The following is a 72,089-nucleotide window of genomic DNA, read 5'->3' on the forward strand; positions in this document are numbered from 1 at the left end:
AAATCCAGCTGAGAAAAACACATTTGAAGGAGATGGAGGACTCAAACCAGTCCTAGCCCCTAAATGACCTCATCTAGTTTCCTCTAAATCCTATGAGCCTCCATTTTATATATAAGGGAAGCAACCTCAAAGAATTGAGTAAGCCTTGCAATATCGAAGAGAGGAAGAGGCAGAGCTAGGCTTTGAACCAGACCTAGATGAACTTGAAGCCCATTCCCTGTATCATACACTTTCAGTTCCCACCTAACAGACAGCCACCCCCAGGGAAAGGCATGAGGGAGTGAACAGGTCTTTTTTCATGTTCGCCTGCAGGTTTTTTTTGGTTTTGGGCAAAATAAATATTTGACAGGCATGGGAGTCTATCCTCAACCCTGACGCCATGCCTATGTGTGGGGTGGGGGTAGGGTTGGAGGCGAGAGCTGAGAGGTGGGTTTCCCTTCGCTCCTCAGTTACAACTGCTGAACCCAGAATGGAAGCCAAACTGAGTGGAATAAATTCAAATTTGAGTGAGTCAAACTCTGGAGGGAGCACCCACACTTCCCCCACCAAAGCACCCCTCTGCAGGGGGCACATGGGAAGCTGCCCAGCCCACCCTCCATCTCCTAACCCAGCCTTTCTCTTCCACCCAGAATAACAGGTGTAGAATCATCATCCATCCTCTGCACTCTGTATCCCGAAGGTCAGCGTCCCATACACACAACCTATGAGGAAGTGGGAAGGGACCCCTTAGACAGCTGGTTGGGGGGGTGCTACTTAATAGCCCAGACTTGAAACCACTTCCTCTCCACAAATTCTTTGGAAATGAAAGAATCTTCCTCCCCCCATACTTCTCGTGCCAATATGTGTTCCCTTTCTGGTGCGTCTCCATAGATCACTTTCAATTCACTGACTGTAATTGTTGGGATACTCCTTGTTTAGAGCTAACAGGTGAAAAAGAAATAATTAATACTTCTTCTCCATGACTGAACAAGAAAAGAGCTTACAGGCCTCCAAGTGAGGACCCAAGAAGGGTTGGTAAAAAATAAGGAATCCCAAAGGGTGCAATGAGAGGGTTGTGATGTTTGGAGGATTAGGGGATTCCTTCAGAGATAACATGTAGCCCACTTGAGTATGGATGAGAAATCAGAGAATCAAACAAGACCACCTCTTTATTCACGTCCTGAAAGGCTAAATGGGAGGAATGGCATGCAGAGAACGAGAAAGGGCCAGGGTAGTCAAGGAGAGGAACTGACCTGAGTCCAGGCTAGAAATAGGAGTGCAGAGCCAAAGGATTTTTTAAAAAGATTTATTTATTTATACATACAAGAGCTGGGATACAGGCCAGAGATGCAGGGGGTGAGAGGATTCACCAGAGACAGAGTGGGGAGCAAAGCAGGCAGATGTACTGAAATACACTGCTGAGGGGAGCAGTGGGCCAGACAGGAGAGGTCTGCTGTGCCATGTGGGTCATCTCTCTGGCTGGGGATCGAACTCTTGCTACAGTGGCTGGGGATAGCTTCACAGTGCTGTGTCTTAACCCCTTGAGCCACCAGGAAGGCCCACCAAAGGATTTTTAAGACGAACCTTACCAAATCTTACAGTGGAAACCTCACATTTCAGATGAAGCAAGTGCAAGTGGCTCCACTCTGGTGACCCACACCTGTCACTTTTGAAAGAGACAGGTGCCCAAGCTCTGCCTAGAGATTTCAAGTCAGGATGCCTGTGGTGAGGCCAGAAAAAAGCCACTGGTGATGTGAGGTCCGTCCAGAATTAAGAAGCACTGGCTTAAACCCTATACCCGTAGTATAGCCCACCTCCAACCTGTTCACCCCCCAAAAACATTCCCAAAAAACATTCCCAGGGCCAAGACCAGTCCCCCATGGGTGAGTCACACAGGCTTCCGCCAGGAACTCTAGCTCCCCTAAGAGTTCCTGACTGTGAATTCCTCACCAAGTCTCCACTCGCCCCTCAGCCAGGGCATAAAAACAGGAGGATTTCCTCAAAACACATTTATTTTGAGATAATTTGCCAAAGGAATCCTTTTGGTTGGATTTGATTCCTGTGACCCTTCCCTGTAACTCAGCCAAGAACAATGTTCAAGCAGAGGGGCTGATTTGCTGGCATGTCTTCAGCAGCTCAGTCAGGTTCCCCAGGTCCAGAGCCCCCCTCCAGAGAGACCAAGTCCATCGCCACACTCCCGCCCCTTCTCAGGGCCTGTTCCTCCAGAGCCATCCATCTTTCTGCCAGATTCTGAATCCTCCATCTTCAGCACTCTGACCAGGCAATGAGGCTAGAGGTCAACTGGAGGGTACGGGGTTCCTGAAATAGTTGGTGGGGTACTCAGGAGGCACGGAGGAGAGAGTTTCTGCGACTGCTGAGAATGAAGGGAACACTCCTTTCTTTTCAAAAAGCTTGCATTGTTTGGGGCACCCCCCAAGCTGACTTCCCTTCAGGTGGCATTGACCTTAGAGAAGGCCGAACTGGGTGCTGCAGGGAAGGGAAGAAAGAAACAAAGGATGTTTGTAAGAAGAACTTCAAACATGATGGTTAGTGTTCACTGAGCTCTTCTATGAATCTGGCCCAGTTCTCATTTCACATGCACCATCTTGATTGGTTCTCACCACCTGGGAGGGAGGTATTATTTACTCCCATTTTAAGGATGAGGAAACTGAGGCTCAGAGAGGCTAAGTTATCTGCCCTAGATCACCCAGCTTCTAAGTCACAGAGTCAGGATTTGGACCCAGGTCTGTCTGATTCCAAAGCCTGTGACCTTAAACCACTGACATCTAAAGCCTCGGAAAGAGGGCACACCAGTATGCCTTCACTGAAGTAAATTTAATCAAATCAACAAGAAAAAAATCAAAAGTTCCTTATTACTCTGCTCCCTCTCCACTAACACATTTGTACCGGAAGTCTCCAACAAGTGGCCTGCAGACCAGAATTCACCTGCACGCTTATTTAATTTGGCACAGCAGGTTTTAAATGAACTTGAGCAGCCCCTGAAGGCCTTTGGGTTTGTGGCCTTGGCCTTTCATCACACTGACTTTCTTGGATTTGTTTCAAGAAGACAGAAGGGCTATTTTCCACCGGGTTTAAATCACAGGCACATATCATTGAACCAGGGAAGGTAGATTTGAAGGAGATTCACACCGAGGTCATCTCAGCTCATAGACTTTTTGCAAAAGTCTGTCCCTAGGTGGGAGACACAAGCAACTGTATCAGCAGGTCTCCCATGGCATTCCCATAGTATCACGTGACAGCAATGGTGTAAGAATGAGGGGAAAATGGCTCCATTCAGCTGCAACTTGGGAGGGAGGTACTGTTGTCCCCGGGGTAGAACCAGGCCAGGTCTCCGACCTCACACTTCCCTGGCTTCACAACCTTTCCTGGCTGCGATCATCTGGGAGTCATGCGTCCACCGTACTGGGGCGACAGGAACAAACACAAGCCATCATCTCATAAACAGAGGAGGCCAGCCTTCCTGGATCCAGCCAAACACTGCACCTTTGCTGGCCTGGGTGCCTATCTACAAATAGCTGTGTTCTTACAGCTCACTCCTTTTGTCCCTGCCACTACTCACTACATGCCAGGTGGCCTTTCTAAGTGCCATATATCCCCGGGGAGCTGAGCAAAGAGAACACAGGCATCAGGCTCCCTGTTATTATTTGAAATTTGGCATGTAGCCTGCCTGGGGTTATGTTATATCAAGGTATATAAATCACAGAATTTAAGAAAAAATTAAGAGTTGGAAGAGGCCTGTTGATAGAAAGGAAAATAATCCTTGCAACACAAGCCTTGTCCAGGAATCTGCTGGCACCTTCTTTACTAGACTGTGTTTAACTGATGAGGCAGACACACTTTGCCTGACTGATGAAAGTGCCTCTTTTTACCAATAAAATTAACCATCTCAACCATCTCAAGCCCCACTGTCCCTTAATAATCGAGGAAAGGATGTAATATTATTCTTCTGTCCAACAGAGCTTCAGCTTCTCAGATGTCCCCACTACTTAAAAAATATCTACTGAGCACAAATCTCTGCCCTCAGCAGTGACCTCCCCAGGTGACCTAGCCACATCCACCACCCACGAGTCCACCGTATCCTTCCCAGCACCTTCTCCCACCTCCAGACATCTACGTCAGCGGGGCCCAGAACTACCCTCACCATAGTCATGTACATGGCTTCTGATTTTCCACTTGGTTCTTCTTCCTCGGGCACCATGGGTATTATTGGGGAGTAAACGTGCTTCTGGTCGGGGAAGAAGGGAGAAATGGTATTAAAGTTCCTAAAAAGCTGCACATCTTACATGCAAAAGAAAAATCCATCATCTACTATGGCGTCAGTCCCCAAAACTGGTAAGTTCAGAGGGTTACTAAATGCTAGAGAGCGACCATCAATACTGATAATCCAGTCCTCCTAAAAACTAACAAAATTCATTTATCAGTGAACAGCAAATTCATTGCTTCAACAGCCAAACATTTTTGTTCAAATGGGTGTTGCAAGACCAGCAGGGAATCCTTATCTTGCCAAACAATTTGTATTCTGTGATGATTTCCTACTAATTGGAGGCACGGCAGGGTGGTATTAGTCAGCAACTAATTATCCTCCTCTGGGGGAGGGGGGTGCTTCTAAGGCAGGGAAAGCCCTCACTGAGGCTTTGTGGGGCTGGAGGTGCTTTGTGAACCCCATTCCTGTCATTACATGAGGAAGCAACATCACTCAGTGACAAATTCCTGGACTTTGGGAGGCCCCCACTCTATGTTGTGAGAAAATCCTACAAACAGGGCCTCCCCTGTTTGTGGCACAGGCAATGGAGCCCAGTGCTGTGAAACTGTCCGCAGCCTCTGCAGCGCCGGTTCTATCCGGGCCAGCCAGCGAGGGTCTCACCTGGCGCGGCAGACCTCTCCTGCCACGCCCGCTGCTTCCCTCAGCGTGTATTTCGTCAGTCTGCCTGTTCTGTTCCCCGCTCTGTCTCTGGTGAGTCCTCTCACCCTCCCACGCATCTAGCCTGTACCCCGGTTCTTGTATAAATAAATAAATCTAAAAAAAAAAAAAATTTAAAAAAAAAGAAAAGAAAATCCTACAAACAGCCCAGAGATGGAAAGAAAACTATGGAAAAAGGAGCTTTTAAATGTATTAAAAAAAAAAGAAAGAAAGAAAGACAAAGGAGTCCAAGGAAGTGAGTCCACTCCTCAGTCCCTTATTTATAACTCCATTACAAACTAATATGGAGGGGGAAGTTCTTCTTGGTCCTCTTCTTCTAAGAGAATATTGAATCTCAACCACTAACTCCTCCTTCGCTTCACTCCTAAAGGTACCATAACTCTCCTGTGTATTTACACAGTGCCTCACAGGGCGCGAAGCACTAGCATATCATTGTGCTGTGTAAACTTTACAATAGAGCAAATATGTTGCCCTTATCATTTTATTGATAAGAAAATGGAGTTTCAGGGAGGTGATAGAGCTTGGCTCAAACCCAGACTTTCTGATTCCAAGTACATGACCTACCAGAGTGTGCTGCCCCGCTGGATGGCCCTGCCTGCCCCATCCCAGTCACCCTGGGGTGCTCCTACTCCAGTGATGAGGATTTCCAGAGCTTCTCCCCACTTCCCACTCTGTACCTCTGGACCAGGCCTTGGGCACATGCTGAGATATGCTGGTGACTAAGACCTGAGAAATGACAGCCACACCCGGTGGATCCTGGCACAGTATCTACTTTACCCTCAAGGGCTCAACAGCAAAATGGTAGCGTTTTCTTACCTCTTCTTCAGCTTTCTTTGTGTTCTCCAGGTTTTTTGTGGAAGTTGGTGAACTGCAAGGAAAAGTGTGCGGAATTAACAAGCTAGCACTGCCTATTCAAGAGTGTCTGTGTGAGACACCCACCCCATCCCCCCACCCTTTGCTCTGTAGAGAGAGAGTCCTCAGGAGAGAAACGATTCTGTCTAGAGAATCCATCTCTCTAATGGAGAGCAAGAAAGTATTGTGGATATAGTTTGGGCTAAAAAAAAAAAAAAAGCTTCAACTTCTCTATTCACTCTAACAATTTTCCATCCATAACAACTTCAAGTGAATGAATTGAGCGGGACCCGAGATGAGACTTTTATCATTTCTGAGCACCAGAGAGATGCACCTGAACCAGCAGGGGGCAGCAGAAGCTCAACAAGACACCAGTTCAAAGGACTCCAGGGACAAGGCCAAGCAGAACGATGCCCACAAACACCAAAGCTATGACTCTGGCCCCTTCCATCAATCTCTTGACCATTTGCCCTCAGCATTTGCCATTGAAAAACTGCACTTTTTTTTCCTATTTTGACCTAAGCTAGACCTAAAATAAGTCTGAGTTAAAACTAGAAAACTTATATTCTTATCTCAAAATAGAAGTATTTGTATTGTATTTTATGATTATAAAGTTATATATTCTCATTGCAAAAGAATTCAAATAATACAGAAATGTAGAGAATTAGAAATTGAAGTTCCAGTAAACTCCCTACCCCTATGGGAGCTGCCTTTTCCTTTATCCCAAATACCACTATTGATATCTTAGAATTACCCTTTCAAACCTGTCTCAATGCAAGCACCCGAAAATATATTTCCTGTACATGCTACTGAAGTGAGCACTGTGTAATTTTCTAATTTATAAACATACATTACACTCTGTATCCACATTACTACTCCTTGGGCATCTTTCCATGCTGTTGCATTGAATGGACTACTAACCCACTGAGTTATTATCTTTCTGGAAAAAACTGAGGATGATTCCAAATTTTTACTGGAATTAGTGCTACTGAGAACATGTCTGTGCACAAATATCTCAACATATCAACCTGATTATTTCTCTAGAATAAACTAGGTCACATGGAAATGCTGCCCTTGCTTTTGAGAGGAACTGAGGCTCAGATGAGGAAGTGAGCAGATATGGAAGCAGGTTGTCTAATTCTTGGGTCTGTGCTGTCTGCATGTTCAGAGCTAAGATCCTCAGAGAGGTCAACTGGTCAAAAACCAAACCAGAGAGTGGGGAGAGAAGGGGCAGCTGGGGGAAGCGCAAAAGCAGAGCAGACACGCACTTTCTGTAGAAGCCACGTTCTAAGCAGAAAGGAGACTGGAAAGGCAGCATTGCTTAGCCTTCGTGGGAGTCTTTCCCTACTGACCCTATTTCAACACAAGAGTCAGTCTGCCCTGGCAGCTTATTTCATCAATCGTTGGATAAACAGCCAGTGAAACACCAGCACCATGTCAGAGCATCTGAGCGATACTGGGAAAGCTACTGATGAAATCCAAGCCTTTAAAAACACCTTCCAACAATAAATAATTTAGAGCCTGAGAGCATCCATTCGAAAAATAACCTCTCATGATCACAATGTGGTCCCTTGAAGCCTCTGACAACGCTCAAGATTGGAGTTTCTATAGGAAGTGTACAGTGTGGACAAAGCAAAAACCATGTCTCTCATAGTTTTTGCCTAAGATTTATACTCTTAATTATTCTCCACTTAAACCGTAAGAGCTGGTAATCTTTGTGAAATACCAAAATGAGCTAGGATGCTGTGGGAATGTGCCAGGCCATTCAGGAGCACAGTGAGTAAAGCGCTGAGGGGTGGGGGGGTGGGAAGGGAGTGTCACTATGGAGATGATGTCCAGTGTGACATCAGGAGACCTATCTGTGGCCACAGATGATGCTATTTTAAAAAAGCCCTTTCTGTGAAAATGGCAGTTAGAGCCTGATCACTCTCTTCCACTTCAGGTTAAAGGCAGTCATGCACCTCCAGCCCCCCAACTCAAAGTGTTCGTGTAGCTCCGCACCTCATGCTTATGTGGGTCCTCTTCATAATCAGTATCAGCACAGAAAGCAGCAGGATGGTGGCGCAGATGATCCCCACAATGGTCACCAGCTGGCCACCAGCCAGGATCTCGGATTTGGGCAGTCCTGATGTCACCAGTCCTTGGGAAAGGAGAAAGCAATGAGAGGGCCTCATTATTCCAGAAAAGGGCTGAGACAGAACCCCAGCATTCCTACAAGTCAGGTCAGAGAGTGGGGGATAAAGGCCAGACCACACCCCAGGATGAAACATTGGACTTCAGTTGTCCCCAGTAGATTGAGAACCAATGTCTGACTCCCCTTACACACCCCTAACATGTAGATTAAGGTAGGTGGGAGGAGGGAGAGCCCCTCCTAATGAAAGTAGAGTTTCCTTTCATATTAACAATATGAAATGTGGTTTGTTGAATGACAGACTTTTAAAAAAATATTTATGCATGCATGCATGCATGCAAGAGATGGGGTACAGGCCAGAGATGGGGTTGGGGGATAGAGGATTCAGCAGAGACAGAGTGGGGAATAGAACAGGCAGATTGAAGTACATTGCTGAGGGGAGCAGCAGGAAAATCAGGAGAGTTCTGCTGTGCCATGTGGGTAGCTCCCTGGCCAGCTGGGGATCGAACTCGTGCTGCAGAAGTTGCTGATAGCTTCATAGGTTGCGTCTTAACCCCTTGCACCACCAGGGAGGCCCCAGAAATAACAGACATTTTAAAGGTAGCTGATGTCTCAATGGAGAAGGTGTTTCTGAAAGACCCTATGCAGAGCACCCAGCCACACAGTCAGGATACCAAGCAGGGCCTTCAGAGGTGCTCCCTCACCCCTCCCTCATTTCCTCAATTCATTCTAAATACACACAGCAAGTACCTCTGCGTTGCCAGGCAGCACTGGGCATGGAGGGTACAAAGGCAAATAGTGTGTGGTCCCTGCCTCCCTTCAAGAAAGGGGACACACGTAAACATAAAACCACACACTACTAGAGACGCTGAGATCAAGAGCACTCAGAGCACCAAGGGCACAGAGAAAAGGGTAGTCAATTCTAGGGAGCAGAGGGTGAGAATTTGCCAGTAGACATCTTAAGTTTAAGCTGAGTCTTAAAAGAAACACCAAGTTTCATGGGCAGACAGCCTGGAAAAGGCCACGGGCCTTTATGCACCAGGTCTCTGTGGTGCTCTTGGAAACTAGGAATAGCTCCAGGGATCTGGCTTAAAGGTTCTATTTGTGGTAGGAGATTAGACTGGAGAGATAAAAGGGGCTCCATCATGAAAGACCCTGATTTTGGACCAGGAGTTAGCTTTTTTCCTGTAGGCAATGGAATGACTGAATGACTATAAAAGGAAGAGAGAGTTTAGATCAGTGATTTAGAAAGATGGCACAGATAATTGCAGGAAGAATGAGAAAGGTGACTGGGAATAAAAGCTAAGACTGCGTAGGGACAAGCCAGAGATGTGACAGCCAGAACTAAGGTGGTGGTGATGGACTGACTGGAAAGGATTCAGAGTGAGTACAGAGAGGACGGGACATGCCTGGTAAACAGGGAGACACAGGGACGGGAAGAGTCAATTCCAACTCTGTGGGCATCCAGTTAGATAACTGTGTAGCTGGTGGTGAGGCCGGCAGATGGGCTGGGGAAAGGTATGCTGGGGCAGGTTCAAATATATGCATTTGAGTATTTGTAGCCTATATGGGTGAAGCTGACCTTTACAAATATATATAAAATTGTATATAAGTATACACATAATATTGTGTCCAACACAGGATTATGTGCAATATTATATCCAGGATTACTGAGGAAAAGTAAGCTGAGGATGGACAATTAGAGTACCTTTGTGATCGGAGCTACCTAGGGTAGAAGCGGAAGGCGGGAGGCAGGGCACTGAGGTGTTAGTGGCAGACGAGCCGGGAGACACCAGGATAGCCTTTGCATCAGCAACTGGCTCTATCAAGAAAGATATTGTTGATTGTGGTGAAGGTTATACAACTCTAAGTATACAAAAAAAAAACACTGAGTGGGGTATATGGTTTGTGAGTTGTATCTCAATAAAACTATTTTGAGAAAAAGAAAGGGTCAGGAGGAGAGCGATAGTAAGCAAGGACACGGGAGACAGAAGAGTGTTATCTGCGTGCTGAAGGCAGAAGCAAGTGAGAGCTTAAACGGCCACGTTGTGCAGCTCCCGAGGAGAAGGAGAGTGTGGCCCCTGAGGGTGGGGTTCAGATAAGCCCCTCACAGAAGGGAGCTCAGGATGGCAAGGGAGAGAGATGGGTGGGAGCAGATGTAATCGTGCTGTGAGCATGAGGGCTTGCCAGCTGAATGAGCTCCCACTAACGGCCTATGTTTTTTCTGTGAAGTGGAAGTAAGACTTCTAAGAATAAAAAAACCCACAGGCCTGCTTCCTTCTCCACCTGGGACCCTTTGCTATTATTCTCCAAACAACCACAGTCAGCCCTTGATGGCTCTAGAGAAGCAGAGTCCATAGGCCACATCCTCACAGCACACTGTGGGTCATTGTTTACTTTTAACCCTCTTCACCTCTCTCAGTCCACACGATTGAGTCTTTTCTTACACACCACTGGTTTTAACACACAGCATTTGCCAGAATACAGACCCTTTGATCACAAAACCCGTCTCTTTTAGTCCTGGCCCCTTCCTGTTTTCTCTCTGTTGCTTGCTCTCTCACCAGCTCAGGATCAGTTTTCCTTCCACTGCAGAGCATAACAGCATCACCTGAGAGCCAGTAAAAATGACTTTGGACAGCAACTCCCATCCATTTCCAAGCTCCCATAAGTCAGTAGATCACACGGCAATGAGTGAGGTCTGGCAGAGGCCTGGTGTTCACTAAATATTAGCTCCATCCTCCCTGACCTACCAGCAGGGCCAGAGCTAGGGGCAGCAAATCTCAAGCATCACTCTCAGGGTCGTGTAAGTCCAGGGTCAGCCCCTGAGAGAGATGCCGTCTTCAGTGCTGCACCCTAGAAGCCTGTCTGGCCTCACCCTAGTCTAGAGCACCTACCAGCTAGGAACCCCCTCATCTCTCCTCAGCCAAGTGTTACATACTTTGGGACTCTTTCAGGATCACATGCAACATAATAGTTTTCTTGAATTGCTTGTTCCCCATGTAGATTCTGCAGGTGTAGTTTCCTCGGTCAGATTCCTTCACTCCTTGGAGCATGATGGAGCCACCATTGTGGGAAGGGTCCCCCACCAGGCTTACGCGGTTCTGGAAGCGGCCCCAGGTTTGGGGGTACCCCACAGGTGCATTGGGGTTGGGGTTATAGCGCAACACACTCTCCTCCTAGAAGGGAAAGACAAAAATGTGCGAGACTGCAAGGACTAGGGGGGAGGGGGGATGGAGAAGTGGGGGGAGGGCTCAGGACTAACAAGAACCTGCAGGTGTGGGAAGTAGAGATACTTCCAGGAAGTATCAGAGGGCAGGAAGTCATGCACACACATGCACTGACACAAACACAAACACACACCACCACCACCACCACCACCACCAGACCAGGAATGACATCCATCTCAAGAGAGAGGTAAGGAGAGTTGGAAGGAGGAATTTTTCACTTTTTTGCATTTCTTCAGTAAAAAGAAATAAAAGTATACCTTCTTTTTTGGTGACATTTGTGTCTGAATTTCCAGTGGGCACCTGAAACATGTCTAGCCCTGAACTTCAAATCTTCCCCCCAAACTGGTTCCTTCTAGTCCACCTCATTTGGGTAAATGGCAATACCTGCTAGGCTGAAAATCATAGTCACTCTGAACTCCTCTCTTTCAACAACTCACATCTAATTCTATACATGCCAAATCTAGAAATACAAGAGATAAAATACATTCTAAATCTTCTCACCCCTCCGCTGTTAGCATTCTGGCACAAGCCACCACCTCTCACCTGCAGCAGTTTCCTTACTTGTGTCCCTGCTTACCCCAACCCAGTCTATTCTCAGCAGATGAGCCTTTCGAAATATGTTAAATCATATGACTCTTCTGCTCAAAATCCTCTCATGGCCCTGCAGTTCTATGAAAAGCACAAGGCTCTCCGTGATCTTGCCCACCCTTTTCCTCTCTGATTTCACCTTCTACTTGCTCTGCTCTTACTTCCTTGGGTCACTTCACTCCAGCCGCACTGCCCGGCTTGCTGCTCTTTGAGTAATGGCCTATACAGTTTGATTCAGATGATTCTGGGTGGACAAAGGACTCAGGCATCTCACTCAAGCCAATATGAGTAGAGGATACCCTTCGCCTTCCCATATACATCATACTGAAGGGTCCTATGTCTGTACTAGAGTTAATACCTTCTAGACCTGGAACAATCTTTCCCCTAGACAAACATCTGGTTCACTCCATCACTTCCTTCAAACTTTTGCTCAAATGTCACCGTTGACCAACTACATAAATTAACAACCACAACGCCCTGCTTTATTGTTTGTTTCCACAGCTCTTACATGATGAAATGACATGTTATCTACTTATTTCTTGTTTTACCGAGTACGTGCCTCCATCTTACTTTGTAAGTCCCGTATCAGAGCAGGGACTTGAATGTTCACTGCAGAGCCGATACTTAAAAAATACTTGTTAAATGAAAAAAATATTGGAAGTTTTAATAAAGATATGTAATTGTTAATGTTTTTTAAAAGCTCTTAATACAGGAAATGGGTATGCAGACATAAAAAGATGTGAAAAGACCTGGCCTCTAACCTCTTGTGATTCAAATTCACAACTCAAAATGTCAACTCTCATCCTATTTTCTGCCATAACTCACTTAGTGGGTGACATTTAGATACATGACAGGCTCCCAGGGGTGAACCAGAAACCACACTCCACCAAGATGCCACATTTTCTGACCTACTGCATAGTATACAAGTGAGTACAAATGCCTTTTTTATAGGCATGACCTCGAATATATCTTAATGTACAAATGTTAAGTCTTTTATAAACTTGGCTCCATAACTTTTATTAATGTATTAATTAAGTTACCTGGGAATGTCCCTCACAACACACCTTGACACTCAAGTACATTATCATGTGAATGTGGAGCCCCACCAGTCAGTGAGCTATTGTGTATCTACTGCTCCAGCATTCCCATGAAACACTCCTCACCCTGGCCCCCAGAATCTACTAATCCCAACACCTGAAGCATGCATGAGACAGAAAATCCCCTCTATCACATAAAAGGGGTGATGTGGCACAAGAGAAAACTCACAAAAGTAACCCAAATAAGAATAATAATGTAATCATTCTTATGCCTAGTCCAGAGCTTTCCCAGCCAGGCCCTGAGTCATCCCCTTGTCTTCTCATGGAGTCTACAAAGAGGAGGAGAGAGAAGAAGAAGGAAACGAAAATGCAGAAGACAAGTCATGTACAAATGCTTTACTCCAACTATCATAGATTCATCTGAACGACGCTAAAAGCTAAGCATTTTCTTCTTCCTCCTTTTCCTCCTCTTCATCTTTATTATCATCTCATCAGTTATTTTTCCACTAGGGACTTGAAGTGGTTCAGTCAAGTGACCAAAAAGTGGTTCAGTCAAGTGACCGAACTAGGAGACAGCTCAGATCCGACAAGCTCCAAAGCCCAAACCATTGCAATACAACCACATGACACCTGATGCCTAGATGCCCCACCTCTCCTGATCCCCCTCTCCCCACACTCTCCTGACACCATTGGCCAGAAGCTTCTACTACAATGCTGGTTCCTCCCCATTACCTTGGCACTCCCTACTGATGAGAACGTCCATTCTACGTTGGTCACACGTTTTTCTGCTGTGCTCTCAAAAACACATCCCATCTGAGTCGGGTCACCCACATGAACTGTGAGCTCTGGAGATAAAATGGTAAATCAAGTCAAACCCAAGGTATAATCTATGTAACCAAAAAACTTCTAGACCAGAGACTCTTTAAAGATACATAGGAGTAAAATAAATGTCACTACTAAATATGTACATGTCTCCTATACAGTTGATTCAGATGATTCTGGGTGGACAGAGGACTCAGGCATCTCACTTAAGCCAATATGAGCAGAGGATACCCTTCAGCTTCCCATATACATCATACTGAAGGGTCCTATGTCTATACTAGAGTCAACACCTTCTAGACCTCTTTCATCTCTTTCTCCTTTTCCAGAATGCCTTCCATTAGGCCCAATTCTATTTTAAATTTATACTAAAGAAAGTACAGAAACTTTCTTGAATGTTAAAGCCCCTACTTTCTGTTCACCCATTGGAATGCCCATATGTGCTTAACATAAACAGGAAGTGGAAAGTTATATAACTCATTCTTACATATAACCCACTGACTTTCATAGCTGAAAAACTGAATCATTGGGTGACTTTCTCCAAATTCTTTTATTCTTTTTTTACAAGTTCTTTTGGCCTTACTTAGGATTTAGTTCTGGCTACAGTACAGGTCACAGGACTCCTTGCTAATTAGGTCAAGACAAAAGTTTTCCTATTGACTTTTCTTTCTGCTTCAACCCCTGCCCCCACTCCAACTGATCCCCCTTCTGGCTTTCCAGCTCTTCTTCCTTCTGCTTAATTGTATAAGCAGCTGACCCCATCACATGTCTACTGCAGAAAAGGTCCCTAAAAAAGAAAACAATTAAAAAGACATTTCTGATTTTTTTAAATAACACTCTATCTACACAGATCAGTCACAAAGTCAACTGGGCAATGAAAGACAGGGTAGTATTTAGGGAGACACAAGCCTCGTTCTAACTGGACAGAGTTCCTTCAAAAGAGCATTAAGCAAAGCTCATGCAGAGGAACAAACACAGAACATAAGCTGACCTTTTCATCCACATTGTTTCCCCGGGAGAACATTAACTTAAGTCCCAGCAGGAAAGACGCACAAAGGGAGTAAAGCAGAAGAGAATATTGTGAACTCTAAACCCTGTGAGGGAGGTTATTTTGACTGCTGTAAAAATCCACCCCAAAAAATACCAGTAGATGAAGATCAACACATTAAGAACTAAACTAAAATGCGGTAATAGCAACCAAACATTCTGAGTCATTTCAATGTACCAGGCGTTATGTCTGACACTTTATACATAGTCTTCCAGCCAGTCACTACTGTTTTCCGAGATATGCTCTGTTACTCTGACTTTACCAAAGAAAGTAAGAGACCAAAGGCGCATGGCCAGCGAAAGGGGGAGCCTGCTGGTCCACCCAGGCCTGAGCGAAAACAAAGCCCAAGGTTTTTCAGTCACTATCCTGTACCACCTCACGTAAGTGGAAGAATGGCTGATTCCAGAGGGAAACTGCAGGAATATTATTTCAATTTTTAAAAATATTGTCTATGGTATTTAAAATAAGAACTGTGGGGCCTCCCCTGGTGGCGCAACAGTTGAGCGCTGGGTTGTGAAGTTGCCCGCGGCCTCTGCAGCGCCGGTTCGATCCCCGGCTGCTCCCCGGCCACCGCAGGAGGGTCCCACATGGTGCGCAGACCTCTCCTGCCGCCCGCTGCTCCCCTCAGCAGTGTACTTCGGTCCTTTTGCCTGCTCTGCTCCCCGCTCTGGCTCTGGTGAATTCTCTCACCCTCCCGCGCTTCTGAATGTACCCAGTGCTTGTATAAATAATAAATAAATAAATCTTAAAAAAAATTTAAAAAATAAAATAAGAACTGTGGGGTAAAGAGTTGAAGTAGTACTACAAATCACACACAAAAAAAAAAGATAAACTGCAAGGTAAACTTTGTAAAGAAAATCCTGGATGACTGGACAAATGAAGTCTCATATAGGAGGAGACGCCCTCCATCAAGCAAATTGGATACCTTTCTACTGCCTACTAGGTAAAATTTAGGAGCTGGATCTATTTCCACTCTGACTGGAAAGAAAAATAAATACAAGTTATTCCACTGGCCACTGGGAAAATACCTGTCTACCCCTAAAATTGTTCTAGTCTCTTTCCACAGATTCTTCAGTTCTGGAAATTGTCTCCCCTTGCAGCAGGCCTTCCTATATCTCTTCTCAGCAGCATAGGCATCCATCTCAGAGGCTGTGCTGATATGGACAAGCGTTCATCATGACTTTAGTGGACAAAGCAGAAAGGGTAGCCCAAAGATAATCCTCAGGGAACATGGCAGCTGATTCACTTCCTCTTCTTAGAGAAACATATTGTTTGGAATCAAAAGAAAAATGCCAATTGAAAAACAAAACAGTAGGAAAAAAATTGGAGAGAGACCAGAGGCCACTTTCTACCATTCCTTTTACAGTCCAATTTTTACAAATCAGATTTAAGTGAGGGAGGCTAATTCAATAACTTACAAGTGTTTATTGATTGCTTATTCTTGCCAGGCACTGTGCCCAGGACCATTTAGAAAACAAAGAACACAACCCCCAGAGAATGAGGGAAGACACAACTGAACAGGGGTGAGGAGGACAGGGTAGCCCAAAGGAGCTCATTGAAAGAGTGGATGGAAACCAACTACTGGAGAGAGAACAGTCCAGATTCTAGCTCCTAACTGAACTGCACCTTCCTGAGGTCAGATAACTCCTTCTAGCTCACACTTTTTTTTTTTTAAGATTTATTTATTTATGCATACAAGAGCTGGGGTACAGGCCAGAGATGTGGAGGGGGGTGGGTGAGAGGATTCACTAGAGATAGAGTGGGTACAGAACAGGCAAACTGACATACACTGCTAAGGGGAGCAGCAAGCAAAACAGGAGAGGTCTGCTTCGCCATGTGGGTAGCTCCCCAGCTAGTCAGGGGATCGAGGTCCTGCTGTAGAGGCTGAGGACACCTTCACAGTGGGGTGCTTAACCACTTAAGCCACCAGGGAGGTCCCCTCTAGCTCACACTTTTAAAGAATGCATCTATTTCTGTAGTTTTCAAACTTGTTTAAAGCAGCAGAATTCTTCCTTCAAACAAAGCCTTACTAGCATCACAAAGAATAAAACAGGAGGGTTAAATTCTGGTCACAGAGGGGAGTGGAATTCAGGTCACAGAGGCAGGTGGAAGCATGAGGTCTTCCCTGCCTGCTTCTCCATCAACACCTTACCCTGAACTCACCCTTAATGCAGCCTACAAGGTTCCTTGCACCCTGAGGGCTTACAGAGCACACACACCGTGAAAACCACCAGTCTACTGAAGCCACTGCCTCCACTTACAAATGGGAAAATAAGGTTCAAAGAAGTTAGAGAGATCTGCCTAATTCTTTTACAGCTCCAAAAGACTTCACGTAGTTATCCACAAAATATGGACATTGCCTCCATGTGGATAATTGATGGGAAGAAACTGGACTTTGGTCACAGGTGCCAGGCTTCTAGTACCAGATGTGCCATTTAGTAAAACAGTGAGCTCGTGCAAGCAAGTCACTGAAGCTCTCAAAGCCGTAGTTACCTATCTGTCGATTGGAAAGAACCAATACTCCCTTTGTAGCATTTTCATGAGGATGAAATATATTGAGTAAAATAATTACTGTCATTGTTTTATCTAAAGAGCACCATTCGTGAGGAGTGTCTCCTCCTCCGCATTTGCTCAGCACAACCACTTCCCCGCCCCTTCTGCACGTTAAATCTCTAGGGAAGCACCAAGGTACCTCTGGGCTCCTCAGGCAGCACGTGCAGCACCACACTCCGTTTCAACACCTCACTCTCCATTTCCAGGCGGATTTCACAGGTATAGGTCCCCTGGTCAGCTTCCTCCACATTTTGGAGCAGGAGAGAACCGTCGTGGTGTAAGATGTCCCCCACCAAGAAGGTCCGATTCCGGAAGCGGCCCACAGACACACTGAGGTTGGAGTAGTAGTACAGCACGTAATCCTCCTGGAGGGAAAATCTAAAGTCAGTGGTTCCAGACCTGGGAGTCTGGATTCAAAAGATCCTGTTCTGTGGGGGCAGCAGTGTCACCGTCATCATCCTAACAGCGATTAAAGAGCACTTTGTGCCCAATTAATGACCAGCACATGCCAGGCACTACTCTATAACTGTTATAAGGCTCTGGGGCTCATTTTACACAAAGACATCTGGAGAGACAGGGTCCCTGTATGTGTATTTCTTACAGTTTAAGATAAGAGGAAGCATAGCTTTTGAAAACTATCTCCTGCCTCCACCCTGTTTTCTGCCACGGCCCCTGAATTAGATGCCATTCAAAGGCATGATGCAACCCTACAAGCTGGCTGGTGGCAGGAGTGCGGGCAAGTTGGCTGCCACTCCTCTTCCTTCTGTCCTCCTCAGGCAGCATATCATAAGGAATGAGGAGGAGTCAATGGGAATGGTTTATGGGCTGGGAGGGGAAGAATTCTTATTTCAACTTATACCATATAAAAATTTGAGTGAGAATAGCATTATAGGGAAAACATGCTCTGAGCTAGAAAAACAATCTATTTCATTTGCAAGCACTGGCATTTTACTGGACATATTTCATTACTAACGACATATCTCATAAATGATCCTGACATACTATTGGAGCAGCTGAGCCCTGTGCCTCTGGGCCCTCAGAGCAGCCACCACCGCCTCCCAGGCTGAGTGCAAATGGAGTTTTTTTCCCACCAGGATGAAGGGCCAAACTCGACCCCCTGATGTCCAGACACCCAAGAAGTCCAGCGGGAATGCATCCTGAGTGAGGGGGCTGAGGAAGGGAGTAAGCTGAGTGGCCATTTTGTGAGCCTTTAAAAAGAAGCAATGCACACAGATTTGCTCTATTTTTCACCGGAGTGGCTGCAGAAGCAGCACCAAACCAACTGGGTGGTGGGCCTTCGCCCACCTCCCCCCAGGGCAGGGGAGCCCCCCCCCCCACCTCAGTAGCAGCAACTTGCCATACCCTGCCCATTTTTGTAACTACAACTCCACCTGGCATCATTGGTTGGTAACTGGGCCTTTCTCCCTCCCCCTCTACCTTATTGATTTAGAATAAATAGGTTTTTTCCTTTTGCTGTACCAAAGGCCCTTTGATTTGCATTTATGGTTGTGGGTGAATGGACCCAGAACTAGAGATAGGTTATGACCCAATAACAGTTTTTAGATCCTTTGCCTAATAACAATACAAGTATCTCCACAGAATGTCTGCTGAGGCTTCATACACTATTTCCTCTTCCAAGGAGCTCCCATGAAAGATGCTCACTCAGCCACGCTGCACCCTGTTAACCCCAACACTTCCAGCATCCGTGAAGGAGAAAGAGTTGATTCCCCAGAATATAAGTGGGCAGTGGAATGCTGAAAGAATGTCTCCATTACTCACCCAAAAAGATGATTGTGATACCATCCTTTTCTCTTCCCCACCTACCTATGCTTCTCCACAAAGGGCAGAAATGGCGGGGCGGGGGTTGCTAAAAGAACTTTATGTGTCTATCTCCCTTTAGCTTCTCAATGACCTGAGAGTGAAGCATTACCACTAGTACAATCACCCTCATTTTCTTTTTTTTTTTTAAAGATTTATTATTTTTTATTTATTTATACAAGCACTGGGTACAGTCAGAAGCGCCAGAGGGTGAGAGAATTCACCAGAGCCAGAGCGGGGAACAGAATAGGCAGAAGGACCAAAGAACACTGCTGAGGGGAGCAGTGGGCGGCAGGAGAGGTCTGCGCGCCATGTGGGACCCTCCTCCGGTGGCCGGGGAGCAGCCAGCGATCGAACTATCGCTGTAGAGGCTGCGGGCAGCTTCGCAACCCAGCACTCAACCGCTGCTCCACCAGGGAGGCCCAATCTCCCTCATTTTCACAAATGGGGAAGCTGAAATCAATGAGGTTGAGTAACTTTCCCAGCTGATTATACAACCAACAAGCCAAGTTAGGAGGAGGCCCAGTTCTGACAAACTCCAAACTCACGCTCTTGCAACACCATTTCACAGCACCTCTTGACCTGAATCCCTTCTCTCCACACTGTTCTGACACCATTGGCCAGGACCTTGCTGCTACTCCATAGTCACATTACCTCTTCTTACCTTGGCATGCTCTTTCGATGAGAACATCCAGTCTACCTTGATCACACGTTTCTCTTCTGGGCTCTGGAAAACACATTCCATCAGAGCTGAGTCACCCGCATGGACTGACAGCTCAAGGGAGGAAACAATCCCATCACTCAAGCCTGAGGAATAATCTGTAGAAGTCAAAGGCAAGAGGAGGTTATCATTTAGACAAATGCCCTCACCAACAAAAACCTAGTAATCACCTAAACTGTACACCTTCACTCTGCCAGTGACCTAACACGGATGATGTATTCAGAGTCCCCTCACTCGAACCAGGATGGCATTCCCAGGGGGTGAGGAATACCCTGTGGCTAGCCACACAACTCGGGCAGAGAGGCCCTGCAATCTTCACACTACACCACAGGCGCTCTGGTCCCCTCCTCTTTACCAGTCCCTTCCTCTTCTCCAGATTTCCTCCCCTTCCCACCCCCAATCACCTTTCTAAAAAAAAAAGAAAAAGAGAAAGAGAAAGAGAAATCCTGAAGTCCCTCCTTTTAGGTCAGAATTTAAACCCCATAAATAGGAAATGTGGGGGACTCTTGCTCTAAGTTTAGCACTGGTTCCTTATCTGAAAAGCCAATTACAGGTAGATCTATTTTTTCTTCCTCTTTTCCCTTTGTTTCATTCCTTTGCAAAAGCTTGTCTCCAAATTTGCCAGTTGAGCTGGCTACAGAGCAGATCCTGACAATTAGGCCACTACAGAGCACAGCTTTTCCCTTTAACTTCTTCCGTGCTTGCCTTCTCCCTACTCTACCCCCTCCTCTTCACCCCCAGTTTTCCGTCAACCCTGGTTTCTCAGCTTCTACATGTTTGCACTTGTAGTACACCAGCCATCATCTGCACGGTGCTGAGTCATTTCTTTTTTTACCTAAAGAGACCATCTCTACATGGATACTTCTGTTTCCACAAGACATGCTCTAGCAAAGAGATGAAAACAGCAAGAAAGACACATTCAGAAGCTGGCCAGGTCATACCACAGGAGAGCCAAGTGATGGCATATGGGAATGTGGCAGTCTTTTCATGCAAGCTGTTGCCCTGAGAGAAAAGTCTTCGCTTCCTGCTCAACAGCAGGCACACACAGTGGGGAAGACAGAAAAGAAAACATAAACTCTAAAGCCTTTGGGGGGAATTATTTTGAAAGAAATCAAAATTAGCTCCAAAAACTATTTGGAATTTTCCTATAAGGAAGAACTGAGCAACGGCTAGGTGGTATAAGAAGCTAATTAAGAGCACTGTATGTGGAATTAAAGGAAGGTTTGCTAAAAAGCAAAAGCAGCAACCAAAGCAAAGAGAAACATATATCTATCTAAAGGGTAAGCTTTGTGGAGAAATGGTTGAAGAAAATGAGGCTTTCACAGAAGAGAAAAACCCCTCCACACAGAAATGCAAAACCGCATGATGGCCCCAAGCCACGGAGTGGACAGTTAACTCTCCGGGTAAAAGGACAAAAACCTGCAGACAGCATCACAGACCTCTGAGGAAAGGTCTAAATGCCCTCTGAGATCATTATAACCCTGCTGCCATGAAAAGAATGTTTCTGCTTCATGCCGTGTGTGTGTGTGTGCATGTGCATGCACACACATGTGTCTGCATGTTGTGTACACTCTGCATTGCCTGGACTTAGAGCAAAGGCAATTCTTCCATGCTCTTTGCTGAGTCTGTGCTTTGGTCACTCTCCACGGTTCAAACACCAATAATAATGAAAATAAAAGACTATGAGTATAAATCACCTAACTAATTGATTCTTCCTACAAAACTAGATCCATGGAATAAAGAGAAAAGGAAAAAGGATCAGAAAAGTTAGAATGTCAGAGATGAGCAACAAGAAGCATCCTGAGCTGTTAGGGGACTTTGGCCTGGTCTGAGGAGGTAGCCCACACTTTTGAGAAAGAAGTGGAGCTTAAGGGGGAACCTGAAGGATAAGAAGCCTTCCGGACAACTGAAGAAAAGTGAAGAGAGAGGTTCTAGGCAAAAGAAACCACCTCGTAATGGAAAAGAGCTCAGTGCATTTGAGGAACCAGTGCACTTAACATGACTAAAGCATGAAACAATTACTGGGATTCTGGGACTCTCTTTGGTAATTTCATTTCCTGATTTGAGTCTAGCTGTGGTTTTAAAGATAACAATTTAAAATACAGGAATGCCAGAGCATAACTTTTTTTGTATCCCATCAGAGAGTCCTAGACCACCCAGTAAGGACCCAAAGGCATTCTGTTCTTAACAGAAACAGAGGAACATTCTGATTTCCAAGAAAGAATGTGCTACCAAGCTTCTAAAACAGCTGTTTCAGGCTAACCGTGAAGTTCCAGGTTAGGGTTTCTGTTTTCAACAAACCAAGGAGAAATGAAAATACACAAAATTGGTTTTGAAAAATGAATGTGGGGCCTCCCCAGTGGTGCAGCAGGTTGAGCACCATGCCGTGAAGCTGTCCGCAGCCTCTGCAGCACCGGTTCAATCCCCAGCCGGCCAGGGAGCAACCCAAATGGCGCGGCTGACCTCTCCTGTCTCGCCCGCTGCTCCCCTCAGCAGTGTACTACAGTCCTTCTGCCTATTCTGCTCCCCGCTCTGTCTCTGGTGAATTTTCTTACCCTCCCCAGCCTCTGGCCTGTACCCCAGTGCTTGTATAAATAAATCAATCTTTAAAAAAAAAGAATTTAAGGGCCTGCCCGGCGGCACAGCGGTTGAGCGCTGGGTTGCGAAGCTGCCCACAGCCTCTGCGGCGCCAGTTCGATCCCCGGCTGCTCCCCGGCCACCGGAGGAGGATCCCACATGGCGCGCAGACCTCTCCTGCCGCCCGCTGCTCCCCTCAGCAGTGTACTTCGGTCCTTCTGCCTGCTCTGCTCCCCGTTCTGGCTCTGGTGAATTCTTTCACCCTCCCGCGCTTCTGACTGTACCCAGTGCTTGTATAAACAAAACAAACAAACAAACAAACAAATAAATAAATAAATAACATGCCTCTATAAAAAAAATAAAGTCTAAAAAAAAAAAGAATTTAAAAAAATAAATAATAAAAATGAATGCATCCTACAAGAAATCAAATCCCCTACCTTGTTCCTTTGGTGTCTACTTACCCAGTAACAGTGGTATCAGGATGAATATCAGGGGGCAAAACATGGTCCTCCTCTCCATCTTCCAATCTTAAGGGGAAAAGATGGGGGGTCAGAAAGAAGTGTTGAGGGAAGTTTGTTGATTTAACAAACCAAAAGGAGCCCCTCCATGGGCCAGCCTCTGTCTGAGGTGCTGGGATGCAGCCTGAGCAAGAAAGACAATTTCCTCTCACACATGTGGTTGCATGAGGGGGGTAGGCAGAAAAACTAAGTGAATGCATGAATAAGAAAATAAGAAGCTGATTAAGTGCTCTGATGAAATAAAGCAGGGGGTGTTTGTAGAGCCACTGAGGGGGCTGCTTTAGACTGACTATAAGAGAAGATGAAAGTGGTCTTTCAAGAAAAAAGAAAGCAGATAATTGCAAGATACCCTTAAGAAGATAGCCTTGGCTAGTCAAACAAAAAAATGCCAGATACTCAGATTTTGTTGTGGCCATCATTTCACTATATATGTGAGTCAAGCCATCAAGCTGTGAGCCTTCAACTCAGCCAGGGATATATGTCAATTTTCTCTCAATTAAAATTATAGGATACTCGGCCTGAACTTTGTACTGATCTCTCCAAATTAACTTAAATGACTATTTCTAAACATAATGAATGATCAGGACATGTGGGAAAGGAAACACACAAATAAAGGGGAAATTTTCCACTCAGTTAAGGCATTCACCAAGCTCTTTAACTAAAAGAAGCCACCTGAAAGGTCCACAGTGAGCTTCCCCGCCTCCCCCCAACACCCTTTTTTAGAAAACTTTTTAAGGCAGGGCAGTGTAGATATAACAAGAATTGGACTACAATGGGCAAAAAGCATTTTTTTTTTAATTTCTGTATGATCTGCATTTACTTGACTGAATCCACTAGCTCCTGGGAAAGACACCACTGTTTTATACAAGAGCCCACAATTTTCCTAATGAAACAAAAGGAGTGCAAGGAGTTGCAATTCAACCACCTTGGGCTCCTATCTACTACTGTGGCTGTTGTCAGTCATGATCCCTGCACCCTAACATCCTGCCACTGGAGCAATTCCACCTCAGGACCTGCTAGAAGAAACAGTCTTCTTTTGTGCATTAACATGCAGTACCCTACCTCGCTCTGGGGGGAGTCCAGCATATACAGGGACCATTTTAATTGTAAAAAATTATATGCATGAGATTCCTTGCCTGTATTCTAATCAATAAAATCCTCCATCTGGAAAATCAGTGTCAAACTGTTCAAAGAAGTCCTACCCTAGCTCCCACTTATGCAGGAAAGTCAGTTGACCTTGCTTAACCTCAATTTCCTCGCCTGTAATATGAGAATAAGAATGCAAGGATTAAATATAATCACGTAGATAACAGTGCTATTGAAAAATAGAAAGCATTACCACAAAATCCTCTTTTATCACTGAAAAATCAGATAGGAAACAGAGTTTGTGGCTTTAAAAGACATTTTGGGTTCTGAGATTTCTTTATAGAGATGGCAGGTGATGAGCCAGAATGAACTGGAAACTTTGAAGTTTCAATTTTCCCATTGTAACAATGTAGATAATAATCATACTGACCCAGATATATGGACAGTCACATTAAGTTTTCCCAAACATAAGTCTAATGAAATTACAGTTCTCCCTCAAGATCACCATAACCCTATTTCTGCTCCCTGTCACCAACCTTACTCCACACATACATGGGAGAGGATGACACAGGGCTCCCTTTACAGCATGTCAGAACTTTAACTTATCATATCTGGAACATCTGAGGTTCCTGTTGTATCTGGATCAATTGGTTGCACTCCCTCTTCTGCCCAGCCTACAACTCTAATTTATTCCCTCCAGCAGTGCATCAGTTGCATGGAGGAGTCATTGATTTTACATGCTTAACACCAAACCCTATTAAGTCTACATTCTCAAGGGCAGGGTCTGTTTGCACTTTGTTCTATGGGTGTCCCAGACCTGTGCTACAGCACCAATAAAGTACCTGGTATACACTAGAAAAGTGCGGATGGCACAAAAAGACCATCAAGGTGAAGTCAGCTCAGATGTTCTGCAACTGTATCATTTTATTCTGAGAAAAATGGGACCACCAAAAGATTCTGAATCTAATCACCAAACGTAAGTCATTCAGAGCCACACCCAATTCTAAGAAATGTGCAAACAAACGCATGAGTAGAAGATACCCATTTTCAGACCTAAGTACTCAATTGCACCATTGGAATTCTATATGCATCAATGGAGAAGTAATGATTGAATTGAAAAAGCAGTGAACTGAATTTATTTTTTAAATCTCTTCCTGAGACAGACCTTTTGTTAACTAACTCTTAGATTATTGGGAAATCAGTCAATGCCCCTGAGCCTCATCTTTAAAAGATTGGACTTTTCCGCTGAGATACATAGCACCACATTAGAAGTCAACAGTTGATATGCAATAAACTGGAGAAGGTTATGCCAGGTACCGAGTTTTTTTACACAGTGACCCACTTCATCCTCACAACAACCCTATGAGATTTTACCGACGAGGAAACTAGATACAGGTTGGTGAACTGACTTGCCTCAGAACACATATCAAGTGGCAAGCCAGGATCCACACCCAGGCACACACTGCACTGCCCCTCCTGTAAAAGCAATGACTGCTGTAGAGCAAAGCTTCCCTGGATTACATTTGTCAAAGCAAGATTAATCTGCCCCCCTAACTGAATGCTCTCCCACACTCTTCACAAACACTCCTCTTCATCGTTCCGATCTCAAGTTAAGTGTCATTTCCTCAGAGAAACCTCTCCTGAACCACTCTTTGCGGGTCAGACCTCCTAGCCACATGATTTCTAATTGTCTATTTATTTGTATGCCCATTTAATTAAAGTCTCCACCCTCACCCCAAGACTACAAGCTCACTGAAGCCAAGAGCTATACCCATATGCCACTATATCTCCGGTGCCAACTCAGCATAAGGCCCAGGGTAACAGCCAATAGCCACTTGTCACATGTGCTACTAACACCTAGGAGAGTCATTAACCACTCACCACATACTTAACACTTAGTCAAATTTCCTTTTCCTAGTTGGCAAATATTCAGAAATTCTCATCAAACTTCCACATAGTCAGAGTTATATATATATATATATATATATATATATATATATATATGCATATATAAAAAACAAATTTCTGAATTTTATATATATTATGAATAGCAATCATTTAAAATCTAACCAAGCAAAAAGCGAGCTCACCCATCGAGTTGAATGGCCAGCTACATCAGGCTGCAGTGGCCAAGGGTGATTCTCTAAAAGTGGCTGAAAGTGTCTCCTGCCATTAGCGCGTTCACCCAGGCCTTGAATCCCAAACAGCTACTAAACTGTGTAAGCTGGCCCACAAATACAGACCAGAGACCAAGCAAGAAAATAAGCAGAGGTTGCTGGTCTGGGCTAAAAAGAAACTCGCTGGCAAAGGGGATTCCCTACTAAGAGGCTACCTATCCTTCGAGCAGGAGTTAAAACCATCTCCCTCCTGGTGGAAAACAAGAAGGCTTGTGACACACATAACATGGACCCCATTGAGCTGGTCAAGCTGGTCGTCTTCTGCCTGCCCTGTGTTGGAAGGTGAGGGTTCCCAACTGCATGATCAAGGGGAAGGCGAGGCTGGGGCGTCTGGTCCACAGGAAAACTTGTACCACTGCTGCCTTCATACAGGATAACTCGGAAATCCTAGCTGAGCTGGTGGAAGTTATCAGGACCAATTACAATGACAGATACACTGACATCTGTTGTCACTGAGGAGGCACCCTCCTGGGTCCAAAACCTGTAGCTCACACGGCCAAGCTGGAAAAGGTGAAGGCTAAAGAAATTAACATGAAACTAGGCTGAGTGAATGTCGTAGCACCTTCTCTACACTGGTCTCCTCTGCCAGTGCCAAAAAAATAAAATCTAACCAAAGCATTCAGATGCACCATAAGCACCTTGATAATAATAGACTCCATTTAAATTTTGCACTTCTACCCTGCTTCCTTCTCCAGATACTAGTTTATCTCCTCAGCAGATGTTCTGGAGATAATTCTGCATCTACTCTGTTTTGTCCTGAGCTCAAGGCTCTCATAATCTAACTCCCAACAAATTCCATTCCTGGAGAGTTGTAAATGCCAGGATTACTTTTCCTGTTATTAGGCTAGAAGAACTGCTATCCTTGGCAAAATTATGACAGAACAGAAACCTTCCAAAAGGAGATTCATGACAATAAGACTAGCACACAGGATGTGAAAGTGACTCCCAAATATTTCAATATTATAAGACAAAATAAGGGAGAGGTACTGCCTCTCAGTAAGAATGTTTGCCCCGGTAAGCACTGAGCAAACATACCGGCATGGCCTTCCCCACTCCATCACCTGCTCTACCCCTAATGCTGAGACCCCTCCACTTACACTTGCCATGGACTCCAGGCTCACAGATGTCTTTAGGTGTATGGGTCCACAAAACCTCTCTGAAGCATAAGCCTCTTAAAACGTCTCCTTGTTTTTCCTTCCAAGACCAGTTAATGCAGACAGGGAGGTTATGTGGCTCCTTGTGACACGGTCTAGGTCCTAATCTCTCAACTCTCTATTTGAAGGGAACTATGGAAGTCATCTTGTTTCCTTTTTCAGACTGGGTTATACCTAAACCATCCAACATCAGTCTTCCCGGAGACCAGGATTATGGAGAGGGAGTGACAAGTATGGGCAACAGCCTAGCTCTCTCAGGAGGCATAACTCCCTGACTTTTTAAGGTTAAACACTGGCCTGTCTAGGATTGGAAGAGGGAAAACAGTGAAGGAACAGACCTGCCATGAGTGCAAGGGAAGCGAGACACTCCTCTACCTAAAGCCACAGCTGACTATAAGCTAAAACCATATCATCACCACCACCACCACCATTTACTCGTTTATGGAGAGCAAACCTCACTCTTCTTTTCTCTGAGGATCATAACAGAAGTTACTCCACACTACAGAAATGAAAACTGTTTCCACTAGACTCTGTTCCAACAGTCCTCCTATGAGGCTGAGTTTTGGCATGTGGCCTCGCCACCCAAAAGGACTGCCTTTAATTAAACCTTCAGAACCAGCATTCTTCTGAGGGAGAAAATTGCAAATCACTGTTTAAGAAATACAGAGTGATTGCTTACCCAAGATGAGTCTGCGTCCAGGAGAAGCACTGCACTGGACTCCCCCACAACTGCAGTTCCCAGGTCCTACTGAAGAGGCTTCTTTCAGCACAGATGGTTAGACTCAGCAAACCAAATACATGAGTTCCGAAATAGCTAGAGATATAAACAGGAACCTCTAAATCAAGTTCTCATTTCAGTCCTCTAGCTGACTATCCAAATATTTTTTATATTTTCATTCTAAAAAGAGGTAATAAATTCAATTCACTGAGGAGAACCTCATATTCCAGCCCTCAGAAGCTATCCTGCCCCATTTCTAGATTACAAGATCTCTTGGGATCTCAAATCATCAGGGAAAAAAATCAGCCTCCTACAAACAAAATATAGTAAATTTAAGATTAATGCAAAACATTATGTATTCAAAATACAAAAACCTCTATGTCTTTCTCCCAACTGTCAACTTACCACTTAATTTGTTTATTTCCTTTGACCATGTGACAGCATTTCCAGACTACAGGTAGCAATTTTTTCCCCAAGAATCCCTTGGGTAACTCAGAATCTTAGTTAAGAACTCAAGGCTTTTTCAAGTATTTCTTGCTCATAAGTTGCCACTTCACTGAACGTATTCTCAGCCTACACGTCCTCAGCCTGGTTGAACTGGCTTGACTGACACAAGGGCATGCTTGTTTTCTGGAACTTGCCCTGTGTCATTTGAAAGTTGTTGAATGCTGGCTCTTCTTAAACCATATTCTTATGAAGTGGTATGCTGGTAAGTGTATGCTCACCATGACTTATTTCAAGGTACAAAGCGTTTAACTTGCAAAAATCCTAAAAATATAACCGTTGACTCTTGCTCTGTGAGCTGGCTCCAGCACCCACCTAAATCCATGCAGATTCTGGCTGTGGTACAGCTCAGAGATGAATGGTTGCCTGACAGTAAAAACCACAAACCACCCCCCACTCTGTTGCGCACGACAGTTTTCATCTTATATGTAGATATATAACAACAACAACAAAAAAAAAAAGACAGAAAGTGCAAAGAAGTTTATTAACTATGATGTGGTAAGGATATCAAGAGTTACAGTGTCTGTGTACATGGCCCAACTTTGCATACCCACCGACAAAAACTCAAGTAAAATACAATAATTAACAGTCCAGCAGTCCAACAGTACAATTCCAGTCAAAGGAATGGCGCTGCCTCTACTGGCAGCAAAGTTTTGAGTTGTGCAATTAAATGACAGGCTTGGTCCACTCACTCTTCTTGAACTCTCCTGTGGAATCATAATTGAGTGACACAGTAGAACATTTAGGTTCCTGATTTGGCCTCCAAATATTTTTTTCAACAGGGACATGAGTGGTTCCATCTTGAAGCACCTGTGTCCAGATCGACAACTGAAGAGAAATAAGATGTGCCCCAATAAGCCTGAGGTAATAGGCCATATGGAAAACACAGAGCATTTTTTGAAGTTCATATACGGGAACAGAATTAAGAGCTCAATGCACAAAACTCTTAAGGTCATGTCACCACAAATAAACACTTCAGCAGCCAAAGAAAAATCCTGAAAGGTTTTTTACCCTTTCTAAAACTTTCAAGATAAAATTGCTTTTCTAGCCAAGGCTGGTCTCCACACAGTAATAAGAACTCAAGGAGCAACAGAAAGAAACAGAGAAATAATAGCACCTTAGAAGATACTCAAATAATTGGTTAAAAAAAACCTGTGTTCCTCCATCTTTAAAGAAGGCTGTGTCTAAACACTGCATGGTCTGCTTTGAAGGAAAAAGCTATAATTCAGACATATAAGGGATGAAGAAAGAAATTGATAGCAGCCTATGACCGTGATGTGGCCATAACCCCATGCAGCAGAACTAACTTACCAACTTACTCTTTCACCATGAAGGACCATGTTGCTCAGTCATTTTAAAAAGGAAGCAAATCCTGAACAAAGCTAAAAAATAACATTTAAAAATCACATATTAAGTGTTCCCACAGCACCACTTACCTAAAGTGCCAAACATACCACACTGGATGAATCCTTGTAAGATGGCTAAAAGGACAGTACAAAATCTAGCCAAAACTAATTCCTCAATTAATGGCTTTAACTGGATTCCTTTCTCAGGGAGACAAGGATGCACAAAAAGTCTGCCTCACAATTAGATCTTTATCTTCAAATTTTCTACAGCCCCAAATTATTTACTTTCATTGCTCAAACTGTTTTCTTCATTCTTTGAGGTGTCAGAATTGGTCTCACTAGATTGGGCTCAGAAACCACAATTTTTAACAAGTAGGCCAAGAATGTGAGGTTTAACCACTAGAAATACAAACTGTAGAGGCTGTCTTTGCCTCTTCTACTTTTTTACATGACTAGAAGCAAACTGTAATCTCTGTTAACTAATCAAACCCTGTAATCTATGGACCAGGTTTACAAAAGAGGTGAGACCAAAACTCTTGGACCTCATAACCTGAATTTTAAAAATAGATCTTGGCAAATTATATAAAAGTGATTTTTTATAACATACAGAATATGATGCTATCATATGGAAATCCCCTGAGTCAACTAATGAAGAACCATGGGAAGGGACAATTCTGTTTTAAAAAAAAAATGGGATGAGGGGAATAAGTTTTGTCTCTTAAAATTGAGAAGTGAACTGTATCACGCTATTACAGAGGACTATACTGCTAATACTTTCTGACATGTCACACATATTTCTTAATAGTTTGTAGAAAATCCCATGTAAATTTTGACAAAGGTTGCCAATGGAGGAAGTTGATAGAAGGTATCTAGAGAACAGAAGGGGGAAGTCTAAATTGCACACAAACTCACTTCCTTTTCCCAAATATTATGCAAGATTAGCTTGTAAATACCTTCATTTATTCATATTGGTGTGTTTTAGAAATCAAAAAAGTTTTGAAGAAAAACACTGGTAAAAGAGATTTCCTTGCAAATAATTACTAAAATATTTTATACATCCTCACTAAAAAGCTTTTAAAGAGTTTTCCTTGCCTCTAATCTGTAAAGTCAAGAAGGAAATCATATAGCAGTCAACTAGAAGATAGTAAAATAACAAAATGCACCTAGCAAGACAACAGAAAGGAATCCTCATGCTTCCTTTCCTCCTTTGTAAATGGATGACCCTTTACTATTTCAAAAACCCAGTCAAAGCGGACCATTGATTCTTAATCCCACCAAGAAATTTAGGGTTGTACACTTCAAGTCACTCAAACACAACCGATGGTGATATTATTAAATCAATAAATTTATGCTATATGCTAAGTCACAGCTGAAAATGTTCATGGAGCATAAAACAAAGAATACTTATCTCAAACAAACATTTTATCTGGTAGTGCAGCAGGAAGTTACACGTTCCATTTCATTAAAAAAAAAAATTTGGCATCAGCAGCATGGCCAACATTTAGAATTCTCCCTTAAATAAATGGAAGAAATCATGTAATACATTCAAGAGAAATTATTTTCAGGAAAAGAATTCCTTCCTTCAAATTAGAATATAAGTTATTAAGAGGGGTAGTTATGAGTCTCTTCTGAAAGTTTTTAAACAGTTTATAAATACAAAAAGTACATTTCTTCAATAAATAAATGGCTCCCTAAAGTCTTTACTGGTGACTTCCAGAATCCTCCATCACTACTGTCCAGGCCAACTCCACCTCTCTGAGAGGCTTTGGCTACTAGTGGGATGGCACATTTTCTGTTTAGGTGATTTTTCATGCAGACTTTCATCAATATGTCTCTTCACAGTCTGAATCCTAGAGGGAAAAGTACAATAGTTATGGTTTATATATGAAGTATAATACCACAATTAGAATCAGGCAAACACCACACATTAGGACCCCCATATGAAAGTCAGCTTGGGGAACTTTGAATCAACACTCTGAAATCCCCATAAAGCTTCACAGGACCTCAATATAACTGAAGTCTATTAGATCTATTTCTGCTTTGAAATCCTAAGGGTTCCCTCCACATCATCAGATCATCAACAATCAATTCTCAGTTCTCATTTTACTAGATCTGACTCAGCAGCAATTGACACATTTAATCATTTTCTTTTCACTTTCTTCACATGGCTCCCAGGATATTCAACTCTCCCGGTTTTCCTCCTACCGCACAGTACATTCTTTCTCAACATCTTTTACTAATTCCTCTTCGTCTCATAATTCCTCTTCGTCTCCCCAATCTATCAGCCTTGGTGCACCCCAGGGTTCATTCCTTTGACATCTTTTCTGTATACACTCATTTCCTTGGTGCAAATAGCTCTACTAGTCAATCTGCTACTGAATACTAATTATGCTTTCAGTCTAGATCTTTCTCCTGAACTCCACACTTACGTAGACAATTGCCTATTCCACATCTCCACTTGGATATTTAAAAACTATTGCAAATTTAATACATCCAATCTCAGCTCCTGATCTTCATCCTAAAACCTATTCCACCCACAGACTGTGACTTGGAGGATGAGATTTTTCCAACATGCAAAGAATATAAGTTATTTGAGGGCAGGAATTTTTGTCAGTTCTGTTTACTACTGTTTCCTAAGTACCTAGAATCATATCTGGCACATGTCAGATACTCAGTAAGTAAGTGCTGGGTAAATTAATAATTGAAACGTAGATAATAATCATATTAACTTATTTTGTGCTGTCAATATTTTTAAACCCTAAAGGATTGGTATTAGATTCTTTCCAATGGCACCATTAACCCTTCTCTCATCTTACCTATTATACTGAAATGCCCAAGAGGAAGAGAAACAAAGAACAATGCAATGAATAATTGGGCTGCAGTATCATGGCCAAGTGCTGAACTTGGCAATAAGTACAAAGAGGCTCAAGTTTAAACCCTGCAAAGACAGGTATGCTTCATATTAGATCATAAGTTGCTTTTGACCTGTTTCCAACTGCACCACATCAGCAAATCTCTTCCTCCTAGGATGCTGGGACAGCCCCACAAGCCTAGTAGTCACAGGAAGAAGGAATGACAGGCCTTCGAAATTTAAATCAAAATTTATGCTTCCCAACATGGGTATTTCTTATTAGCAAAGGCATTAGTCATTAAAATGTTATGGTGGAAAAGGTTTTTTCCACTCCTTCCCCGGAAAAAAGTAAGGCTCTGCAGAAAAGTTAAATTCAGGACTTCTGGGTCAAATCTCCTAGCATAACCTCGGTCGGCGATAGGACACGCCTCTTTCAGGATGCTCACTGTCAGTCAGCAGAGGCTGCCCTACACCGTCCCTGCTCTAATATAAGGACACAAGAGACTGAGTCCATGAGACGGAACACAAAAAAATGGTTAGAATTGGCAGGGATTCCCTGAGACCAAATGCTCTAGGGGAAGACCTTGATTCACATCTCAATTTAGAATGACCTCTCCTGCCTCTAAGGACAAAGCAGGACAAATAAATACAAACAGCAAACAGATGAAATGGACATACCAGGCACTCAGCACAACGGACACAAAGCCGGGCCATACAGTCACCCTCCTCCTCCTGGTCAGTGCTGTAGAAAGAGGACAAACCCAAGCTGAGCAATTGCCAGCCACAGTAGAGAGGCGCTGTTAAGACACAGGTATTGAAATCACACAGGACTGGTTTTACATTCCAGTTCTGCCACTTACTGGCACAGTGACTGGGTGAATTACTTAAACTCCAGGAGCCTGTTTCCTCATCTCTAAAATGCAGTTATTACCACCTACGCTTAAAGGCTAGTGATTAAGACTAAATTAAAAAAATACATGAGTTTATACATGTACTCAATAAATAGGAGCTGGTAACAATCATTCATTGAGAAAGGCACTGAGCACTGACCATACAAGAGGCATTGTGCTAGGTTGGGGATACAGACATCATAAGACAAGGTCCCTCAAACAGCTCACAACCTCAAAGGGGTAAGAGACCTGTTAAAATTTAACAAGCGTGTTACAATACAATGTGATGACTATTAATAGAGTTAAGTTTAAACTGCTGGGACAGCAAAGAGGAGGGCATGACTAGTCTCCCCAGGGGATTCAGGGACACTTAAGTGGTGACATTTCAGCTGAGTCTGGGAGGATAAGGAAGGAGACTAAGGCAAACAAGAGAGGGAACCATGGGGATTCCAGGTAAGAGAAAAGCATGTGGGAAGAAAAAGATTTGAACAAGTATATATGTTCAGTGAAGAAAATAAACTCTACAGCTGGAATGTGAGGCACATGAGAAGAAATGGCAGGAAACAATAAACAATGTGACTGAGGGTTAGTCATGTCGAACCACGCTTAGAAGTAGGCATTTTTGTATTTTACTAAGAGCTCTTTATCTTGGAGGAGGCGGGACAACACAGATTCCTTGTAAAGGGCACCGTCTCTCCCATTGAATAAATGCATATGGATACCTGGTCAAGGTAAGGATTCCCTCCTCAGGGGGGAGGGAAGCAAATATTGTTTTAAAATGAACAATGATGTAAAAAAATAAATAATAATAATAATAATAATCAAAAGAATTCCTGCCTCAGATTAGGAACCCTTGACATAGACAATGGAGAAAGAAGAGTGTCTTTATGTAGACTTCTGTTACCTTTTTTCTTTAGCAAATTTGTTTTAAGGGAAAATACTGGATTATTTGTGCCCACGTTTGATAATGCTTTTGAGAACTACAGCCCAATTAGCTCCAATTTAGAGAATCTGCTGATGCAGAATAGATGTTGCTTAATTTAAATTGCTTTTGCTCTCCAAGACTATTTTTAAAGCTGCTCTCACTGCTCAGGCATTTTTTTGGGGGGGAGACATCACCTCAGTGGCAAAAGATGGAAAGGAGGGAAATAACTGACTTGTTGGATTTTCCTGTTAATTTTGAAGGAATGCTATATCCACTGGAGAGTTTATATTCAGAACCATTGCACTGTGCAATCTGATATCCAAAGCAGGAGACGAAGAACATACTACCAACCCCTCCATTCTCTCTCCAAATTAACATCCACAAATCTCACCCTCAACCTTCCTTCTAGTACTCCTCACCAGAACTAGCCTCTTTAAAAAGGAAATTTCACCAGCAGAACTGAACTTGGCCTGGGAGAGAAGAAGTTGTGAACATAGGTCTATGTACTCTCCACAAAGCAGGAGTCTGAGGGGAAACAGGATCACAACTCCAAGCTCCAGCTGAACTTACTCATCGGAAACCTCAATAGACGACTTCTTATAACCAGACTTGCTCCTCTTCGTCAGCCCCGCAGACTTCCTCCCCATTCGCACCAACAGCAGAACCACCACCACAGCTGAGGGGATGAAGACGAGAATGGAAAGAAGGGTGACGGAGGACAGCATGGTGCCAAAACCTAGAGGAAAAAAAAAAAGTCAAAGAGAGACGTGCAAGAGTGCTTCCTTTCACAAGAGCTAGGTTTTTACCTTTGCTCGTATTCCGGTAACACAAGGAATAAATTCATTGCAGAAAAGGTAGAAAATACACAAAAGTACAAAGATAGGGCCTCCCTGGTGGCACAAGGGGTTGAGCACCACACTGTGAAGTGGTCCACGGCCTCTGCAGCATGAGTTTGATCCCCGGCCGGCCAGGGAGAAACCCACATGGCGGGGCAGACCTCTCCTGCTCGCCCACTGCTCCCCTCAGCAGAGTCTTTCAGTCAGTCTGCCTGTTCCGTTCCCCACTCTGTCTCTGGTGGCTCCTCTCACCCCCCGCATCTCTGGCCTGTACCCCAGCTCTTGTATGCACAAATAAATAAATCTTTAAAAAAGAGGACTGATCACAAAAATCTGCAAAGAGCTGATGAGACTCAACAACAACAAAGAAAATAATCCAGTCAAAAAATGGGCAGAAGAGCTTAAAAGAAACTTCTCTGAAGAGGAAATGCAAATGGCCAACAGGCATATGAAAAAATGTTCAACATCACTTGTCATCAGGGAAATGCAAATCAAAACTACCATGAGATACCATCTTACACCAGTGAGAATGGCACATATTAAAAAAGCTAGCAACAACAAATGTTGGCGAGGGTGTGGAGAAAAAGGAACTCTTCTGCACTGTTGGTGGGAGTGCAAACTGGTCCAACCACTGTGGAAAGCTGTATGGAGATTTCTGGACCTACTAAACATAGAGCTTCCATATGATCCAGCAATTCCACTCCTAGGTATTTACCCAAAGGACACAGAAACATCAATTCCAAAGAACACCTGCACCCCTATGTTTATAGCAGCACTGTTTACAATAGCTAAGCTTTGGAAACAACCCAAATGCCCAAAAATAGATGACTGGATCAAGAAGATGTGGTACATATATACCATGGAATATTACTCAGCATTCAAAAAAGATAAACACATGCAATTTGCAGCAACATGGATGGCGCTGGAAGGGATCATGCTCAGCGAAATAAGCCAAAAAGAAAAAGAAAAATACCGGATGGTTTCACTCATAGCAGGAATCTAGAAAACTTAAATAAGGGACCAGGAAAATGAATAACTATAAGAAAGTGAAAATCGGAATCAACAAAAAACTGTGAACCAGAGACACTTTTGGGGGGGCGGGGGTGGGAGGGGAGGGATTGGGGTCAGAATGGGGGGGCTGCAATTGTATGGGGAATATAACAATAAAATTTATTAAAAAAAAATAAAAAATAAATCTTTAAAAAAGAAAAGTACAAAGATAAATAAAAATTTACCCACAACCCCAAAGCTAGGATTAAAACATTGGTACCTACCCATTTAACTTCTTTCCAGGAAACCTATAAGTTATTGTCTTAAGAGATGAAGAAGGAAAAAGGAAGGAGAGAAGAAAAAGAAAAAGAAAAAGAGAGAAAGAAGGTGGAGAAGAGAGAAAGGAAGGAAAGAGAAAGAATGGTAGAAAAGAGAGAAAAACAGTCCTAAGACAGTCATCTATAATGAGCCATGATACGGTGGTGTGTCTCTACTAAGTCTTTGATTTAAATTCAGTTAAGGACTGGAATGACAGACCCCCGGTCACCAGGCGATAATGTAGGTAAAAAGGACAGTCCTTAGCCTACTCTCCTCCTATTTCACACTAAAACGAAACTGATGCTCTTTGCAACATGAAAGTAGCATGCAGTCACCCATCCTTAGAGGGATTCCCTTTCAAGACACAGGCAAGAACATAGGTCTTGGGCCTCCCCTGGTGGCGCAGCGGTTGAGCGCTGGGCTGAGAAGCTGCCCACAGCCTCTGCAGCACCAGTTCAATCCCTGGCCACCAGCAAGGGTCCCACATGGTGCGACAGCCCTCTCCTGCCGCTCCCACTGCTCCCCTCAGCAGTGTATTTTGTCAGTCTGCCTGTTCTATTCCCTGCTCTGGCTCTGGTGAATTCTCTCCCCCTCTCGCACTCTGACTGTACCCAGTGCTTGTATAAATAAATAAATAAATCTTTAAAAAAAAAAAAAAAAAGAACACAGCTCTCATAACCTAGGAAACAGAATGACTTCTATGTCACACAGGTGGCCACCCTCCCTTCATTCAGGGATTTGCCATACAATCCACAAGACCCTTGGTCAACCAAAGTTAACATAAAAAATAACAATAATAGAAACTATGATGATATTTGATGAACAACTTTAATTTGCAAAATAAAGATAAAAATTTCACCCTTATAGTCAATTCAGGATGTCAGAATGCTTCAACAGTCAACTGGCTTACAAAGATTAAGTAGCTTGCTTATTATCGATCTCTCCAGAAAGCACCATAGCAGTCACAGAGCACACACAGAGAAGGGTGGTCACCGTAAGCTTACCCCTTTCTGTGACTGTTAGCTCGGTCACAGGAATATTATGGTGCACGTCAGGGGGGTTCTTCACAGCACAGCTGAATGTCCCGTTGTCCTTTGTGGTGGGGTTGCTTATGCTTATGGATGCATCCCCTTTGTACACATCTCCAACCCAGGAAATTCGATCCCGAAATGTGCCTGCTGTGGTTGGGTACTGGAAAGACTGATAGTGAAAAATCTAAGAAAGTGACACCAGGAGGAAAAAAAGTTAATATGGAAAATGTAAAGCTAAAATGTCCAAAATAAAATACAAATGTAAAATGGGCTTTTTTAATTAAGCACATTTTTTTATGCTTTAACCATCCTATTGGTTAAAGGACAGGTTAATAAATGTTATCAGAAAAAGACCCGATAAAAGAGTCCTGGGATTGAACTTTCAAACCTCTTCTAAATTCTCCCTGATATCCTAAAGCAGTATTTCTCACCTGGGGGTAAATTTGCCTTCCAGGAGACATTTGGCAATATCTGGAGATATTTTTGGTTGTCACAATTGGGGGTGTGCTACTTACTGGCATTTAGTGGGTGGAGGCCAGGGATATTGCTTAAAACCCTACAATGCATAGAACAGCCCTCCACAACAATTATCAGGCTCAAAGTGCCAACCATGCCAAGTTGAGAAACCCTGTTCTAAAGTAGCATCTAACACATGTATGGGATTTCATAGTACACAAATAACTCCCACATATTTATTCAATTAACCTCATAACAATGTTGAACTACATGGGACAGTTATTATTATTCTGAATTTATTGAAAGAGAAACAAGGTCAAAAAAAAAACTAAGTGAACCTAAAAGGCACAGCATTCACAAGTGGGAAAGGAAAGGTTTTTGTTTATTCTCAAAATCACCAGGAAGATATAATATAATCAAGCCCCTCTCAAGTTATCTATCTTGGCAATAAATATAAACCCAAATCAATTGCATGGTCAGTACTCAATGAATATATGTTAAATTAAAATGAAGCTGCTTCAGATTGGTGATCAGACACTCACTTCGTCACCAAAAGCACATAATTATATCTGGTGGCTGGTCAGGCAGGTACTGCCACATAATATGATCTCTCTCTCTCTGTTGTGCAAGATTTAAAGCTTTCCTCTTTCTTTGTTTACTTGGTACCCCGAATTTTACAACCACTGAATTGCCCAATTTTGACAACATCTCAGAGAAGATGCTGAATCACTTACTGGCTCATTTATTCATGCATTTATTCAGCAAATATTTATTTCACACCTGCTATATGCAAGGCACCATGTCCAGCAAAAGGATATAGTAGGGCCAAATAGGCACAGTACCTGCTCACACTGAACTTACAATCTAGTGGGAAAAACAGATACTAAGAAATAATATGGGGCCTCCCCAATGGCGCAGCAGCTGAGCGCCGCGCTGTAAAGCTGTCTGCAGCCTCTGCAGCGCCGGTTCAATTCCCCCCCAGCCAAGGAGAACCCCACATGGTGCAGCAGACCTCTCCTGCCTCACCCACTGCTCCCCTCAGTTGTGTCTTCAGTCCATCTGCCTGTTCTGTTACCCTCTCTGTCGCTGATGAATTCTCTCACCTTTCCATGCCTCTGACCTGTACCCCAGTTCTTGTATAAAATAAATAAATAAATCTTAAAAAAATATAATAATAATATGTGTGATGAGTCTGTCAAAGAGGAAGTAAAGAGTGTCTAACCACTAATGACCAGCATCAATAGAAAAAGGTCTGAAGCATCTTATTGACAAAGCAAGATCTGCTGTGTATTGTCAAAATTAATCCAACTTGTAAGTTCCAAGCTAAAGTAGTGACACACAAACCCTTGCTAACTAAATTAGTCTGATAGAATCCTAACTGATCTTGTAGCTGCCACATCATGCTCTGTGACTTTAAAGGATCACTAACTCAAGGTGGGTGAATATGCAGATTTTTCTGACCAGCCTCACAGAGTGCATTTAAGCTTTCTGACCCAGGAAGATCCCTGTTGCTTGCTCTGCCCTACCTTTAGCCAAGGAGGAAAAGCCAAATAAGATCTTTCACAGTTCCGTGAACTACCCAAAAATAAAGTGAACTAACTTAAGTCTAAAGAAAAAGGAAGCAGAACTACAGCCTAGTGTTCCTCACATGAGCCGGCTACCTACCTCCAAGTGAAATGACATTCACCACTGGCTCCCAAAACAAATTCAAAGCTTAGAGATTAAAAATCAAAGAGAAACTTTTCCAATGAAGAAAACAAGATAAACAAATTGAGGATAATTTCAAAAATACACTCCTGGTAGGATGTTCACATTCTCAATAGCATCTACCCTGAGCTAAGGATACTGCTGGAAGCATGAAGACAAAGGACTTTTTACAGCATGGCAATCTACCATTAGACATCTTCAATGTGATCTGAACCATAAAATCTATTTTATAATGTGAGGAAAGTATATTGCTTCTGATATTGTAAGACCATCTGTCACCAGCAGAGTCGGTCATCAACACTAAGTGCCACCACTGCCTTCAAAGGGAGATGTACAAATCAGGGCAGATGCAGAGTCACTAGAAGAAGATGCCAAGATAAATCTAGAGTATAGATCTACAAACAGATACACCCACCAAGATAACTTCATATGACAGGAAACCAGCGGCTCTAAGAAAAGAGGACCTAGAAAACTTTTCTATCCAACGGTCCTGGAGGGGCCCTTCTTAGTAGCTCAAATTTGCAAATGAAGCCATAAAACAATGCAAAAAGAAATAAGAAAGGGAAAACAAAGTAAACCACATTTCCTCTGAGCGTCTGACAAATTTTTTCCTAGCGCTTATTTATAAGATTATTACGTAGAAGAAAAGAAAAAGCCCTAAAAGACCAAATGACTGTCATACAGGATAGAAGCTTATCCTTTTCTATAATATTTAAATAGAAGCTCATCTTCTAGCCTAAGATGAGAAGGCCTGTGACTTGAAATAAAGGAATCCCAGAGCTGTTGACCACAAAAGGCTCATAGAAATGTCCTTAAAAATATGCACTTACTGGGCCTCCCTGGTGGTACAAGGGGTTAAGCACAGCACTATGAAGCTATCCGCAGCCTCTGTAGCATGAGTTCAATTCCTGGCTCGGCCAGAGAGCTACCCACATGGCACAGCAGACCTCTCCTGTCTCACCCACTGCTTCCCTCAGCAGTGTATTTCAGTCAGTCTACCTGTTCTGTTCCCCACTCTGTCTCTGGTGAATCTTCTCACCCCCACCCCTCTGGCCTGTACCCCAGTTCTTGTATGCATACATAAATAAATCTTTTTAAAAGAAATATGCACTTACTGATTCCGTGCGACTGCTGCTGGGAGGTCGGTATGTCCAGTCTATGGTGAGCTTGTCAGTGACAGACGAAGTGGATTTGAAGGTGCATCTCAACTTGACCTTTTCGCCAACATAACCCCGGACATTGGCATCCACTTTAATCTCCAAGGAAAGGACGACACAAACACCTAATCAAAGCAAGCCCAAACATTTAAAATGCGTTCATTTGGGTGGAGTATACAAAGATACTTATTATAATTTTTAGGGCTCTCATCAAAAACCATAGCAATAAATATCTTCTTAGGCCAACCCAAAAGGATAAGGAATGGTTATCTGAATTAATCAAGGATAGTATTTTTGTCATTTTATAATATTAAATCATAGAATAAAAGCTTGGATAAAAATTTTAAATCTGGTCACACCAGCATTTTTTCAAATACAGATTTGTGATCAAATTAAGCACAGGGCCTCCCTGGTGGCGCGAGGGGTTAAGATGCAACCTATGAAGCTATCTGCAGCCACTGCAGCTCAAGTTCGATCCCCCACCAGCGAGATTCCAACATGGCGCAGCAGACCTCTCCTGACTCGCCCACTGCTCCCCTCAGCAGTGTATTTCAGTCTATTTGCCTGTTCTGTTCCCCACTCTGTCTCTGGTGAATCCTCTCACCCCCCGCACCTCTGGCCTGTGCCCCAGTTCTTGTATGCATAAATAAATAAATCTTTCAAAAAAAAAACCAAATTAAGCACAAATAAGTAGGTCAACCCACAGCAGTCTAAAAGGCAATACCACCCACTGCCCCAACATACATGCACTGGGGGAATATGGCAGCTGAGGGGTCTACAGGACTTACCCCAAGTATGGCATGGTTGTAACCTGAAGCCACCACTGCCTCAACCACTAACAAAATGGAGAATAGGAAATAATAGGAAATTGTTTTATTGTTTTCAAAGAATATAATAAAACTGCCTCAAGTTTCCATCTAGTTTTGTTTCCTTTCTTAGAGCTGGTCAATGAATCATACATTCATTAAAAGTAAATTATGGGGCCTCCCCGGTGGCGCAGCGGTTGAACGCTGGATTGTGAAGCTGCCCGCAGCCTCTGCAGTGCTGGTTCGATCCCCGGCTGCTCCCCGGCCACGGGAGGAGGGTCCCACATGGCGTGCAGACCTCTCCTGCCGCCCGCTGCTCCCCTCGGCAGTGTACTTCGGTCCTTCTGCCTGTTCTGCTACCCGCTCTGGCTCTGGTGAATTCTCTCACCTTTCTGCGCTTCTGACTGTACCCAGTGCTTGTATAAATAAATAAATCTTTAAAAAAAAAAAAAAAAAAAAAAAGAAAGAAAGAAAAAAAAAAAAGTAAATTATGGAGGGCCTCCCTGGTGGCGCAAGGGGTTAAGCAACGCACTATGAAGCAATCCACAGCCTCTGCAGCACAAGTTCGATCCCCGGCCAGCCAGAGAGCAACCCACATGGTGAAGCAGACCCCTCCTGACTTGCCTGCTGCTCCCCTCAGCAGTGTATTTCAGAAGATCTGCCTATTCTGTTCCCCATTCTGTCTCTGATGAATCCTCTCACCCCCCACATCTCTGGCCTGTACCCCAGCTCTTATATGTATAAATAAATAAATCTTTTTTTTAAAAAAAGTAAATTATATGGGAGTTACAGAACAATTCAATACTTGTTTAAAAGGTATGAATGTACGTCATTTTTAAACTCTCAACTTACTTTTTCCAAAATCATCTTATATAACCAACTCTGACACCCACAAAAGAGTGGCATTTTCTACTGATCAATCCCCTCTGCTTTCTAAGAACAGTGAATGGAAAATTATCTTTCACTAGGTAGCCATTTTTTAGAAAAGTAAGTCACTAGGATGCTATTTTTCTGCTTCCTTCACTGCAATAAGCAGTAAAGTGGTTCTTCTGGTAATCCAAAGGCAAACAGAGCAGCAAGGTTTCAGAAGAGCAAGCAAACCCACACACCACCGTGAAAACCAGCAGTCCCCATAGTAAAGGATGCAAATGCCAGTCCTATCGCTTGCTGCCTCTGTGGTCTTAGCTAGTTACTTTACTTCTTCATGATGGTAATGACAATAACAGCACTTAAGTGCTTATCTTAGAAGGTCACTGTGCGGAGTAAATGTGTTAAAACATGGACAACACAGAAACATATCTAACCCACAGTAAGTGCCATATGCATGTTAAATAGCTTGACCATCATTACTGCCACCTCTTCAGTTCAGCCTCCACTCTCAACCCTTCCTTACCAACACAGCTATGAGTCATCATTTCTACTGCCTTTACCTCTGCCTACTTTGAATCATTTTTCTTGCTCCTCTCTAGATAATCTAGTCTGTGCACATTCCTCTTAAAAGGAGGAAATCAAGTCTGAGCTCACAACTCTAATAAGAATTTGACCCATTCCAAAGATGAGGATTGCTTCTGGCTCATCCACAGCATCCTTTCTGACTTTGCTACACTTGTCATTTCTTCTGTACCTTGGCAAATGCTCGTCCTCTTCCTGGAAAGCCTCAGTCTTTGCTCCCTCCTAAGCCCTCATTTCTGACCCACTGTTCTCTTCACTCAAGATGCAGGCTCAAACAATGAATAGTCCACATTCTCCTCAACCCCCAACCCTTTATCCCAAAATATAAGCACAGATGAGAAATTTTAAAGTATGGATTTAGAATTAGACCTGGATTTGAATTCAAGTCTATCTGCTTCCTAGTTATGAGGCCTTGATCACAGTTACCTAACCTGTTCAAGTTTCAATTTCCTTACTTGGTAAATGAGAACAATAATAAGAACTAGCTCATTGAATCATGGTGAGGATGTAATATGATTAAGTAAGAGAACACATAAAATGCTCAGCACAGCACCTGAAATAGAAACTTTCGATGTTAGCTATTATTAAAATGAACAATGACAAATATTTTAAAACCTTCAATTATTCTCTATTGGACTATAGAATAAAATCTAAATATTGGAGCCTTCCCAGTGCGCAGTGGGTTGAGTGCAGTGTTGTGAAGCTGTCCACAGCCTCTGCAGCGTGGGTTCAATTCCTGGCTGGCCAGGGAGATTCCCACATGGCGTGGCAGACCTCTCCTGTCTCGCCCGCTGCTCCCCTCAGCAGTGTATTTTGCTCCATCTGCCTGTTCTGCTCCCTGCTCTGTCTCAGGTGAAACCTCTCATCCTCCCACGCCTCTGGACCTGTACCCCAGCTCTTGTATAAAAATAAATCTTCAAAAAAATCTAAATATTGATAATCTATCCCCAAACTGCTGTTACTCCACCTACCTACCCATCCCACCCTCTTCACCAAAACCAGGACATGCTGCCATTCCTAAATTTACTATGTCTTTTCATGCCACTATATCTTTCTTTGAATATGTCTTTGTCTGGAAGACTCTCCCCATACCTGGCATGTTCCCACTATGCCATACCCGCCAACACTCACACACTCTCAAAACTCAGCTTAAATGTCAGCTCTTTGTGTTGCAACCATGCTACTGCCTTCTTTTCAGTTCCTTGACTGATTGCTTCCCAAAAGCCCTACTATACTTCATTGCTTTCTTTGATGTTCCCATAACAGTCCATAGTGCTACTCAAGCACATATACAACTGATTACATTCAATTTTTAGAGACTGCTTGTCCATTAATTGCTAGTACCTTCAGGGCAAAAATTCAGAGGGAGGTGAGTGAGCAGGGAGACTGAGAGGAAGAGGTGGACAGGTCACGAAAATTTCTAGTTTAGAAACAAAGTAAGTGGTCACCCACTTACTTCCTGTCCCTTTTTACAGCATTTTCAATATTCTTAAGTCTCCACCACTCTCTCATTCTGAACTGAAAAGTTCAGATCTAGGTAGCCACTCCTAGACTGTATCTGTGTATATTAAAAGAGAAAACCACACAACTACAAGATAGTTAAATAATTCATGAAGTCCACCCACAGCTGACCCCTGAAGGAGGCGTGATAACCCTTGCAGTGGCCTTGGTCAGCTCCTCTTTCTGACTTCTCAAACATTTGCCTTTCTCTTTCATCCTCTATGCAATCTCTGGGCCCCTCATTCTCAGAAGACAATGTCTCCTTCTTCAGGAAACTTGAGGCCACACAAACTGCCCAGTCATACGCCTTCCTGCTTTGCCACTTCGCCCCTAATCTCCAGTCTGAAAGAGTGTGGTATTCCTCTTGCTCTGCAAAGCCAACCTCTTCTGCTCTGCCCTGGATTCCTCCCCTACAGCCCTGCTACCACAGAAAAACCCTCTCCACTCTCCTCAACCTTTCCCTTTGAAGAGGGGCGCTATCTCCTCTCAGTCTCTAAACACACAGAAGTCTCTCCCATCCTTGAAAGACAAATAACATTAAAACAAAACTGTAACAATCTTTCCTTCACCCTGTATTATTTCTTACTACCAATCACTGCCCTCTCCTTCCTTCCTAAGTCAAGTTTGTGAGAAAGTAGTCTACACTTGTCATTTCTATTCCCTCCCTTTTGCCATTCACTTCAAGAACCCAACAGAAGAATCTGGACATCACTACCACTTCTGGTAGAGGGCATTATGTCTTAAAACTGCCAAATCCAAGGGATAAAAACTCCAATAAGTAATTTTATACCCTGGTTTTTCTGAATCTCTCTGACACAGTGACTACTTTCTCCTTGATCTTTTCTGTCCCAAGTCTTCCATGACAATGCTCTCACTCACTCGTTCTTCAAACATGTGTTAATTGAACATCTGTTTTGTGCCACCCCTTGAATTTGAGATTAAATGTGAGCAAAATAAATGTACTCCCTGTCTTAGAGTCTAAAATTCAGTGGAAGTTTGAAACATTAGTCAAATAATCATCAGGACAAATGTATAATTACAAACTTTGATAAGTACTATGAACAACATAAAAGAGAGTGACTATAATAACTACACCTATTATTGTAGAGGAGCAGAGAGTGGTTAATGAAAGCTCCCCTAAAAAAAGTTACTTTTGAGCTAAGTTCTGAAAGAAGTATAATAAGGGTAGGAGATGAACGGCATTCTAGGCAGAAGACACACCATATGCAAAGTTTCTGGGCCAGGAATGAACAGTCAGTCAAGGAACTGAAAGGAAGGCAGTATGGTTGAAACACAAAAAGCATGGTGAATAAAAAAAATGATATGTACCTAGGAACTAAACAGGAACCTGATCATATGGGACCTCAGAAGTTTAGACCCTTATCCTTAGAGTTGGAAAACTGAACTATGGGACCGAGTGGGAAGAGACATGATAAAGTTGGCCTTTTTAAAAGATCACTCTGAGGAAGAAACCTAGGGGTCAAGAGTAAGTAGGAGATTATTTAGGAAGCTACTGTAATACTCAAGTGAGAAATAAGTGAAGCTTGAACTAAGTTGGTGGGAGTGGAGATGGAGTGAACTAGGAAGATAACAATACTCCCAAGGTAAAATCAGCAACAATTCATGATAGATCAGATGTGGCATATTAGGCAGTGGAGGTATCAAGGATAACCCCTGTTTCTGCCTTAGTGATTAAGTGATTCAGAAAAGAAGAAAGAAATACTAGACTTGGCATGGAAGAACATGAGTTTGATTTGAGATAAGTTTAAGGTGTCTCTGAGATACCCCAGGGATAAAAGGACAGTTGGTTTAGGACAGAGGTTAGCAAACTATGGCCTCTGGGCCAAATCCAGCACACAACGTCTTTTTATAAATAAAGTTCTATTAGAACACAGCCATGTTCATGCATGTATATATTGTTTATGGCTGCTGTGGTGCTACTCCAGAAGGGTTGCATAATTACAACAGAGGCTACGTGGCCCACAAGCCTAAACACTACCACAGTGCCCTTACAAAAGTTTGCCAACAATGGTTTAGAGCAAATAAGAAATATGAATTAAAGTTACAAATCTGAATCTCCTCAGCCTCCCTCCAAACAACTCTAACACCAACTGTGGTACATACACACACACAACTCTACATCTCTGTAGTTTCTATCAAATTTTTTTCTAAGGCTCCTTTTTTCCCACCATCCCTTAAACACTGGTATCCCTTAGAGTTCCACCCTTAGCCCACAATTCTTCATTCAACATGTTCTACTTGAATAATCCTTCCAAACTGCTATAGTTTTAATAACTGCTAATAAGCTAAGAATTCCCTGATCTATATTGCTAGCCATGACTCATCTGCGTGTCCAAATGTCACTAGATATACCCACTTGAATCAAGAATCCACAGACGTGGAAGTGAACACAGTGAACTTTTGTTTGTGTCCAGCTCGATCTCCGTTCCCTTCATTTCCTTTCCGAACAATACCCTGGTTTTCTCTGACTATCCACCCTTTCCCACATTGTGCATGAGTGTGGGGGAAGATAACTCTATCAATTCTGAGCCCAGGCAGGAAGGTATAATCAGTTGAGATTTTGAAAAACGTATGGGCCGGGCCTCCCTGGTGGCACAGCGGTTGAGCGCTGCTGGGCTGTGAAGCTGCCTGCAGCCTCTGCAGCACTGGTTCCATCCCCGGCCACCGGTGAGGGTCCCACATGGCGCGACAGACCTCTCCTGCTGCTCCCACTGCTCCCCTCAACAATGTATTTTTGCGGTCTGCCTGTTCTGTTCCCTACTCTGGCTCTGGTGAATTCTCTCACCCTCCCGCACTTCTGACTGTACCCAATGCTTGTATAAATAAATAATCTTTAAAAAAAAAAAAAAGGCGTAAGGATAAAAAAAAAAGAAAAAACGTATGGGCCATTTTCAAAAAAACTTTCCTCAGGGGCCCCCTGGTGGCGCAAGGGGTTAAGATGCAACCTATGAAGCTATCCACAGCCACTGCAACACAAGTTCAATCCCCGGGCAGGGAGCTACCCACATGGCACAGCAGACCTCTCCTGACTCACCCACTGCTCAGCAGTGTACTTCAGTCAATCTGTCTGTTCTGTTCTTCACTCCATCTCTGGTGAATCCTCTCATCCCCCTCACACCTCTGGCCTGTACCCCAGTTCTTGTATGTATAAATAAATAAATCTTTAAAAAAAATCTTTCATCAAGCTCAAGGAAGTCAACAAATACACAAAGCCTTTACACCCCCAGATCTGAAGGAGCAAAGGGAGAAAATAATGTTACCAGAGCTTATAAGATCTAGAGCTGTGGGCCACCTGACAAGGGAGAGAGCAGGGAAGAAATACCCTGATGTCTTCTCTTCTTGCCCTTCAATTTCTTGCCAATGTCTCCCATTGGCCACACCTAACTGGCAGTCAGAAAAAGGGTTCCTGGAAGATAACTTCTATAGGATTAGCTTTCCAGGGACTAGAAAACAAAGAAGGTAAGTGAATAGATCTGGTGGGAGAGGCGCAAACTAAGAATAGCTAAAACTCCTCCCAACTCTGAGGGGGTGAGCTAGATTGGACTAAACCAATTATTACATGCAGAGGCATGCCTGTAAACAGCTAGTAAAAAAAAGCTCGAATACGTAGGGTTTGTTAAGTTCTGTGATGCAAATACTCCCATCATGGTTAATTTCAAGGCAAAGTCTCCAAATGCTGAGTTAGGAAGAAATGTGTATAATTGCCTCTTGAGAGCCAGTAGGCACTCCTTTTAGCATATCATTCTCCTGACCACAGAGGATATGTTTGGGTCAACATGTGATTTAAGCTAAACCAATCGAGGTAGGTTTCAAAAATCTTTCTTGGAAAGTTATTCAATGCCTCCGTGCCTTTTTTATGTCCCTATGTCTGGAATTTTCCTCACTTCCTATCTCTAATTCATATTTTTCTTTCAAGATTTAACTTTGGAAATTTAAATCTTGGGAAGTCTTCCTGGGAAGTCTTCCCTGTGTCTTCATGGCAGATTAAGAATGTCTCTATGTGCTTCCATGGTTTCTAATGCATTTCTCTTTGTACCAGATTCTAAAATTATCTGTTAAGGCTTCTGCCTTATGGAAACAGAACCTAGCACACTGTGGGTGCTCAGTTACAGTTATTCAACAAACAAACAACACACCTCTCTTAGTAAAACAAAAATGTTACAATATAAGCACTAAAATGCTGCATTCTGGGCAAATTTCTAGTTACTAAATTACAGTAAGTAAACCATGAACAAAGTCACATACCTCCCAACTTCTTCCTTGTACACATTTGAACTCCAAATTCATGAGCATAATTTTGCCACAAAGGTATCAATATTTAAAGTCCCTTTACTAAAATCTAAACTCTGGGCAAGTGGGTCTGAAATGTATAGTTACAGAAATAGGATCCATTGATGAACCAATGTGCACTGTTACACATCAAAATATTGGCTCCCTTTAGGGAAGAAAGAATAATGACTAGAGGAAGCACAGGAAAGGCTCCTGAAAAGCCAGTAACATTATATATAGTGATTTATGTGCTGGTTACCCAGGTGAATTCGGTTTCTGAAAATTCATTAAGCTGTGTTTATGTATCTACATTTTTTTTAACATATAGTACTCTAAAATTGTTTTAAAATCAATGGATATAAAAGGGCCTCCCTGGTGGTGCAAAGGGTTAAGCACCGCACTATGAAGCAATCCACAGTCTCTGCAGCATGAGTTCGATCCCCAGCCAGCCAGGGAGTAACCCACATGGTGCAACAGACCACTCCTGACTCGCCCACTGCTCCCCTCAGCAGGGTATTTCAGTGGATCTGCCTGTTCTGTTCCCCACTCTGTCTCTAGTGAATCCTCTCACTCCCACATCTCTGGCCTGTACCCCAGCTCTTGTATGCATAAATAAAAAAATCTTTAAAAAAATAAAATAAAATAAATGGATATAAGATAATTTATCTCCTCCACTCAAAAAAAGAAAAAAAGAAAAATATTTATCCAAAGTTACATCTTATGTAGAAATTTTCATTCTAGCTCTAATGTTCTTATGGCTATTTATCTTCACTTGAGTAAAAAAGAATTCTTGCCAAGTAAAAGCAATATTCATGATAATTAACATGCTTTTTTCAATCTTTAAAAAATCTCAATAGAAAAATCACATTTAAATAGAGGTCAGTCTCTGCTTGTAAGAAATGAGGGGACTATGGCAAAACTCCCAATACATACACCCAGTTCTCCAAAATATAAATCTGTCAACTTTGGTTCATAAAATTCCATGCTTAAATGGATGCTTCAGTGTAAGAACTCCAGGCTGCTTCATCTACTGTTTCTACATATTTAGACAACTGATATAGTAGCAAGACCACATTACTAACTTAGGGAGAATTCAAGCAAGCTAATAATTTAATGGGTCCTATCTTTGATGAGCAAATAAATACTGGTAAGAAATCGGTCTAGTACCCAACAGATTCAAAACAAAAGCAAGACCCCTCCCCCAAAAATAAACCTCAAAAACATGCTAAGTGAAGGAAGTTAGTCACAAAGAAACACATATTGTATGATTCCATTTATATAAAATGTACACAATAGGCAAATCCATCCAATAAAAAGTAGATTGGTGTTTGCCAGGGGTGAGGGAAGGGAAGGACTGGGAATGATTATTAAAAGGTATTAAGTTTCTAATTTAGGGTGATGAAAATTAATTGTGGAAATTATTGCACAACTCTGTGAATATACTAAAAATCAATTAATTGTACACTTTAAATGGGTAAAGTGTATGACATGCTAATTACATCTCAATAGTTATTTTTTAAAAAGCAAAGAATATTCAACAAATACACAGATCCTAAAATCAATTTTTAATGTTTGCTTATTTGGTCTGGATTTCATGGATGCTTTTCAATGTGAAACGAAATCAAGCTTTAAAAGCCATTATATCTAGATTTTCTCTTAGGACAATATTTGAACTGTGTGTGTGTGTGTGTGTGTGTGTGTTAGAGAGAGAAAGAGAGAGAGAGAGAGAGCGCCCTAAGATTATTTAGAGTGACAGTAGGTCATCCTAAACATATTGCAAAAGAATTTAGCTGAAAAACTGGACACTTGTGATGACACAAATAGCTGGGAGGGATCAGGGAGTGTGCTAGTAGCATGGATATTAGTCACCAAGTAAATTAAAACTTCCTGGCTTTACCTGCTGAGATTTAGACAACAAAAGCTTTTTCGTGTTAAAGATCTCCTTCGGAAATTCCTATTACCCGCAGGGAAATTTTACGAAGTTAACAATTCACTCTAGTGCTAGTCCTAACTAGCATATAACTTCCCAGCAAGACACATACACACACCATCCAGAAAATAATTGCATTCTAAAATAAAGATAATTGTGTTGGACTGAAACAGCAATTTGAAAATTGCACGAAAGCAGCATTTGCACAAATTTCAAGAAATGTCATATGTAATGCTAATATTACTTAATAGATTAAAATTCAAGAGTTGGCAGACCCTTCCTAAAACTGTTTAAAGTTACTAAAATGCAAAAGTACAAGCTTCTTTCTCAACAAAACAAGTCTATTATAATGAAATCACAGCACATCCTTTCTGTGACTATAAAGGTTTTATTTCGTAGATCCTAACATCTACAAAAAATGAAATTACCAACAGTCATGATTTTCTTGACTGGGACAAACTGATATGAAAAGAACATTAGAATTACCCTTTCCTAGTCAGGAAACACAGCCCAAAAACCAAAGCAGGGCCAACCACTGATATCCCGGTCACAAGTCAGCCCCGTCACAAGCTAGCACCCTCCGAGGTGCTACAAAGGGATGCCAAGCACCAAAACCCAAAACCAAGTCATGCCAAGTGGTCGCGTTACCAGCAGCTCATGAAAACACTGAAAAACAACCAACTCTCCTCAAAGGGTGGCGATAAACTCAACACCACATCCTCCCGCCCCCTCCATCCCCAAAAGCTTTGTGGGGGCTTTCCTAAGACAACCCCCCACACACCCGGAACCGGAAAAGCGCCAATCCTTCCAAACCCCCCGGCCGGAAGTGGGTCAAAACCACCTGTGCACTCACCCTGGAGCAACAAGACGCCCAGCAGTGGGACCAGAGAGCAGCCACAGCCTCTGGCCGCTCCGCTCTGCTGCATCCCGACAGCTCTTCAGGTGCCTGCACACCTTGTTTACACCTCCCGGTAACCACACAGGTAACGCCGGAAGTGACGCAGAGGGAACCTGTGAGGAGACTTAAAATGACGATTCCCAAGTTGCCATGGGAACATGGCTTCATTCCAAAGCCGCACCTGGGATGGCTCGCTGACTGGCGATTCTTTAATTCATGTAGGAGTTATTTTCTTTTGCTTGAAAATTAAGTGGAGGACAGACTTTCGACATTTTCACATTCATTTTTATGGAATTCTGCCGTCTTCATTCTGACTCTATTCCAGATTATTTTATTTGAATGCTCTCAAAATTAGATTTCTATAAATTTGAAATTCAGAGGGACCTAGGAGATCATACAGGATATTTCAGTCAATATATATATAAATGAATTATGCCTTCCTGATGAATTTGTACCTCGTTTTGGTTCTTTTGTGTGTTGAGCTATTAGGGCATCCAGCTCAGTACCCATTTGAATAGGAGTGTTTAATAAATGATTTTAAAATGGCAATGGTGAAATCATTACAGCATCTAAAAGAGGAAAAAAGAGCCGCGATTTTTGTATCTTTAGGTTGAAAAGAGAAAGCAATGTCATCACAGTGCTGGAAGTTATGAAGAGATAGTGTGGCATCTTCTGAAAAAGACATGGGATTGTACCCTCGGGTAATCTTAATCAACTACTTTGCTGAAATTTCACTATATTTAATGAAATCAAAAAGGGGAAAAATACACTTTACATTTTTCAACTCCCATTCCTTTACTAGACTTGAAAGCTGGTAGTTTTCTCTATTAAGAAGGTAGTAATCAGGGCCTCCCTGTGGTGCAAGGGGTTTTGTCTCAGTACTATGAAGCTATCAGTAGCAGCAAAGGCAGCAGCAACAAGTTTGAGTCCCAGGCCAGGGAGCTGACCCACATGGTACAGCAGACCTCTCCTGTCTTTCCTGCTGCTCTCCTCAGCAGTGTGTTTCAGTAGATCTGCCTGTTCTGCTCCTCACTCTGTCTCTGGTGAATTCCCTCACCACCACCACCCACCTCTGGCTACACCCCAGTTCTTGTATGCTTAAATAAATAAAATAAATCTTTAAAAAAAAAAAAAGGTGGTAACCAGAGGAGAAAAGGATTGGGGAGGTAGGTAAAATGGGTACAGAGGGTCAGTTGTATGGTGATAGATATAAACTAGACTTTTGGTCATAAACATGAGGTAGCATATATAGATGTCAAATTATAATACTGTACACCTGAAATATAAGTATAAACCTATGTTACCTTAATAAAAATTTATTTTTTAAAAAGGTAATTTAAGATTACCAATTAGAATAGATCACATTGTTCCTTTGAAAGAGTTCCCAAATTAAGTAGTTTGTGGTGCCTAATTCCAGTTATCCAAAGCCATGTGAAAATAATTTATCCAGTATTCTGTATGTTACTCACTTCTAAGATACCTCTAGGAAAATTTGTCAGTGAAGATAAAATACATACCCACCTGTTTTGCAAAATATTTACATTTGTATATGAGTAAATTATATAATTGATGCATTCTTTATTACTAAAGTTTATTTACATAAGTGTTTAAGACACAATAAAAAATAAATTACAATACAAAAGTTTTCTTTAGGAAGAAGACGTTGAACAGCAGAGTCCTACTAACCATGAAACATTTAGCCAAGACACAACGCTACAAGTTTTTCTGGAAATACTTTCCATGAGTTTTTAACTACTTCTTTACACTATGGAACATCACCCAAGCCATCTGATTGAAGAAATAGCCAGTAATTACATTTTCAAATGTTGAATTATGAAGAGAAGTAGAAAATGTGAATTAAAAGTACACTTTTTAAATTTTTGTTCCTAAGTTGGATATTAAAATTTTACTTTTTTAGACAGTACAAAAGGGTAAATGAGACAGGTATGAAACAAGTTTCAGAATCAAGAATCATATTGTAAATTATACCATTTTTTAAAGTGTTGGGTAATTGTCAAAATTCAATATCTTTATGTACAGATAACTTATTTGAAAATCCCAGTTTTCTAAAACATGTTCAGCCTAGTCAGTGAAAACTGTAAAGATTTTTGAGGGCTCTAAACATTTAAATTTTTTCTATCCTTTGAATGATTGCTGCTGCAGTTTAAGTTTGAAAAGACACTTAACAGATACCTGTTCTTAAAAAGTACTCTTCTTTCTATCGTCCACTTATAAAGTTTGTGTTACCAACTCATATAAATGAAAAAAGGAAAAAGTTTGTTTCATTCTGTTAGTTTTGCCATTTCTTTGTTCCATACCAAATCCTTGAACCCCCAAAATAAGCAGTGAATTGAAAGGAGAGAGAGAGAGAGAGAGAGAGAGAGAGAGAGAGAGAGAGAGTTTAAATAATCTCTTCCAGTTCTCAGAGCTTTGTATAGCACTGTACACAATTATCAACATTTAGGGTTGACTTTTCTCACCAGCCCCAAATTTTTAAAGTCGTAATATACTATTTCACAATCTTTGTATTTAACTGTTTAATGCTTCCAGTCTACAAGTATAGGTGTCTTAGAGCATAGACACTTAGAGCATAGACACATAGGGCAGCTCTGCTGCCCTGCTGTCATAGATTGTTGAATTGGGGGGTGGGGAAGAAACAGGAAGCTAAACAGCCTTTCATTGTTCTTGAAAGATCCTCACTGTTGATTGTTTTGAGCAACACAGAAAAAAGGTGACATTCCACACAGGCTGAGGCGGCATTTGTCAATCTGTTAGCATTTATGTAGCCTTTTCTAGTTACTCTGATTTAGACTTGTGTTATTGTAAACTTTGTGTCATTTGACAGGGAAAAAAAACTATCATCTAGGATAGTGAAAGAAATTCAATAAAATGAGATGTCCCATATTTATTAAAAGCCATAAAAATCAAACTGTTGCTTAACGGTTTGAATGTAGAATTTTCTGTTAATAAATTAAAAACAGCTGGAAGAATTAACTCACTTTTTGAATGGAGTTGAGTAAGAAAGAGTAAACATGAACTTTAGTAGCAAGTGTCCTGCTCTAAAAAAACAAATATGTTAGAGGAATATGACAGACAAGTTGATTTTAATCCCATTTGATGCTGATATCTGTTGTATGTAAGTCATCTCCATCAGGAGTGTTTCAAGGGCAAAAATGTAGTTTCTTAGTATACAAAAGTTAATGTACATTTGAGAAATAGTTGCACTCTGAAATTAAATAAAACCTTAATATGGGACTGTGTATGAGTCTGGTGTTATCTGCTCAAGAAGAGCCCAGAGGGATTGCTGGCTCAGAAGGATCTTCCTTTCTGGGTTGTTATATACTGCAGAGGTGGTTGGAAGACAGGTCCTAACTAGGAAAACCAAAGAAAAGCTTCCATTAACTTCAAATTATCCTAGAGCTCTTATTCTTGGAAATCTTCAACTTCCTGAAATACAAAACAAAAGTTTAAATGGATAATGCATTCGGGAAGGGTATAATAGGAGTACCTGGCATTATGAACATATTATTAGGTCTAGTCTCAATTGTGAAGAAAAATATTCTTAAATGTATTTGTGCTCCCCCTATTTTAATCTTTAAGAGTATTTTGATCCTTATTACATAGTTCTTAGAGTCTGTGCCCTTAATTCTTATACTTCGCCCCTTTTTTAAAATTTATTTTTATTTATTTATACAGACAAGAACTAGGGTATAGGACAGAGGTATGGGGGGTAAGAGGATTCACCATAGACAGAGTGGGGAGCAGAACAGGCGGATCTACTGAAATACACTGCTGAGGGGAGCAGGGGCAAGACAGGAGAGGTCTGCTGTGCCTTCTGTGTTAGCTTCCTGACCCAGAAAGTCATGCTGCAGAGGCAGGCAATAGCTTGATAGCGCTGAGACTTTAACCCCTGCGCCACCAGGGAGCCTTTGCACTTGATTGGACATTTGAATGATCCACAGCTCACTCAAACACGTACGTGCCTTTTTCTCTCTCTTGCTCCCTTTAATTATAGACAAAATCAAAAGTACAGAAAGAAGACAACATGTGGAATTCACCTATCACCTAAATCACCTAATTTCAAAGCATTTTTTTTTTGGCCTTATTTGCTATATTTTTTTCTGGTCTGAAGTTTTTAAAGCAAATTACTGACATTATACCCCTAGATACTCCAATATGCATTTTTTAAAAGTAGGGACATTTTCCTGTCCTTATTACACCCTTATTATACCTAGTAAAATTAACAATTCCCTAATATTAACAGTATTCAAAATTTTCATATTCAAGATTTCCCAAAGGTCCCCCAAAATCTTTTTGCAACTAGTCAGTACAAACTAGTATCCATCCAGTCAGGGATCACATATTGCACTTGATTATGTCAGTTCCTTAAATTTCTTTTAATCTAAAACAAGTCCTCATTTTTATTTTCTATGACCATGACTTATTAGGGAATCTGTTTGATTATAAAAAGACAATTGTCCTTGGTGAAATCTCCAGGCTTTTTTGGGTTTACAATATAATCATCTGTCTCCATATTCTATTTTAAATCCTTGGCATCTTTCACTGGTGCTCAAGGCTATAAACTGGCTCTCTGAAAATAAAAACAGAGGCTGTAGTTCAAAGAACAGAAAAAAATTTCATCATATGAAAAATAAATCATCCTATATTTTAAGCTTTATGAAACTGAAAACTGGGGGGACAAAAACTACACACTCCAATACTGAATTCATTGTCCCAGTAACTAAATGAGAGGAGGAGTTGGAATTAATTCCAAATAGTACAGAAGTTCTCTTATCAAAACATCAGGTTTATCTATTAGCTCACTTAATGCCATGAATGGCTTACAATAAAACAAAACAAACATGCAGTTATTAATTCTTTCATTTGGAAAAAAAAAGATTTCTCTAGATGTTGAAAGTAAATTTATTATTTTTGGTGGTAGTAAATATATTCCCAGAGCTTCAACTAATCTTAGAATTCCCTCAGGTATCATGATCTAACCTCCTAATCTTTTGCACAAAACACACTCAAAGGGAAAGCAATGTATAATACTAACAGGTCACTTATCTCCCTGGTCCAGCTCCTCAAATTTCATACAGGAAACAGCTGACAATCATAATCTGGGAGATCCACATTCAAGACTGACTAGACAAGGAAGCTAAGGGGAAAAAAAATCAACCTACTTATGAACCTTACCATCTAAGGATGTTAGTCTATGTCTTCTAAATAAACAGAGACCTTTTTCTCTTGGTTGAGCTTTTCCTCTTCTTTCCTGTAACAAAGAAGCAGAAACTAAAGTCAGGTAAAGAAGACAAGCAACAAGGGAGGTAAATCCTACAAAGTTTCTGTCATCTTCTTCCCATACTTTGGAAAGAATTACATGAGTATATCTGGATGTAGATTGAGGCTTACACAGAATGAAACCATTAGTGCCACCTAACTGATAATATTCATACCTCCACATGACACAGGTTATCTGAACTTAAGACACTTCCCAAAATATTTTTAGAAGGGAATACAATTTGGAAAGTCCAGGGACTTAAAGCAGATACCTTAGTTTACCATTACAATTTATTAATTATAATTTTAAATTATTAAATTACATTGTTAATTTCCTTTTTTAAAAAAGATTTATTTATTTATACAAGCACTGGGTACAGTCAGAAGCGCGGGAGGGTGAGAGAATTCACCAGAGCCAGAGTGGGGAACAGAACAGGCAGACTGACGAAATACACTGCTGAGGGGAGCAGCGGGCGGCAGGAGAGGTCAGCGCGCCATGTGGGACACGTGCCTGGCGGCTGGGGATCGAACAGGCGCTGCAGAGGCTGCGGCCAGCTTCGCAACCCAGCAATCAACCGCTGCGCCACCGGGGAGGCCCTACATTATTAATTTCTAATCCTACTCTTTATTCAAAAAAGAAAAAGTTTTGTGTTGATCTAGAAGTCATCTTTATTGGTTTTAGCCTACTCAAACCAAAATCTCAGAGTTAGGTCCATTGGGCTCCTAAGTACTATCTAATTTAATAAATATTTCTTGGGAAAAGAAATAAAAGATACTGAGACACTTGAAAAACTGCTACTGCAAAATAATAAATTTGGGTCCCTACTTAACAATTTTGCTAATATACAAAAATTAACTCAAAAATTAATCAAAGACCTATATGTGAACTAAACCTGTAAAACTCTTAGAAGAAAACAGGAAGAAATTGTCATGACCCCTTGGATTAGGCAGTGGTTTCTTAGATGACACAACAACAGCAACAAAAGAAAAAAAGATAAATTGGATTTCATCAAAAATTAAAATGCTTGTGCTTCAAAGGACATTATCAAGAAAATGAAAAGGTAACCCATGGAATGAGAAAAATAATTGTAAATCATATATCTAATAATATACTTTGGATACTCTAAAATATATGAGAATTCTTGGAATTCAACAATGAAAAAAAATCCCATTTTAAAATGGCAAAATATTTTAATAGATAAATCTCCAAATAACTCAGCATTCAAAAAAGATAAACACATGCAATTTGCAGCAACATGGATGGCGCTGGAAGGGATCATGCTCAGCAAAATAAGCCAGAAAGAAAAAGAAAAATACCAGATGGTCTCACTCATAGCAGGAATCTAGAAAACTTAAATAAGGGACCAGGAAAAAAAATAACTATAAGAAAGTGAAAACCAAAATCAACAAAAAACTGTGAACCAGAGACACTCTATGGGGGGTGGGGTGTAGGGAGGGGAGGGACTGGGGTCAAAATAAGGGGACTGCAATTGTTTGGGGAATATAAAAATAAAATTTAAAAAAAAAGAGATGCAAATAGCCAGTAAACCCATGCAAAGATTTTCAACATCATTAGTCATTAGGAAAATGGAAATCAAATCTCAATGAGGTACCACTTCACAGCCAGTGGATGGCTATAATCAAAAGGCTGGACAATAACTAGTGTTGTCAAGGAGGTGAACAAATCAGAATCTTCATTACTGGTAGAAATATAAAGTGGAATAGTTGTTTTGGAAAAAAGGTAAACATGGAGCTACCATGTGTCACAACAATTTCACTCCTAGGTACATACCCAGGAAAATTGAAAACATGTATACAAAAATGTGTGCATGAATGTTCATAGCAGCTTTTGTCATAAAAGAAAAAAATTTTAAAAAATGGGAAAAATCTAAGTGTCCACTAATTGAATGGTAAAAATATATATATATGGTATATACACACAATGGCATATTACACATAAAATGAATGACTATATGCCATCACATAGATGAGCTTTGAAAACACACTAAGTCAAAGAAAGCCAGACATAAAAGGCCACATATTGTATAATTCCATTTATATGAAATGTGAATATTAAAGGTTAATTTCATGCCATGTGAATTTTATTTCAGGAAAATATTGAAAGGAGAAAAGAAATTAATGGAAAGAGAACCCAAAGAATGTTTTTAATACTGATTGAGCACAGCTCACTCTCCTAGGTACTGATTCATAGTACCCCTGCTGACTGCCCAGTGGTTCTTACTAATATATGCTTTACATTAAAAGTAAGGAATATCCTAGAAAAGCTTTACATAAGCAGATTTTGTATAACAGCAAATCCTATATAGTAAAGTGATACAAAATGAAGTCTAAGGTAAAATTAAGAAGTCTTTTGTAAAGTTATTAATCACACCCTAATTTATCAGTCGTGTGAGTTTGAATTCTTCAAGATTTACTCAAAGGAAGTGCATCTGTTCAACGATTAATTAGCTCCACTGTAAAATACAAAGTCAGGGTAAAAGAGTGTTGGAAGAGGACTTTCCCAGAACTTCCCAGCCTTACGGTTTCATCTCCACCACTTTATGAGCTCTTTTAGCCCATCGGTTTTTCCGGAAATGCTGGACGAGGACCACTGCAATCACTATTATGATCATCAATGCACTGGCAGAGCCAACGACCAGAGCCAGGAAGTACATCTCAGAGAAACTTGCTGTAAAGGAGAAAGAGATCAAGTAAGAATTTCTAAAAAGAGGAGGATGGTGATGAAATTGAAAGATATTATAGGGATGTATTTGTGTTATTAACTGGAATCTTCCTTGCTCCTGCTATATTATCTTACAAACTCTAGCAGCAACAGGAAAACCATACAGCCTACTTTAGTGATTCCCAAGGTTTGGCCCTAGGAGTAGCTGTAACAATATTACTTGAGGACTTTGAATGCAAATTACCAGGCCCTACCCCCGCACCTACTACTGAATTATGGGTGGGGCCCAGCAATCTGTTTTAACATGTCCTCCAGGTAATTCTAATTCATGCTCAAATTTTGAAAACCACTGGGCCAGTTGAACTACCTAGAGGAGTAAGGTTATTGCTGACCTAATCAAATCCATTGCTCAAATTATTTCTTCCTGATGCCCACTCATTCAGCCAGTTATTTATTCAAATTTATTAAAGGTCTACCATGTTCCAGGCACTATGATGGAAATACAATGCCAACATCTAAAGATGTTAAATTACCTTCCAGAAACTCATGCCCACAGGCAAATAGATCAATAAGTATAGTCCACTGGATAAGTGATACAAGTAAAAGGGGCCTTGGGTTTCCTATCTCCCAGTGTAATTTCTAATTTAAACTTCAGTAAACCCTCAGAAGCAGAAAAGATATTAGAGAATGCCTGGCTCAGGGGTTCCTGGCCTGGAGGACAGTGGTAGTAGCACCAGAGGTCCACAAGATCAATGTCAAATTGTGAGTGTGTGCAGTGTGTGCAGTGTGTGTGTGTGTGTGTGTGTGTGTGTGTGTGTGTGTGAGTAGGAGGACCACAGCTTTCATTGTATTCCTAAAAAGTAGTGTTCTCAATATGTTTAAGAACCACTGTATTCTTATCTAACCTATTAATTTTGTAAATGAAGAAACTCCAGTCTAAAGATGTTACATTACTTCTGACTACATTACTCAAACGGCCTCTACGTCTCCATCTACTTCTTACATTACTCAGATGGCCAGCAATCAATAGGGCCTTGAGGGTTGGTACAAGGAATGAAAGGAGGAAATCACACCACTTTACAGGCATATGTGTTTTGGGCAATAATACGGTATGTTGGTTAAGACCACACAGCAGAGACAGGTAGGTTAAAATACCAGTTCCACCATTTACTAGCAGTGTGATCTGGGAGAATTTCTGTGAGCCTCAGATTCCTCAACATATAAAATACAGCTCACAGAATCTGTTTCTTGGGTTCTTACTAAGAAATTATCCTGTAAATTGTGAATGCACATAATAAACAGTAGGTGGCAACTATTATAATTTTCAATACAATTCAGAGTTTAGGCAATTTTTATGTTCATTATCTCATTTTATCCTCACCATAATCTTTGCAATATTATTCTCACTATTCAAGAGGACAAAAAGATTTTTTTTATAGCTGTATAAAGTAGTAGTGACTCAAAAACCAGATGTATAGCGCTGGGCCTCCCCGGTGGCACAGTGGTTGAGCGCTGGGCTGCGAAGCTGCCCGAAGCCTCTGCAGCGCCGGTTCAATCCCCGGCCGCCGGCAAGGGTCCCACATGGCACGCAGACCTCTCCTGCCATGCCTGCTGCTCCCCTCAGCAGTGTACTTCGTCAGTCTGCCTGTTCTGCTCCCCGCTCTGGCTCTGGTGAATTCTCTCACCCTCCCGTGCTTCTGACTGTACCCAGTGCTTGCATAAATAAATAAATAAATATATCTTTAAAAAAAATTAAAAAAAAAAAAACCAGATGTATAGCGCTAAAGTTCTTTAGTCTTTGTTCTTTGTTATATGGCACTATTTTCCAGGTTGTCTTTGATAGGACTGCAGACAACACAATGCATTAGTTTAGAGCATAATTTTAGAGTCAAAGATGCTTGGATTTGAGGTTTATTTATCAGCTACATGCCTTTAGACAAATGAGTTAACCTCTATGATCCTGTTTCCTGTTTCCTCATTAGTAAAATGGGGGCACTAAATAAACAAACATATAAAGACTAAATGTGTCCTGTAAAGCCTGTGACACGTGGGAAGTATTCAATAAACATTAGCTACCATTATTGGTATCCTCTGCCTAGCTGACTATGAGGATTAAATGACAGTGCATGCCAAGCACTTTGGACGGTACCTAACACTGAGCAGGGTACTCAGTAAGTATCTTGTGAATAGCTGAGTGAATGAACGGACCTATTGTTAGCCCTTTATCAGAGAGTTGCTTCCTCTCCCTCTCAAGATCTCAGTGCCATTTTTGTAATACAGTCCCTGGGTCCCCTTACTTTACTTTTTTGTTTCTTTCCACCATCAAACAAAGCCTTTCACTTTTTATCCCAGGCCTCCTCAGTCTCCTCTGAGATTTCCAGATTAGAAGGGCTAGTCTTGTCCACTCTTTCAGCCCTTGCAAGAGATTGCCTCTCTGTCTTCTATCAGCATTCACACCTCCCCAAACCACTGGCGTGACCTGACCTACCAGTGTGCACGACGTTGAGCCTGATCTCCCCGATCACCCCGTCAACATCAGGCGGGTTCTTCACCTGGCAGGTGTATGTCCCATTGTCATCAAACTGCAGCTTCCAGAGAATGATCGAGACATCGTAGCGGTCAGGGTTCCCATCCCAGACCACCCTGTCCTTGAAATGTCCACTCATGGGTTTGAAGGGATCCACATGGAAGTAGAATACCTGGAAAGGAGAAATGACAAACCATCTTATTCAGTACCCGGGCCAGGTGGCTAAGGCAGTGGGAGCCAGCAAAGCTGACTGCCTGGTCTGCTCCTCTCTTGTAATAACTCCATGATTTCCCTTCATTGGCCATGCGCTTCTGTCCATCTCTGTCCCAAGAGTTGTTTCCCAGCTTTACCCTGTGCTCGTTGCTAAAAAAATAAATGGGAAGGTCAAGGAAAAGCAGACTAGCTTATTTTCCTAATCAAGTTCCCCTGAAAAATGACAGTAATCTACTTACAAACTGCTCAGGTCCCCCATTTTGAGGACGAAAATTCCAAGTCACTGTTAGAGAATCACCCACAGGGGCAAAGCTGGCAAAAGTGCATTTTAACCGAATATCTGTCCCGTTGACACCCTCCAGTACGCGGGAGGTGTAAATTTCCACAGCTGCTATAGGCCAGAGAGCTGCAATAAAGGAAAAAGAAGGGTTAACGGGAGCTGTGTAGTGAGGGAGCTGCTGACACGGCCAAAATAAATGTCTGGGAAGGCATAAAAGAACTGAGACACTCCAGCTCTCAAACTTACCTCACCCGGCGTCTGCACACTCCCAACCTGGACGCAACCTTGACACTCCCATTCCATTTAACATCTAAAACTACCACCCAGCAGTCCTCCAGCTCTCACTTTCTCCACCGCACAGAACCCTAAGCGCATGGTACCTACTTGAAAACTCTTAGAACAAGCTACAAGCAGCAGCCAATAAAATGGAAAGCAGGAACAGAAAATCAAAACTAATCATCGCATGAATTAGACTTGTACTAAACTTAAGCATTCGATCTTAATGTGAATAAGGGACCCACGACAGGTCAGTTTTCATCTCTTACTGGCCCCTAGTCTTCTGCAGAAAATGAATCAATCAATGCCAAACAGCTTATGCTTACCAGCTCCCCTGAACCCTTTATACCGTGTGGTATTTTTATTTTTACGACGATATTTACATTTAGAATGTGCCTGTCAGGGCAGCTTCAGAACCACAGCGAGTCTCTCTCCTTAACAACCTCAGCCTTCCCAGTGCTGCCCAGAGTCCAGACAAGACCCACACAGAAATCCAACTAGTAAGTCCTGCCTTCTGTGCAAGGTACAGAGTAGCCACCACAAAAATGGTTTGTAATCTGAGATTAGAAAGCCCTCTCTGTGCCCAGAACACACCTAAACCTGTTTGTCCAAAAGCAAGTCCCCAAAAACAAAGCACCAACTTCAATAAAGTCAAAACTCAGTTCAACTCAACTGTGGCTCAGGCTCCTAGGCAAAACTCTGTGACTTCTCAGACATAAGCTAATTTTAAAGGGTGGGCAAGGAAGAAGGAAATGCTGAGGAGCACCCCCGCGCTTACCTGTGAGCCAGATGCCAAGGAGAAGCAGCACAGCACGCGTTGGGCTCTTGCCATACATGAGGGAAAGCCAGCCCTGGCCCCAGAGACCAGACCGGGCAGACCCAGGGCTCCACACCCTGCCAAGGCCACTCCGAGAGGTGCAAACCCCGCGTTTTCCCGAACAGAGGAGTCAGTCCCTCACCTTTGGGAATCTGAGCAGCCGTGCCTGTGACTCATCCTCAATCTCTTACACTTCGCAGGAATGAAAGGTGGAGCTTTCGCTCCCAACACCCTCCTTTCTCTCCTCCCGCCCTCTACACTCACAGGCACGTCTGCACAAAGTCCCAAACTCTGCAATCTTTTCTTTACTTTTCAGTTCATCTGACTAGGCTCTGGCCTCTGGTTGGCCCCAGGAGCAGCCCGAGGAGGTGGTGCCGGTCTGAAATGTCCCAGGCTGCTTCGGGTTTGACCCACACACTCTCTTTTTAAACAGGCTTTATACCGTCCTGGGAAGTGAATGTTGAAACTACCTTTTCCCAAAGCCAGTCCCTGGGGCCATATTAGCCTCAAACAGGTTCACAGCAACTGCAAGCTAATCAGAATTCCTTAGCTCCTCCATGGACTAAATGTCCTACACCTTATACCCTCAGTTTTAGCTAAATGTTATCACAAGGATTTCTACACCTTTTCTAGCTTGTAGCTTTCCCCCAGACCCACCTAAATGGAGTGACTAAAACAAATTTCAATGTTTAATTCACCTTTATCTTTAAAAGACCTAAAGAAGAATCAGGGTGTCACCCCTTTCTCATTTACTCTACCAGCTCAATATAGTGTGAAAGTACTTTCCTGCTTTATTCCTTCACCTTCACAATATTCCCACGAATTGTTCCTATTTCACCAGTGAGGACACTAAGAGCCCAGAGAAGTTAAGTAATGTGCCTAACGTTGCACAGCTGATAAGAAGCAAAACCAGAACTCTTCTCACTCTTAAATCTAGTGTTCTTTCCACAAAATAACAGCTAATGTGAATAATCAGGAAGAGGACTCTCAAGGAAAAGGTTTTCAAAATAACTTTTCAGTGACTCAGATTTCATCTGCCAATTTTAGGGCAGTCATCTCTCTGAGAAATCTCGAGAGTGGGGGAAGTTAAGTGAGAAGAGGTGCCTCCTGGTCTGGGAAGAGGTGGGCCATTGCCACAGGCCCCTGAAGAGGCACTGAATCTGCAGTGAGGGAAATTAGGGGCACCCCTGAACTTAAAACCGCAGACCTACCCAGGAGTCCAACCCTGAGAACAAACACATTGCCCTTACCCCCAGATTAGTGTACTGGAAACTCTTCGGTGATTCATAACCTCGTAGTTAAACCCTGGCACAGAAGGATGGCCAGGAGGGGGAGGGAGCTGCATTCTGATTAGGGCAGACAAAACATCATAAAGAGGGAAGAAATAAGAAAATCCCACCAAGATAGGCAGGTTACATAAGAGAAGAAAAAGAGGAGCAAAAGGAAAGAAAATCAACAGGAGAAAAATGAGGAATATGATCCCGGAGACAAAAAAAAAAAAAGTAAACAACAAAAATCAATTGTTAGAACTGAGAAACCCGCTATGCACAAGTCAGGATCAGCAGCCTCCTGGAATAATGCAGAATTATGACAAGTGTTTCTGAAAGTAGAGTATTTGATTCCTTTATACCTTCTAGGCCAGAGAGCAACCTAAAACAGAATGCTGGGGAAACCTTTAGAATTGTGATAGGATAAATAGAGCCTTCTGGTATGTAGGTCCAAAAGTTTAGCTCCAGGAGCCTGAAAGGAGTTAAGGAAACTTGATCTCTGTCGGCTTTCAACTTCAGGGGAAATGCAGGTCTTAGAGGAAAGAGAAGCAGAAGCTGAGTTTTTTAAGTATGGTAAGATTTGGTAAGTGGTAGAATTACCCAAGAGCTCAGGACACGGCAAAAAAGCAGCAGGAGAGGAATCAGAACAGGAGAACTGAACAAAATGCCTGTTGTCAGAAGCAGAAGACTTTCCCCCAGGTAGCCGGGCGCCCTGCGAGCTGGCTGCCAGCCCTGCTCTGAGGGTCAGCAGCTGCCCAGATCCCATTCCTCAGCAAAGTTCAAGTTCTTGGCTTCGTGCCCAGCAACGCCCAATTCCTTCTAGTTAGCAGGAGTGGCTCCACAGTCACCCCGGTTCTCCCTGGGCGGGGAGGGAGGAGACCTAGGACTGGGCTCATGAAAACCAAAAAACATGAAAAAAAAAAAAAGGACAGTTGCCCCAGAGAGTACCCTGGATGCCATTTAGCAGGGCCTTGATCAGAACTGGAGCTAGTTAGATGAGGCCCAAGTTATAGCTCATGTCTGAGCACACGAGAGAAAAAGGAAGAGGTGTTCTGGAGATTAAAAAGAAGAAAAGTGAAGTTTTCAAAGACATCACTTTTTCTAAACTTTTCTAGAGAAAAAGCCTATTGTCATTAAAATGTGTGATAAATCAATAGTTTTGAAAGTACTTGTCTGTCCCAATCCCCTACACATTTCCCCAAAATATTTCTAATGAATGCCTTGACCTTGGCCAGTAGGGACCTCTAAAAACAAGAGGGACAGCTGACCTGCATCACTATGTGTAAGAACTGCTGTTTTAACATCCTAGCCAAAAGTGTTTTTCACCACAAGATGAAAGTAGCATTCTGTGAAACAAGGAAAACAAATAATTTAGCTCTCAGGGCAGTTCATTGTTTACTCAGATGTTTCTGTTCTTATGTCTTTCTACTGGAGAAACATTTAATTTTTGTTATATGCTGGGTTAGGGCTTACAAAGCAGAATAAGATATTCTGCCTGAGGAGAAAAATCAGCCTAAAGAGGATTGAGAGATGGAGTATGTATGTAAACAAATAATTGCCATATTTGTGACTTTTCAACTGGGTCTTTTAAGGATGAATAGGGATTCTGGGAAGAGGGGGGAGGAACAAAGGAATTCTTGTTGGGGCAAATGGGTGGGAATGTAGTATCCACAGGGACCTGCAAGCTGTTCCCCAAACCTAGCACACAGGGAGGAGTAGATATTGAGGGTCCTCGCACGCCATCCTGAGGAGTATGGACTTGATCCTAACAAAATTACCATAACTTTGGGGTTAGCTTATATGTGACCCAAGAGGAGTGGAATTATTGTTATTTCCCAGTACCATAAAAAATAATAAGCCAAGCTTTATGACATAAATCACCACACACTCTACTTTCTCATAGGATCTCTGGTGTAAGAGCCAGAATGAAAGCACAAACTTAAGATCTATTTTCAGAAGACTCAGGGACTTACCAGCCTTCCCAACACCTCCAGTCTATGAGTCCTTTTTTTTTATTTTAACTCCCTCTAATTTGGAGAGCTTTAAAAAGGAGAGAAGAGGCCTAAATAAGAGGTGGACTTTTGACCCAAGAGGAAAAGTGTGTTCCCTTTGGTCTCCTTGTGCCTAATTTCCTAAAGAAAATTCAAAGCAAATCTGGAGCTGAGCACTACTGGCATAGAAAAACCGTGGGCGAAAACACACGCCTCTCCCTGCCTCATTGCAGCTCACCCACCTCTCCAGTAAAGCCTCAGGCTCCTTCTTTTTAATTATAGAGAAGAAACATCATGCTCTTTTTAATCAGACCAAAGAAGAGACTCTGAAGTTTAAACCTTCACTTCTTCTAAAGAGAAGGTGGATGGATGTGCACAGGGTTGGAGAGATGGAGTATCTTTGAAAATAACTTTGAAAAATCTCTAGGCCGCTATAGATGCATCCATCTGTCTTCCTGTTCGCCATTTGTACCACATCTAAATACCGGGTGAGATTTTTATATTATGTACATTTGTACTGTTTATTGATTAACACAGTATCTCTATAGTACCATAACCAATTTCCATTCTCAGGAAATTAATTGATTTCCTTAGAAAAGAAATAGCCACTTCAACTTAAATCCAAATCCAAGTTCAGCTACTTACTAGCTGTGTGACCTTGGGCAGTAATTTCATTCTGTGTCTCAGTTAGCTCGTATGTAAAATGAGGATAATAATATTTACCCTATAGGCTTGATATAAGACTCAGGTGAAGTACTATATTCAAGTAAGTTTCTCTGCTCAGTGCCCATTGAACACACTCAGTAAAACTTATTTGTCTGTGGTTCTGCTTAGTCCAGAGATATTGAAAACTGTTCTTGTGACCACTTTAGGAAAAGGTCTGACAATTTTTTATAAAGTTAAACATACATACTGTTCCTAGGCATTTTCCCAAAAGAAACTAAATTATATATTCACCAAAAAAGTGTATGAAAATATTTGTAGATGTTTTATTCATAATAGTCCCAAACTGAAAATGAACAAACAGAAGAATGGATAAATACACTAGAAATACAATGGGACACTCTTAAGCAACTAAAAAGGAACAAACTATTGATATACACAATCACATGAATGAATCTCATAAATAGTATGTTTAACAAAAGTAACCAAACAAAAGTTGCACCAACACTTTGAGTCCATTTAGATGGCATTCCAGAAGAAGCAAAACTAATTTTTGATGGGAAAAAAATCATAATACTATTTGTCCTAGAGGTAGTGGGGGCAGGGATTAACTGGAAAGGTATGAGGGAGCTTTCTAGAATGATATTAATGTTCTGCATCTTGATGGATTTCGTTAATAGGGTTATGCATTTGTCAAAACTCTTTGAATGGTATACACTTGTTTTGTACATTTCATTGGTAAAATTTATTTCCATATTTTTTAAAAGGAATTATCGACCAATATTGAACTCTTGTTAATGCTGAAATATGTAAGGGGATATGTCCTGATGTCTGCAGGTCAGTTTTAAATTTTTTTTTTAATGAGTGCATTGGTGTATGGATAAAAGGATCAAAAGAGAAGTGAATTGATATATGAAAAATAATAAGTATAGAAAAATGTTAATTGAATTACCTAGGTGGGGTATATAGGTGTTCACTGTAAAATTCTTCCAACTTTTCTACATGGTTGAAAATCATCATAATAAAATGTTGGCCAAAATCTGCTCCCTCATTCAGCAAGTATCCTTAAGTAAATGAAAACACCAAATTTAGTAATAAAGTATTTGAGCTTCATTATTTTATGCCATTCTAGTTTAAACATCATCCCCATTTTATTGATGAGAAAATTGAGGGTCAAAGAGATTTATGCATTCTAGTATCAAGGAGGAAAGCAGTACAGCTTGTGTAGAAATTCCGAGGAGACTGGAACATGGTAATAGGATGACTTATTTTTAATACCTTTACATCTCACAACAGACTTAGAAAGCACTAATATACCTATTTTACAGTTGAGGAAAATGGGACTGGAGATTTAGTGTCTTCCCAAGATCACATAGCTATTAAGTGATAGAGTTGAACTTTAATCCCATACTCTCTGATCCTTTCCATACAAAACAAGTTTAGGATGTAAGAGGCAGAACAGCAGGAAAGAAGCTGTTGAAGGTGAGATTTTTGTGTCTTATTTGCATTGCAAGGGCTTCCAGTTAAATTCTAAAAATGCAAGAGATATTCTAATTCGTAATGGAAGTTTAATTTTTTTAATTGATTGATTGATTTATACATACAAGCACTGGGTACAGTCAGAAGCGCGGAGGGTGAGAGAATTCACCAGAGCCAGAGCGGGGAGCAAAGCAGGCAGAAGGACCGAAGTACACTGCTGAGGGGAGCAGCGGGCGGCAGGAGAGGTCTGCGTGCCATGTGGGACCCTCCTCCGGTGGCCAGGGAGCAGCTGGGGATTGAACCGGCACTGCCGAGGCTGTGGGCAGCTTCGCAACCCACAGTTTAAATGAGAGTAAAAGAGAAAGACTATAAGGAATTCTTGGTAATGCTAAGGAGACTTTGCTTTTTTCTAAAGTTAATAGAAATTACAAGTGGCTTATACACTTAAGGATTATACATAGATAATGAAAAGTAATTGCATTAAGCACTCACTGCATTATAAAAGTGAAACAGGTGGAGGATACTGTTGGTTAATTAAAGATGGAAATGCCACATAAACTACATTGTGCCAGCCAGAGTGGAAAAATCTTGGCCATTTTCAACACTTTCAAATATTTTGTTCCATAAACATCACTGAGACAGTGCTCTTACCTTTTAAAACAGATCTAAGGTTCTTGGAGGAAAACTGTACTTGCAATTAGCCTGTTATTGAGTTGCAGCAAGTGGAAGCTTACTAAAGAAACTTGTAGCAAGACCTGACTTGAAATCCCAATCAGCAATTCTGTTCTCTCCTCGCCTCAACCGCAGCAATTTTCTGTTCAGAGCCCTGATAGACAGTAACTCCTCCTCTCTTTCTTTACTCTTTTTTGCATCAACCACTTCAGGGACAAAAAGAGTTGTTGCAGAATCATTAGGTTTGAGATGATGTCACAAGCAGGAGAATTATGAAATCTATAACTTAAGCAGTAGGAAGGAGTAATCTGTTCCAGGGAGAAAGGTAGCCAGAAAAGCACAGGATCAGGAATTGAACTCTGAGAACTACAAGAAGTTCTAGAGGCCTGTTAGATTAACATGCCCTATGTAGGCATTCCTCAAGGTGTTAGTAGGTGTTGAATGAAGAGAAGACGCCATACTCAAGGGGAAACCCTAGGTTAAGCAAAACGAAATAGGTTTTATGTTTTGTTTTTAACTACAGTACTTCTCAGGGATTGTAATTTGCTAACAGGCAATCATTTCCTTTACACACCACTTATTAATTTTTCTAGGACTTTATGTTCATTCGCTGAAAAAAATCAGACAGTGCTTCTCAAAGTGCAGACTATCTGGAAACTGTCACTGGTCCTCAAGAAGATAAGTATAAACTTGAGACTAAGTGTTTAAAGCTACTGTAAGTATTTGATGGCCACAACCTCCAAGGCCATGATCAGAGGATTCATTATACAGAACATAGCACAGTGTGGGTGTTGCAAATTGCATGACAGGCGACATATGGAGAGAGCCTTATGCTAGTCACTTTGGTCCACAATGGGTTGGAAAAAAATTTTGGTCACCAGAGCTTGCTGAGCATTAGTTTAGGAAATGCTAATGAACCTACTCTCCATTATACTCATGGAGATGTTGACACCCAGAACATAAAGTGACTTGTTCAAGGTCAATAGCCAAGGCTGATCCTAAGGATTGTCAACCAGGGGGTCAGGTGGAAGAGCCAATAAAGGAACTCAAAAAATAAGACATAGGAGGGCCTCCCCGGTGGCGCAGCGGTTGAGCGCTGGGTTGCGAAGCTGCCCGCAGCCTCTGCAGCGCCGGTTCGATCCCCGGCTGCTTCCTGGCCACCAGAGGAGGGTCCCACATGGCACGCAGACCTCTCCTGCCGCCCGCTGCTCCCCTCAGCAGTGTACTCGGTCCTTCTGCCTGCTCTGCTCCCCGCTCTGGCTCTGGTGAATTCTCTCACCCTCCCGCGCTTCTGACTGTACCCAGTGCTTGTATAAATACAAACAAATAAAAAAAAATTAAAAAAAAACTTCAGTCCTTTAAAAAAAAAAAAAATAAGACATAGGAGCAGAATGTCACTGAAACTCATCTCATGGTGGTGATTCTGATTTTAAATAGCATTCAGCTAGCAGGTTTTTGAGCAACTCCTCCCAGAATGTAAAATGAAAACTATGTCAAACAGACAAAGCTAATGCCAAAATTTAGTAAGAATCTCCACAACAGAAGAAATTCAATCTTGAAATACTCTAGTCTTGAAATAGTCTTGAAATGGTGAGCTGGCTGAGTGTGAGACAGTAAGAAGTGAGTGGCGACCATGCCAACTAAGAGAGGACATTCCCCCATCCACAGGCACACCTGCTTCCCAGACCCAGCCATGTGCTGCCATGAGAAAGGCAGGCCTAATGCTGTCAAACTTTTATCTTTATTCTTAACATCTTTTAAAACTAAACCATTTATTTGGAGACAAAGACTCTTATGCAACTGTAAGAAAGAATACAGAGAAATGCCTACTACACTTTATTCAGTCTCCCCCACTGGTAACATCTTGGAAAACTCGTACAATATGAGAGCCAGGATGTTGGCAAGGATTCAATAAAAATTCAGAAGAAGGCCTCCCTGGTAGCGCAGCGGGTTGAACGCAGCGCTGTGAGGCTGTCCACAGTCTCCACGTCACCGGTTCAATTCTCAGCCGGCCAGGGAGATTCCCACATGGTGCAGCAGACCTCTCCTGTCTCACCCACTGCTCCCCTCAGCAGTGTATTTAGGTCCTTCTGCCTGTTCTGCTCCCC

General features: G+C 42.1%; 3 protein-coding genes and 1 pseudogene across 5 annotated transcripts; 1 reads left to right on the plus strand and 3 right to left on the minus strand.

Annotated features, from left to right (window-relative positions):
- Positions 1-2,382: 2,382 nt before the first annotated feature.
- JAML (junction adhesion molecule like) lies at positions 2,383-25,491 on the minus strand (the record flags this gene model as incomplete). The annotated part of the gene is made up of 10 exons (XM_084249839.1): positions 2,383-2,466; positions 4,142-4,225; positions 5,738-5,789; positions 7,775-7,913; positions 9,613-9,630; positions 10,843-11,080; positions 13,489-13,601; positions 17,316-17,541; positions 19,659-19,859; positions 25,480-25,491. 10 exons carry the CDS (start codon positions 25,489-25,491, stop codon positions 2,383-2,385), a joined length of 1,167 nt encoding a protein of 388 aa, XP_084105965.1.
- A 507-nt stretch (positions 25,492-25,998) lies between these two features.
- Positions 25,999-26,529, plus strand: LOC311181414 (large ribosomal subunit protein eL8-like; annotated as a pseudogene). The gene has a single exon. The product of its transcript is annotated as a large ribosomal subunit protein eL8-like (transcript).
- A 5,089-nt stretch (positions 26,530-31,618) lies between these two features.
- On the minus strand, positions 31,619-51,930 carry MPZL3 (myelin protein zero like 3; the record flags this gene model as incomplete). 2 transcript variants are annotated; one of them, XM_084249675.1, is made up of 6 exons in its annotated part: positions 31,619-31,645; positions 33,325-33,388; positions 35,032-35,197; positions 37,610-37,820; positions 40,915-41,081; positions 51,788-51,930. In XM_084249675.1, the coding sequence occupies 6 exons, from the start codon at positions 51,858-51,860 to the stop codon at positions 31,619-31,621; spliced, it is 708 nt and encodes a 235-aa protein (XP_084105801.1). The 2 variants fall into 2 exon arrangements, with proteins under 2 accessions (XP_084105801.1, XP_084105800.1); XM_084249674.1 differs by having other exon boundaries at positions 40,915-41,048; positions 51,788-51,860.
- A 5,110-nt stretch (positions 51,931-57,040) lies between these two features.
- Positions 57,041-63,927, minus strand: MPZL2 (myelin protein zero like 2; the record flags this gene model as incomplete). The annotated part of the gene is made up of 5 exons (XM_084250806.1): positions 57,041-57,104; positions 59,654-59,801; positions 62,284-62,494; positions 62,775-62,941; positions 63,870-63,927. 5 exons carry the CDS (start codon positions 63,925-63,927, stop codon positions 57,041-57,043), a joined length of 648 nt encoding a protein of 215 aa, XP_084106932.1.
- Between the last annotated feature and the right edge of the window lie 8,162 nt (positions 63,928-72,089).

This window comes from Talpa europaea (genome assembly GCF_964194135.1).
Source record: "Talpa europaea genome assembly, chromosome: 12".
NCBI classification, from domain to species: domain Eukaryota; kingdom Metazoa; phylum Chordata; class Mammalia; order Eulipotyphla; family Talpidae; genus Talpa; species Talpa europaea.